The 59,169-nt window shown below is 39.3% G+C and overlaps 1 long non-coding RNA gene across 1 annotated transcript; it reads left to right on the top strand.

Moving 5' to 3' along the window:
- The first annotated feature begins 18,649 nt into the window (after positions 1 to 18,649).
- On the top strand, positions 18,650 to 54,537 carry LOC122552031. The gene is made up of 3 exons (XR_006312271.1): positions 18,650 to 18,724; positions 51,756 to 51,918; positions 54,411 to 54,537. It is a non-coding gene; the product is annotated as an uncharacterized LOC122552031 (long non-coding RNA).
- The last annotated feature ends 4,632 nt before the right edge of the window (positions 54,538 to 59,169 follow it).

Consider the following 59,169-nt stretch of genomic DNA (forward strand, 5'->3'; position numbering starts at 1 on the left):
TATGCTACTTTCTCCCCACCCCCCCCCTCCTCTCACTTATCTCTCCACCCTTCAGGCACTCTGCCTGTATTCCTGACGAAGAGCTTTTGCCGAAACATCGATTTTACTGCTCCTCAGATGCTGTCTGAATTGCTGTGCTTTTCCAGCACCACTAATCCAGAATCAGCACAGTTGCTTCTGCCATTGTCCAAGTATGAACATCTTGCACTTCCTTCCCTCTTTTATCTCTGGCAGCCAAGTCACCCAGATCTGCTGTTGCCAGAATTTAGAACAGATCCTATGATCATATTCATTTCTCCATTTTATCCCAAATTAAAGACACAAACACAAAATCTAACCATCTTATAAAACGTCACATTTGTAATATCACCAATTAACCTTGGCAGTCTAAAAAAAAAATTGATGCACGTGAAATGTTAATTGCTTTGCTAAGAATAGATCTAAATAATCAATGTTTTTCAAGTATGTACATTTATCTAAGGATAATAGAATCCCTACAGTGTGGAAGCAGGCCATTCGGCCCATCGAGTCCACACCAACCCTCCAAAAAGCATCCCAGCCAGACCCAACCCCAACTCTATCCCTGTCACCCTGCATTTCCCATAGTTAATCCACCTAACCTACACATCCTTGTATTGTGGCAGACAACCATAGCACCCAAAGGAAACCCAGAGTTGTCCAAGAATGGAATCGAACCCGGGTCCTGTGCCACCCAAGTGAATGTTATCATTTCAGAGCCATACAGTCCAGTGCTAGAGTCCTAAAAATAAATTATTTAGTAGTCTGTTTCTTTTCTACCCTTATGGAATTGTTTGGAAACGGGGGTCATGTTTGGTGAGAAAAATGAAATAGTTCAGAATGACTATTAGCAGATAGTATTTGAGTAATCCAGTAGGAAGTTAAATTTCAGACACACAAGCTGTTAAGTTGAATTGAATTTATTATAACGTGTACCGAGGCACAGTGAAAAGCTTTGTCTTGCGAACAATACAGGCAGATCGCATAGTTAAATAGCATAGATAAGTAAATAATACGTAACCAGTGGCAAAAACCAAAACACAGTTTTTCTTCACCCCTGCTGGGGTGGAGCATGTAATTTCCACGAGTCATTTCACTCTATAAACTGACCAAAAGCTGTTGGAATTCACCCAACTAAGACAAACAGGTTTGAGTGACAGGCAGCTCTGGAACTCCAACTTGCATATTTCTGGACAGACATTAAGTGTTCAACTGCATGAAACATTAGCTGTACATATTTCAGAAAGCACGTTATCCATATGTATGTTAAAGTCCTGTTCATTTTCCTTATAGAAAACAATTTTAATATAACAACATGTTAATTATTATTTTTTGTATCACAATTATGATTTTTCCTTGTAATTCAAAGATTACTTTTGAATTGAAGTATTAAACACATTCCTTTGAAAATTAGATTCTTTATGAGTTATGCCTGAGGATATCTTCCATTTGTCTTTTTATTTTTTGGCTAGTTTCTGATTACAGCCACAAAGAATATTTAAATTTTATTTGCGTGTCTCTATATTAATGAAAAAGGAATCTTAAAAAAAGCCAGAAAACCTAAGTTAGAAATAAATAGACTTCAAACATCTTAACATCCTATTTGTAGTTTTAATTTCTTTATAGGAAAGAAGATTGGGTTTATTAGGAAAGATTGAGTTTATTAGTTGTTAGTGAGAAAGCTTAATTCAGTTAGAGGTAATAAGAGCAGGATACTTTTGAAGTGTTGCATCTGCTTTCATATTAGTTATCACCTAGATTTCTTTTACCTTGCTGTCTTTCAGACTCTGCAGTGATCAACTTCTTACCTCAGTAACGTAAGTCTCCACCTCAGTTCTTCTTGCTTTATTTTAGTTGCCCTCCACACTTCTCACCCTCCAAATATGCACTTCACTGGCTTGACTTTTCCATCACAGGAGGCCTCTCAACTCCCATGATGTCAAATAGGTCAAAGGCAACTTCTTCCTCTTATTGCTCACAATTGACACTTTGCTACAATATTCAAACCCCACTTCTTTCAGTGTCTGCATTGTCAGTATTTGAAAACAACTCTCTTGTAAGAGGTTTAGAGTTTCAGTTTCAAATTCCCATCTAGATTGGCCTTCCAGTCACCAAAGAGCAACTGCAGCTATGGTTCAACAATTTTCCTTTTTTCCATCTTTGATATGTTTGTCCATTGTAAAACCATTAATTTATCAATGTTTGGATGCTCTTCACACCATTCATACACCTCATATTCTTCCACCCTCACCCTCCATCCTCCATTTTCCCTGCATCCGGTTCAGGGGGTATAAACTTGTCTGATACACGTGCAATAGAGTTGGTTTTACCATTGACCACCAGACTTGGTTGATCATTGTCACCATGAACATGCATTATCCTGGACAATAAATAAAAGCTTTTGCTACCAGAGGTTTATACCTCTGACCCTGTTGATGTTGTTACTAAGATGGAGGCCATTCATTCAGCTGCTTCTAGTAACCTCTTCCTCCAAATCCTCTTTTAAATTACTCAACAAGTCAAAATTAAAAACAGAAAATACTGGAAAATCTCAGCAGGTCAAGTGACACCTGTGAAGAGAGAAATAGGATTTAATGAGAGAAATAAGATATAACGTTCTGGTCAATGATCTTTCATCAGAATCTAAAAGTCTGAGATTTTCCCTGTCTTAACACCAAACTTGCAACTCTCAACTTTCTTTCTGGCTCACCTTCCCCCCCCCCCCCCCCCCACCCCCCCGTCCTTTCTCATCAAATGTTATCTATTGGAGTCAATAAAGTGTGGCACTGGGGAAAGCACACCCTGATGAAGGGTTAAGCCCAAAACATCGATTCTCTTGCTCCTCAGATGTTGCCTGATCTGCTGTGATGTTTCCAATGCCACACTTTATTGACTCTGCCTTCTCCAGCATCTGCAGTCCTCACTATCCCAATGTTATCTATTAGAATCACAATCCGCTTCATTGATTTGATTCCCATTAATCTGCATACAATTCATGCTGCCTGAATCCCATAAGGACATCAAGGGCATTAGAGAGTTTGTAAGGGCTGGCCAGCATCTGCTTAAAATATAGAAGTCACAGCCTGGAGTTGGCTGTGCTATAACATGTATTTATTCAACATGAATTGGTTTTAACAAGATTGAAGATTAAGACCGTTATTTGTTGAATGCAAGCTTTCCTTCCTGTATTAGGTAGACAAGCAGGAGGCTAGAAGAACACAGCAAGCCAGGAGGTGGAGAAGTCGGCATTTCAGGTGTAACCCTTCTTCAGGACAGGTGCGGGGGGAGCTGCAGATAAAGGGGATGGGGGCACAGGGTGAAGAGGTAGGGATAGGTGAAAACAGGTAGCAGGTATGCCCTGGTTGGTCAATGGGAGGAATGAATCCAGTTGGTAGCCAGAAGGAGTGGAATGGAGTGGTAGGTGGCTGGGAGAGGAGTCAGGGGATGGGAAGGGACGTTATTTGAAATTGGAGAACTCAGTGTTGGTTCGTGGTGACAATGGAGGAGGCCAAGAATGGTCATGTCGGCAAGGGAGTGAGAAAGGGAATTAAATTGGGCAGTGACTGGAAGGTCCAGTTGGCGCCTGTGTGCCTGGCTGAGATGCTTGGCAAACCGTTCCCTAAGTTTGCGTTTGGTCTCCCCGATGTAGAGAAGACCACATCAGGAGCAACTGATACAATAAACTAAGTTGGAGGAGAGGAAGGTGAATCTCTGTCTCACTTGGAAGGATTGTTTGGGGCCCTGGATGGAGGTGAGGGGGATGATGTACCAGCAGGTTTTGCATCTTTCCTGGTTGTAGGGGAGGGTACCTGGGAGTTCAGGGGGTTTGGTGGGGAGAGTGGCATTAATCAAGGACTGGAGAAAGGAACAGTCCTTGCGAAAGGCAGAGAGGAGAGGTGGGGTCGAGTTGGAGTTGGCAGAAGTATTTAAGGATGTTGCATTGAATGTGGAGACTGGTGGGATGGCAGGTGAGGACAACGGACACTCTGCCTTTATTACATTTGGAGTGGGAGGGGTTAGAGCATTGGAACATGGAATGGAGGTGATGCAGTGGAGGGCTGTCTGGATGACAGAGGGAGGAAAAGCACGTTGTTCAAAATAGGTGGACATCTGGGATACTTGAGCAGATGTGCTGGAGGCAGAGGAATTGGGAGAATGGGATGGAGTTTTTGCAGGATACTGATTGGGAGGAGGTGTAGTCCCAGTAGTTGTAAGAGTCTGTGGATTTGTAGTAAACGTTCATCTGGAGACTGTCGCTGGACTCCAGACAGACCTTTACTTCAATACATAGATTCTCACAACTCCAAACCATTCTCCCAATCCCTCCACTTCTGCCGCATCTGTTTGGGCGAGGAGACATTCTACTCCCAAGCATCCCAGATGTCCACCGATTTCGAACTACATGCTTTTTCTCCTCAGTCATCCAGACAGCCCTCCAACGCACCACCTCCATTCCCCATTCCACTGCTCTCAACCTCCCCCAACACAATAAAGACAGAGACCTCTTGTCCTCACCTGCCACCCCACATGTCTCTGCATCCAATGTATCATCCTTAAACACTTCTGCCAATCCCAACTAGGCCCCACCACCAAGAACATCTTCCCCTAACCACCCCTCTCTGCCCTCCGCAAGGACCGTTCCCTTTAACAGTCCTTAGTTTGCACCAATCTCCCCACCAACTCCCCTGAACCCCCAGGATACCTTCTCCTGCACCTGGAAAAGATCCAAAACCTGCCAATACACCAGCCCCCTCACCTCCATTCAGAGCCCCAAATAGTCCTTTCAGGTGAGACAGAGGTTCACCTGCCTCTCTTCAACTTAGTTTACTGCATTAGGTGTTCCCGATGTGATCTTCTCCACATTGGGGAGACCAAATATAAACTTAGGGAATGGTTTACTGAGCATTTCAACCAGATCCACAGGGGCCGACCGGACCTCCCAGTCACCGCCGTTTTTAGTTCCCCTTCCCACTCCCTTTCTGAGATGATCATCCTTGGCCTCCTCCATTGCCACAATGAACCAAACTGCAATTTGGAGGAACAACACCTCATCTTCCACCTGGGTAGTCTACAGTTTGGAGGACTCAACATTGAGTTCTCCAATTTCAAATAACCTCTCTTTCCATCCCCAACTCCCTTCCCAGCCACCTATCCCTCCCTTCCACTCCTCCCAGCCACCAACTGGTTTCATTCCTCCCATTGACCAAATAGGTTGTACTATCTACCTGTCTTCACCTATCTGCACTTCACCACCCTTACCCTGCCACTCCCTTTACTGCAGCTTCCCTTATATCCATCCCCAGTCCTGAAGCAGTGTTACACCTGAAACATCAACTTCTCCACCTCCTGATGCTTCCTGGCTTGCTAAGCTCTTCCAGCCTCCTGATTGTCTACCTTGGATTCCAGCATCTGCAGGTTTTTCTTTGGTCTCATTCCTTATTTGTATTTGTTATAATGCAATTCCAGCCCCATTAGTTTAAATTACTCTGCTACTTTCTTATAATGCGAGATTGCATGAGAACGGAACCATAGTGTTATGTCAGAATTGGCTGTAATAGCTTCAAACCATATTTTGCAGATATTATACAGTATGCACCTTGGTGGCAGAATCGAATTGAGACACCAATCAATTAGGCAAAGCTTTCAAATTTTTTGATATTTAAATCCCTTCAGGTCAGGATGAGCAGCAGAGGTCCCAATAGCCCTGAAAGAAAGTCTTGCTCCACTCAAGTCTCAGTCTGCCTCCAGCTGCAATGGAACATCATCCCACCAAACTGAGATCCATGGTTAACTCCAGACATGACTGATTTGAGTGTTCCAGAGATTCATATGCTGTGTCTTATCATGCAATTGTAGACTCTCTACAGTGCAGATAGAGACCATTCAACCCAATGAGTCTGCACCAATTCTCTGATTCACCACCACCTCAAGGGTTTTGGGGATGAGCAATAAATACCGACCCTGCAAGCAATGCTTATATGCCAGGCATGTGTAAAAATATACCTATGTTGTTCATATTGAAACAGTTGGAGTGAAGTGTCCAAATAAGACTGTCAGTAAAAAATATTCTTCTAAGTAATGTCACAAACGTAAACAGAAATTGCTGGAAAATCTCAGCAGGTCTGGCAGCATCTGTGGAGAGAAATCACTTAATGTTTGGATCCAGCGACTTTTCTTCAGAAGACGGTATTGGGGATGAAGAAGGGTCATTGGACCTGAAATGTTAACTCTGATTTCTCTCCACAGATGCTGCCAGACCTGTTGAGTTTTGCAGCAAATTCTGTTTTTGTTTCTGATTTCTAGCATCTGCAGTTCTTTCATTATTTTTTCTTTTAAATAATATGTTTGACTTCAATTCCTTCTGACTGAAAGGTGGCAAAACAAACTTGATTGAATATCTTTCCTGGTATGCCTGATATTTCTAATTTAAGCTCCACATTAGAGTTTTTTAACAGCTTTTATTTCCCTTTTATTTTATAAATAAGCGGAGTAATTAATTCTTTATTGTGATATAGTATGAAAAATAATAGCATTTATCTTATTTTTTACTTTGTTACAATTAAGTGGTTCTGAATCCAGGAATACATTATGCGTAATGTATAAAATTCTGGCAAAACATTGGTTTATGTTGTTTCATTGCAATTTGAGAGGTATTGTTGTCTAAATAATAAAACATTTGATAGAGATCCACGCAATTATCACCATTCTTTTTGTTTGAATGAGCTGCTTGCAAAGTGAATGGATTCTATTTTTACTAATTTTCTTTCAATTTACTTTGAGTCTCCTCACTTACGGTTTTTCAGACTCTCACTAAATCTATGCTGACAAGCCAGTCTAAAGGATTGCGGGGGGGAAAAAAAAACTACATACAAGTGATTTTAAACTCTTAAATCAAATAGATTGTACAAATCACATTTGGCACTGGTGATATATGTAATTGTGCCATGTCATGCCCACCATAATTCATTCACTCCTCAGACACATTTTCTTTAAAATTTTGATGTAACTGCATTTATTTTGCATAAATCATGGATTCCTGAAATTTGCTGACATCAGATTGCTTATTCACATCTAACCTATTATATTGTAATGTAATATTTGGCAATATTTAATAATTTTAACAACAAGCCACTTTGTTGTAAAAATAATGTGATCACCGGTATGTGAAAAACTTGGCCTTAAATCCACATTTCCTAATACAAAGACCTGAAAATGGAAGGCTTCACAAATGTCAGTGTAATACAAGGATGATCAATAGGTTAGAGATTAGTAAATGCAATTTGATTTTCTTTGATTTCTAATCAGCCCTCGTTTGCACATGGATAGCAGTGAGTTGAGGGGTGCGTAGGTTAAGTTACTATATTTTACATTAGGATTAAATCTTGACACAACATCGTGGGCCAAAGGACCTGTTCTGTGCTGTACTTTTGTATGTTCTATGTCTATGTTGATATACATTACCAGTCAGAACAATGTTTTACAGATATTTGTATCATATTTTGTACATGTGTCATACAAAAATTAGCTTTTTATAAAATCAAAATTAAGGTTGTAGCCATAAAATTGTGTCTGATTGTAAAACAGAGGCATTTAACTTTAATTTACTTATTTTAATGGATTTTATTTAAAGTTAGCAATTGTAATGGTATCAACACTACTATTATGCTGATAGTAGTTTCCAAACGTGCTATCAATTCATGTAACATTGTCAGATCAGGAATAGTAAAATAAAGTAGTTGTATACATCGATTTATAGCACTTACATTAGTTATATTTGTAAATATCTCATTGTATTGGTGTTTAATGCAACTTGGCTATGAACATTTGATTTTGTAAATTGAACTGGCATCAATGGAGAAAAAAATAGATTTGTCATATTAGTAAGAAAGTGAATTTAGCCAGTTAAATGCTGCCTAGCAGAAAATCCTCGATTTTTATTTCCATGGATTTTGAACAGAATCCTGAGTCTTGGGAGTAGTTTGCATGATCAAGCACTTACAAGAACAATCATTCTATTGGGACGCTGTGTCACATTGGTCACTAGAATAGAATCCTTTGGGGTATTGGAGCTCAAGAGCTTCGCCTAGCACCTCCCTTTCATTCTTTACATCTCTAGGGGATAATACTAATTAGATCAGGCTGCTCATTTTAAGCCAATAATTGATTTAAATAGGTTGCTCATTTGAAATAAAAAACACCCTGTCAAACATTTGGTGCACTGATTTTCCTTAGTACTGGGAACTTTGAATAAATTGTCTCATATATTTTAAATATGTTGAGATAATTTCATATTAGCATCGTAAAGTGTAGTTATAGAACTAATTAGAAGGAATAAAAAATGTTGATCTAAAATAAATAAAATGGATTTCTACCAAAAGATTTGTTAGTAGCTGGTTACTATAAATAAATTGGCATAGGGCATGGCACATATATTTTGTAACATAGACCATGATGAATTATTTCCATAACTTTTATCTTGGTTCACCCTTTTCATGAGGATTTCTGAAAGTAGTTAGTGGAATATGTGAAACAATATTATTGTTAGTAGCAACGTTATTACTGCCAAAGTTTACAAAACAGATTGAAACTCACTTTCTGTATATACTCAGATGAATGCTAGAGATCCAAAATAATTTGTCATCAGCAAGACTTTTCTCACATTAACTGATCAAGAGCACTTTCTAGTGGTTGAGTTTTGGCATTGCAGCTATATTTTAGTTTCCATTTTGTGAATCAGTTTTGTTTTAAAGCAATCTTATGAATGTTTGATCACTTGTGTAATAAATTAAAAGGGAAATTTGCAAGTGAATTACAAATCCACCAAAACTTCGGTTGTGGGTTTTTGCTATTACAGTACTCAACATCTATCAGCCAATTTTATGAAGACTACATGTTTTCAAAAATACGATTGGTCTGTACCCTTTTGGCAGTAGGTCTTCACTTCTTCTGAAAGAACAGAAGTAATGTAACTTATTCAACAGCAAAAGTGGCTCCTATTGTGTGGTCAAAGAGGAAAATTGCCACTTATATTCAGATGTCACTCATTCTCCAGGTAAAAGACACAATGGTCACAATCAAGGAAAAACATAAAAGTAATATTAAATGAGATTTATTTGTTTGAACAAACATTTTTTATGGCAGTTCACTTTTTTTTGGCATTCTGATGTAAGTGATAGTCTAATATACTTGACATTGATTCTACATTTCATAACAGGGTGCAAAATAAATTTGACTGCAGTGATTGTAACGAGGTCAGCTAGGTGGAACTTCATAGAATATGAGTTTCCTAATTGGAGCTCTTAATCTAGTCCAATCATGGAGCCCTGGCTGACAGATAATAACAGGAGTGTTAGACATCCTGTTCACTCTGGGAGTTGGCTCTGAGGCAGCTGGATCAGTGTCAAGGACTCTCCACAAGTAAATAAAGGGTAACTTGGTGACAGGATACCAGCCTCTAAGGAGTAAACCTTTTTTTAAAAAAAACTGTTTACTTTTGAGGCTGGAACATTTTTCTTATGGCCCAGTTTAAATTGTGAACTGTCGATTTTGTTAGTGTTTTCTGTATTGATCCACTTGTAAATACATTCTCAATAATTTCAGCAATGGTTACATTTCTCTGGAACATTTAGTGCAATTTGTTCTAAAACTGTTAAACATAAATTTGTCTATCAACCTTTTAGATTTGATTTGCTTTAAAGCTAATTTACTTTTTAAAAATATCTTTAAATACAAGATTTCCTTTTATGTTGGAAGATGAAGTAAGTGTATAACTGCTTACTGCCCTGATGACTTATGACCTACTGATAAATCATAAAACATTCAATTTTGACATTTACACCTTTGAGGACAAGGTGTTGGTGAGAAATTATCAAACGTGATAGACTGATAGCAATAAAGCTTTCATTCTTCCTAAGTAGTTATCAAATCACTCTGCTGCCAAAAATGTTGAAAACATGGCTAAGCCAATTTTTTTTTGTGTGGTAAATGCCTCAAAAAAATTGGGATAAAATTAAATTTACTGATATTAAATATGTGAAAGCAGATCTTCAAAGAATATTTTTAAGAGCAATAACAATTATATTGTAATATCTGACACTCAGCCAAACATTCGCTACATCATAATTATAAATCATTTAATTCTTGGTCAATTCTATGTTGTTCTTTCTGGCCCAGATTTGACCACCACATCAAGATTTAGTCTTCCTTTCTTGTCTTCTATTCAGCATGTGCCGATCTTTCATTCCACATTGCGAATTGTTTCCCTGTCTTTTAATTATTGATTAGGAAGATGTTGCATGCTGTCTTTGAATCTTGAAATGCTTCAACATCCTTAAGCAACATATTAATATTACGATTTGATTTTAAGATGGGAAATGAGGTTAGATGGTTAAAAATATTTAACATACATAAGATGCAAAGATTTTAAGAAAGAGAAAATAAGATTTAAAATTGTTATCCTTTAAAATCGGCAATCCCTTCAAAGTTTGGTTTTAAATTTAATGCAGATTTGAAAATTATTATTTCACAATCAAATAAAATAGCAAGACATATTAGCAACATGTTTTAACAAATGGAAGTGTCAGTTTCAGTTCTGGTTTTAGTTCATATTTTAAGTAACTTGGAATCTATACAATGATAATTTATAAAGAATTAAAAGTAGCTTTATAAACTAAGTTTATTCATCACAACTTTTGTTTAAGGAGTATCAATGGATATCAGTCCAGAAGAAGAAACTATGTAAAAATAAGGTCAAGTCACAAATAATTTTATCAAAAATCTTCAGATGTTTAGAACAATTAATTACCTATGGAAGCATAGAAAAGACTATCAAATGAATATTTTATTTAAGAAAAAATTGAACATTTTTGGACTGAGAAATTGTTTTTTCAGTAAATTTTCTTTTCTTAATGTCCTCATTCTACTTCATATTCAAAGCTCTATTGCCATTCTAAATTCCTGTCACATCTTCACTCCCCCTAGTCCTGGGTAATGGTTGGAACTTGCATGTATCATTTCAGCACATCTTGTAGTAACATTCCAAACTGCTTCACCCATAAAGAATTACATTCTAGAATAAATGTTTTTGTGCAAGCAAACAGAACAACAATTTTGCACTCAGCCAGCTCCCAGCTGAATGATTATTTTATCTAATTGTTTAGGTGCATTGATTGTTAAGAGAGCAATGTTTGTCAGGAAATTCCCTCTCCACTTTGAATTATACCATAGAATTTTAAAATCTTACTCCCAAGTATACTACTGCTGACAATATAGCACTTCCACAATGCTACACTGCACATCAGCTAGTTATATGGTCAAATTTTGGAACATGGATTAAAGTTGATCCCATAAATTCAGTGGCAGGGCTGAATTATACATAAATTCAGGCCTCATTTTAATACAATTTAACAAAACAGCAGTGCCTAGTGTTTGTATGTTGTATCTTGCTGAAACAGGAAATAGAAAATCAAGCGTTCAATGGTAGAATAAAGGAGAATAAAAAAAAATTAAAACTTGCCAAGTTTCAATAGGTCAGGTAGCATCTGTGGAGAGAGAAGTGGAGGTAATGTTTCAAATCAATGCTCTTTCATTGGAACTAGGAAAATGTGGAAAGACAGTAAGCAGGTTTAATGGTGAGAGAGATGGTGGGAAAACAAAAAAACAAAATGAAAGGTCTGTGGTAAAATTGAAAATAGAAGATACTAAATAACAAAAAATTGGTGGGGTTATTTATGAGATAAGGAGAAAAGCAAAAGATATATTCAGTTGAGGTTGAAAAAATTCTCGGGTGACAAGGGATGTGGAACATCTAGTCAAAAAGAAGAAGGGAGCTTACTTAAGTTTGAGGAGGCAATGATCAGACAGGGCTATAGAGAGTTACAATATAGCCAGGAAGGAACTGAAGAATGGGCTTAGGAGAGCTAGAAGAGGGCATGAAAAAGCTTTCGTAGATAGGATTAAGGAAAACCCTAAGGCGTTCAACATTTATGTGAGGATGGCTAGGGTGAGGGTAGGACCGATCAAGGATAGTGGAGGGAACTTGCACCTGGAGTCAGAGGAAGTAGAGAGATCCTTGATGAATATTTTGCTTCAGTATTGACTACTGAGAGGGACCTTAATGTTTCTGAGGACAGCATGAAACAGACTGATATGTTAGAACAGGTTGATCTTAGGAAACAGGATGTGCTGAAAAGTTTGAAAAACATAAGGAAAGATAAATCCCCTGAGCCAGACGGGATGTTCCCTAGGTTGCTACAGAAAATGAGGGAAGAGATCGTTGCATCTTTGGCAATGATCTTTGCATTTTCACTGTCCACTGGAGTTGTGCCAAATGATTGGAGGGTGGCAAATTTTATCCCCTTGTTCAAGAAAGGGGATAACGATTACCCTGGGAATTACAGACCAGTCAGTCTTAGGTCAGTGGTGGGCAAAGTATTGGATACGATTCTGAGAGACAGGATTTATGATTACTTGGGAAACCATAGTTTGATTAGAGATAGTCAGGTCATGCCTCATAAACCTTATTGAATTCTTTGAGGATGTGACAAAACACGTTGATGAATGTAGAGCAGTGGATGTGGTATACATGGATTTTAGCAAGTTGCTTGATAAGCTTCCCACAGTAGGTTCATTTAGAAAGTAAGGAGGCATGGGATACAAGGAAACCTATCTGTTTGGATACAAAATTGGCTGGTCCATAGAAAACAGAGTTTGTGAAAAGATTTGTAGCTCGGGTGCTCGTTGTGGTTCTGTTCGCCGAGCTGGGAATTTGTGTTGCAGACGTTTCGTCCCCTGTCTAGGTGTCATCCTCAGTGCTTGGGAGCCTCCTGTGAAGCGCTTCTGTGATCTTTTGTAGTGGTTTGAATCTGCCGCTTCCGGTTGTCACTTCCAGCTGTCCGTTGCAGTGGCCGGTATATTGGGTCCAGGTCGATGTGCTTATTGATTGAATCTATGGATGAGTGCCATGCCTCTAGGAATTCCCTGGCTGTTCTCAGTTGTCCTATAATAGTAGTGTTGTCCCAGTCAAATTCATGTTGCTTGTCATCTGCGTGTGTGGCTACTAAGGATAGCTGGTCATGTCGTTTTGTGGCTAGTTGGTGTTCATGGATGCGGATCGTTAGCTGTCTTCCTGTTTGTCCTATTTAGTGTTTTGTGCAGTCCTTGCATGGGATTTTGTACACAATATTGGTTTTGCTCATGCTGGGTATCGGGTCCTTCGTTCTGGTGAGTTGCTGTCTGAGAGTGGCTGTTGGTTTGTGTGCTGTTATGAGTCCCAGTGGTCGCAGTAGTCTGGCTGTCAGTTCGGAAATGCTCTTGATGTATTGTAGTGTGGCTAGTCCTTTGGGTTGTAGCATGTCGTCGTTCCGTTGTCTTTCCCTTAGGCATCTGTTGATGAAATTGCGCGGGCATGCATTTTTGGCGAATACATTGTAGAGGTGTTCTTCTTCCTCTTTTTGCAGTTCTGGTGTACTGCAGTGTGTTGTGGCCCTTTTGAATAGTGTCTTGATGCAACTTCTTTTGTGTGTGTTGGGGTAGTTGCTTTCGTAGTTGGTGCTAGATGGAAAGCATTCGGTGACCAGTGGTGTTCCGTAGGTATTGGTTCTGGGAATTCTGCTCTTTGTGATTTTATAAATGATTTTGATGAGGAAGTGGAATGGTGGGTTAGTATGTTTGGCGGTGACATGAAGGTTGGTGGAGTTGTGGATAGTTGGGAGGGCTGTTGTAGCTTGCAACAGGACATTAATAGCTTGCAGCACTGGGCTGTTAAGTGGCAGGTAGAGTTCAACCTGGAAAAATGTGAAGCCATTCAGTTTGGAACGTCGCATTTGAATACAGAATAAAGGGTTAAATGCAGGATTCTTGGCATTGTGGAGGAACAGAGGGATCTTTAGGTCCAAGTCCACAGATCCCTCAAAGTTGCCACCCAAGCTGGTAGGGTTGTTAAGAAGGCATACAAGTGTGTTGGCTTTCAATGGCAGGGGAATTGAGTCTAAGAGCTGCAAGGTTATGCTGCAGCTCTATAGAGGCCTAGTTAGACCACATTTGGAATATTGTGTTCAGTTCTGGTTGCCTCATTATAGGAAAGATGTGAAAGCTTTAGAGAGAGTGCAGACCAGATTTACCAGGATGCTGCCTGGACTGGAGGGCATGTCTTATGAAGAAAGGTTGAGGGGGCTAGGGCTTTTCTCATTGGAGCAAAGAAGGATGAAAGGTGACTTGATAGAGGTTTACAAGATGCTGAGAGGCATAGATAGAGTGGACAGACACAGACTTTTTGGAAATGGCTATCACAAGGGGGACATAATTGTAAGATGATTGGAGGAAGGTTTGGGGGATATGTCTGAGGTAGATTCTTTACACAGAGAGTGGTGGGTGCATGGAGTGCACTGCCATCAGTGGTAGTAGAGTTAGATACATTAAGGACATTTAATCGACTCTTGGATAGGCACATGGAGGATAGTACAATGAAGGCTATGTAGATTAGTTTGATCTTAGAGTAGGATAAAAGGTTGGCACAAAGTTGAGGGTTGAAGGGCCTGTACTATGCTGTGCTATTTTATGTTCTGTCTTCTATGTTCTATGTATGAATGGCAGAACTACAAACAGCTGTTGTGTATGAGGGAAAGTAAGCTTAAAACCATATCGTGCAATTCAATAAAGAGAGAAAAGGGGGTAGAGCTTTCAGTCTGAAATTGTTGAAACCAGTGTTGAGTCCAGAAGGCTATAAAAAGCTTCACTGAAAGATTAGTTGTTGTTCATCAAGTTTACATTGAACTCCATCAAAACTCTGCAAAAGACTAAAGACAAATGGTCAGCAAAAGAGCAAAGAGGAAAATAAAAATGAGGCAGTCAAAAGATCAGGATCATTCTTGAGACTGAACTGAGGTGTTCCAAAAACCAGTTTTCAATCTTTATTCATTCTCCTAAGTGTACAGCAGATTGCAAGTGAACAGCAAAATGGTATACTGTATAGTGCTGAAGAAGGATTGTACTCAAAACGTTGACTTCTCCACCTCCTGATGCTGCCTGGCTTGTTGAGTTCTTCCGGCCTCCTGCTTGTATACTATGTAGTGCAGCATGACATTAAAAGAAGCAATTGCTGTATTGCCCCAAAGAAGTATTTTATACTAGTGAGGAGGTAGGATATTAAATGTCAAAAGTAGGTTAGAATATAGAATCACTGGACGAGAGGTTGAGGTAATGAAAGCTGTTGGTCAACGTAACAGCCAAACATTATGTGGGACAAGTGTTTTTATGGGACAAGGAAAAACAACTTTTCCTAGCATCCCAAAAACTTTATCAAGATTCTACATCCCACATAGGTTCCAAATTTGCATAGGCAAGGAATAATTTATCTGTATCAGAATCGAGTGTGTGTCAGCATTTACAAATTCACAGAACTAGGTCTTAGACATTGAAAGACCAGCTTCTGTCCCACTGCCAATTTCAGCTGCCTGATACCTTTTTAACAGGATCACTAGTTGTTCAAATTCTCTCTCTTTTTCACGAAATCAATGCATCACATTTATCTAACAGATTGATTATTTATCATTTTTAATAAATATTTGATGTTGGGGCATAGATTGGACTATACACTGTTTTAAAAAGTTATTTGGTTTTATCAGATAGGGCACTTCTAATTCTTTTCCATCTGTAGATAATAGAAACCAGTAATCACTGTAAAACATATTTGTAGCTCATGAAATTATGTTTCAAAATACCTGAACAGTGAAGGAATAAAATTAACCTGAAACCGTATAAATGTAATATGCACACACTGTGGCTTACAGAAAAGGAGGTAAAATAGAGCAAAGAGCAAAAGAAATTACAGCTCAGGAACAGACTCTTCAGCCCTCCAAACCTGCACAGATCCATATCCTCTATCTCAACCTACCACCTATTTTCTAAGGGTCTGTATCCCTTTGCTCCCTGCCATTCATGTATCTGTCTAGATACATCTTAAATGACGCTATAGTTCCCACCCCTACCACCTCCGTTGGCAACGCGTTCCAGGCACTCACCACCCTCTGCCTGAAGAACTTTCCACACATAACTCCCCAAAACTTTTCCCCCTCATCTTGAACTTGTGACTGCTAGTAATTGAGTCCCCCACTCTAGGAAAAAGCTTCTTGTTATCCACCCTGTCTGCATCTCTCAAAATATCCCATTGTGTCTGTGTCAGATTGATGCTGGATAATCCAATTTCCATTAGTTTTTCCCATAGACCTGAATCTTTTTGCTTCAAACATTTATCCAATTTTCTTTTCTAGACGCAATAATCTATAATTTAACTTCCTTCCTATTGTTTGTGTCTTTACAGTGCTGATAGCTCAGCATTTCATGGATGTATTAACTTCACAAAAGCAGGTCTGAACTGAACCAAAATGCTCATTTTATTGTAAAACAAAACTGCATGTGTTCCTACCGAACAACCTACAACCAGAGAAAAACCTGTTGTTTTCCTTATTTTTCACTAGAGTTTAATAGTTCATTAATTGGGCAAGTCAGGAAGTTAAAAACAGAGGTAATTATGGATAAGTTTTTTTAAATTTGTGACCATGCCTGGTTTTGTTTGCATCTATTTTATCACAAAATATGGAACAGTGTAGAATGCAATCATTCCAACTTCAATAATCAATTCAATATTCTAAAATGTAAGTAATTATATTAAAATGTTTCAAAAACTAAATCATTTGGTTTGAATTTGACTTTTAGGAAATCCAATCAAGATCAATCATGTTAAGGAGACAGTTATTTATTCTTAATCGACTAATCATTTTATTCTTGGCCTCTATTCCCACTTCTAAATTTTCAAGCTTGGTTTTAGGTTTCAGCACTTGGAAGTGGAATAATACTTTGTAAAGATATCATGATTAAAGGGTGTTCAGATGACAGTGCAGATTTCTGAAAAGATCTCAATTATCGCCCCCTGTAGAGTTGTGGGGCTACCAGAAAAACAGTGACAAAAGGGACAAATCACTCCCATGTCAGTGTCCACTCAGGCCACCATAGTGCCTCCTCATCCATCATACTGTGTTGAGTGCTAGGTCTTGCTTCAGACACACAAGACAACAAACTCCAGTTGATGTGGAATGCTGAGAATGTACCTCAGGCTGACAAAAAACTAGTTTGATGAGACAATTAGTGTTTTTGTTTTCTGTTATTCTGTCAGTGAATGCAAGAGGTATGAAAGCAGCCTAAAAGCACTCTACCTTCAGATAACAGGGAAATTTCCATGACTCTATGTTCCCAATAGCAAATATATTCTCACAGAGAAAGAAATAGTTGAAGAATCAAGGCTATTTAGCCTTCCTATCGCTGACCCACAGTTCTTTCAAGCTTACTTTATTCAATGGAATAAGTTGTCCTCACATATGCTGCATTCCAACACCATATTATAGCTTGTAGGAAAACTAAAGGTTTGGACTTTTTTGTACTATATAGGAATATTTGAAAACATATAAGAGGTTTGTTTTGTGTTTATTTATATTAAATTTCCGTTAGGACATGGACTATGTGGGAAATGTGGCAGAATTGGGTGAGAAGTCCAAAGAGGCTACTTTGAATTGGGGAGCAACTTGCTACATCTTTTCACCAACTTCTGGGTGTCTGTACAAGATTCTCACTAGGTGGCCTATTACGGGGGATTACTGCTTGTTAATGATCTTATTAACTGCAAATCTCCTCTAATTCATATTCACCTTTCTTTTGCAAACCACTGCGAGCAAGCTAGATACTGAGGATTCTCAGCATGGAAGACAGAACAGGTACTAAAAACTTCAGTTCACTAATGGCTGTGAAGAACTTCAATGTCAGTTACCACACAACATCTCAGAAAATGCTTCTTGAGCACTGGATGCATGCAGCCCAAATCCATGGGTGTCAGCATGTGCCATACTTTAAGAATCTTCATTGCACATCTTGAATCCACTTACAGTATGTGTCTCTACTTCAATGTTGCACCTTAGGTTCAACAAAAATGTTCCTTGTAATGTTACAGGAAGGACATTTTGTGTTCAAGAACATGTACTGCTCACCCACTGGAACAGACTGCATCTCCTGAACCAATTGATCACTTCCTCACATAGCACTCACTAACTCTAAGTTAACCTGGATGTTTACAGTTTCCCTGCCTTGCCTTGCTTCTTTTGCACCTAGCCTCTCAACCAGAGATAACAGAGTCACAGTACTGCTGTATTACCATGCTGTTTAGTGCAGACACAAAACCAAGAAGCTTGTCATGGTTGTCAGTAATTCTCTGTCAAATCAAGAGATATAGCCTTCAGTTAGGAGGCCTGAGCACAAAATGTCAACGGCAGCATCTGATACCAGTCCAGGGGATTGAACATGGTCTGTCAGTCACTCAGGATTGTCAGAGTCAGGATCCTCTCCTCATTAGGAGTCAAATGTTGGGCAGCCCTCCAATCAGTTTTTTCTGCCCTTTTGTGAGCTCCTTTCCTCTTGGAATAAAAGAGAGGGAGAAACAGATATTAAAGGAGTTGGAAGGTGGTGGTGCAGCTGTTATCATTGGTGCTGGCAGGAAATCTCCCAAGTAAGTGAGCAGGGGGTTGGGGTGGGTGAGAGCAAATGACAAAGCTGCTGAAGGCAATAGAAATGTGGTAGAGGAGAGTAACAACAATCAAGACACATTTCATTGGTTGTAAAGCATTTTGAAACAACTAGTGATCATGAAAAGCATGACGAAAATGTAAGTTTTTCTCTTTCTTTTTATTGCCCTCTCTTCCTTTTTTCTCTTATTCTCATTCTTTTGTTTTCTGTCTGCAAAAGTTTGATCAAATATTATAAGTTTTGAAGAGGCTTTAAAAAGTGGGAAGAGAGTTAAACAAGTTAAAGAGATTGATCTGAACTTCAGTCACAGAATCAGCTAGTTAGTGTTGGAGAACTGGAGTTCACAGGCTAGAACATACTGCTTGAATAAGATCAGATGAAGATTTGTAAACAAAGACAAGTGGTGCATTTTCTGCTTTCATCCTTGCTCGCCCTTATTCGGAATGATATGGTGCAGCTGTTACCAAGAACAGCTGAGAGTGGTCGAAATATGGAATGTCTGAGTCTGGAGAGTCGGACAGTTTGACTTGTAATTTCTGTGCTTGGATTTTTTTTGTCTCTCTGTGATACTGTAGTTCACTTTCTCTTCAATCTGCTAGATTCATCTAAATTTTATGTAAACCACTGCTGAGCATGTCAGACTGCAGAAATGTTACCGAACAACTCTTGTCCAATATGAAGCCATCTTAGGAGCAGAGAAGTCATTCCATGCGGCCACAAACTTGGGTTTCATTATGATGGGAAAGGACAATGACAGCAATAGAGAGTTGTACAACCTTCAAGGCAGTTGCCCCATAAATTCCATCACACTAAATATTCAGGTAATACAGGTTACATCATGACTGTACTGAGGGGATATGTCCCTGATTAATTTGCATGTGAATACAATTTTCCCTAGATGCCCTCTTTTCGTGGGGCAGGGTCTTATGAATATATCGGCAGAGGTATTGTTTTCTTTGAACATTAATCTGGTAAATCTTCACCAACTACACATTTTGGATTCTTCATGCACTGTGAATTGTTCAGTGCCCATCCTTATTAATTGTTAACATAATTAATGACATCTGGGTAACACTATCCGAGCTGGTGCCGACAAGCTTTGCTGGCAAACAATTGGCAGTCTTAGCTCTATATCTTTCTTAATCTGTAAAATTGGGTTCTTCTGTGCTTGTGTCTCATGCTCTGCTGCTTTATTTAGCTGCCTGTTCCAATACTTACTATTACAGACACTCTTGAGAATTAAGTATGAGAGAAAAACATCATGAGCCAAGCAGTATCATGACTGAGAGACTCGTTTTTCCAAGAATCAAAGTGAGTGAGGCAAGCAATTCTCCTTTCACAACTAGTTGACTCTAGTTTGTTGCTAAATTGCTTTGCCAAAATGCTATTTTAAATCCTGGCATCTCAACTAGAGGCACTTATAATGTGAAGCACCAAACTGCTCAAATTTGTTTTTTTTATATTTAGTCATATTACAGATGAGCAAGGCATGTTGGCTTGACTTAAAGAACAAAGTTAAAAATCACACAACACCAGGTTATACCAGTTATAGTCTAACAGGTTCATTTCAAATAAACCTGTTAGACTATAACCTGGTGTTATATGATTTTTAACTTTGTCCACCCCATCCCAATACCAGCACATCCACATCACGACTGAAGGGAGTTCCAAATATTGTCTCACGGAGCCATCAATTCTTCCTTATTCCTGAGTTTGTAATGGGAAATCTATTCCACATAGTGACCAATATTGGTTTGGAGAAAAATTTCTGGTTATGACTCCTAAAATTTCAATTTATTTCTGAGCACATAAAGAATGAAGTACACTAGATTGACAAAAACAATCTTTTCAAATTTTAAAACACACCCGCTAAAGTCATACAGTTTAATTGGAAGTAATATCCCAGGTCTGCTAAAATTAAGTGAGAAGAAGCAACAAGAAAACCATCCCATCCTTCCTCACTAATGGTAACACTTATAACATAACTTTTCCCATGTCTGTTGTCTAGACTAAGAAGTCCACATTTCTCCAAGAGTCCCCATTACTTAAAATCTTGAACTAGGAATTACATTTATGGTCATGTTTTGCACATCCTCCAGTACTTAAATGTCTGCATCTGATTCTTCTTGGCCAGTGCACCAGGGGGAAGATTTCCCCAGCCCCAAGGAGGAGGAGTTGGAGGCAGGTGAATCCAGAGAAGAAAAATGAGAAATGACAATTTTAAATGGATCTTTAATGCATTCCCACCACTGGGGAGGTTTCCTTAATGGCAGTGATCTGGATCTGCTGTCCAGACCATGGAGGTGGCCAGCCAGTTGAGGTGATAATGGACCCCATTAGGGTTTTTTTTCCACCATCAAGTAGACTTAGCTGTCATCTTACTACAAGTGACTTCCCTGCACAAGCCGGGTCCATCAGAGTCAGGGGCTAAATTGCCCAGTGACAGCACAGAAGATAGAAAAGGCTGTGCCTGTAGCCCAATCAATTGCTGTGCAGCAGTTTCCCCACAATTCCCACATTCCACCAGCTTTATGAGTCTTCATTGCAATCCTGACACAAAGTCACCTCCTTACAGAGAACTCTTATTGCTCCTGATTTGCCTCAGCAGCAGTCACCTTTCTGGTGAAGCTACACGGCACAATAATTATTAGGACTCTGGTTGGACCAGGAATATTAAGAGTCTGCCAACTGTCATTAATCAGAAGGTGACCACTTAGTGGCTAATTCAGAGGACATATCTTGAAGGATTGTACAATCCAACACAATGTTAGCAAGTGTTGGCTCAGTATATTCAATAAGTCCTGATGTCAGGGTTCTGACTACCTGCAAATTAAGCACAAGATTCAACATGCTATCTATCAATTAAGTTTGATTTCTACTGTAAAGTTTTTTTTTGTCATCATCCAATTGGTTTTGATAATCAATTAATTTAAATTGATCATCAATTTATTTCTGGTTGAGTAAATATGTCACAATTAAAACACAAGTATCAGTATTAGTATCCATTTTCAAAGAGCTAGGAATAATTAATAACACTTAACACTGCTTTGATGTTGAGCCCTAGTTATTTGTCACTGCTTGATTTTGAAAAGGGGCCGTTTTAATCGGGTCTGGCTTGCATCTGTTCTTGGTGAGAGAACCTTATTCCTGCCAAGTAAGTGAACAGCAACACATAAAATGATTACATAGACAAGATGTGACCTTTGGATACCGATGTGATCAGTATTTCAGTCAATTAGGGCACATTAGTTGCCAGGTGCAGATCTTGAATCACAAGTGTAGTCGAATGGTGTGGGAAATTTTTCACTCTTTCAAAAATAAAGAAGACATACATCAAAAATGTGTTGGCAACACACTTCACTGTTATCGCAGTGTATGCAAGACATTATAGGTTCATGCAACTAATTTTTTAGATAGGTTCTTTGATTGTGCAAATTGTACCATGACATTGAGGGTGGCCAGACCACCAGAGTCTTTTGTTTTTATTTCAGAATTTCAAAATCATGATCTAAATTGTAACAGATTTTTCAGGTTAGTCACAGATGCTGGCAGAGGCTTCTTTTTAAAAACTTTATGTGATTCACCATTTGTCTATGATGGGTTGCATGTGCTGCACAAGTACCGTACAATTTGGTGCAAATGTCCTGAATAAAAGAGCTTTTAAAAGTAATCAATTGTGATAGCACATGTGATAAGTGAATATGGCCACTCTCTTTGCATTGGCTTATTTTTCTAAACAACTGCTCAGAGATGTTATTACACACTCATGGAACAGATGGGACTTCAATCCAGGTGTCCTGGTCAGAGTGGAAGGAGATTCTCATGGCCCAGCTCAAACACATGGGTCATTGTGGGTAATATCTTTTCTCAGACAGACAGAGCTAGATAGAGAGTAAATATTCTGTGAATTGGGGAAAAGCTTATTCCTTTTAATAATTTTACTCCTTTGTTAATAATTCAAAGGAACCTAGGTACAGAATCTTCAGTACAAGCTCTTTGGAGAAAAGTAAAAAAAAAGGGGGGTGGCACAGTGGTTAGCACTGCTGCCTCACAGCGCCAGAGACCTGGGTTCAATTCCCGCCTCATGTGATTGACTTTGTGGAGTTTGCACGTTCTCCACGTGTCTGCGTGGGTTTCCTCCTGGTGCTCCAGTTTCCTCCCACAGTCCAAAAATGTGCAGGTTAGGTGAATTGGCATTGCTAAATTGCCCGCAGTGTTAGGGCAATGGGTCTGGGTGGGTTTCGCATTGGCGGGTCGGTGTGGACGTCTTGGGCCAAAGGGCCTGTTTCCACACTGTAAGTAATCTAATCTTTAAAACAAAATCCTGTATCCCTCTGTTCACCTCACTGACAATAGTGCTCCAGTAAATTGTTTTTAATACATAAATTGGATGAAGTGTCCAATGCACAGAAAACATGGATAATTCAAGAAATGCACAAAGCTTGAGCAGATTCCTTTTGCTGAAAAGAATGAATTGCAGTATACTTCTCACAACCATAAGTGAGTCAGATTATGGGCACAACTGATCATCTTGCATTTATGATTGATATAGTTAGTAGCACACAGAGAATACTTTAGTAAGTGCAAACAATTGCATCTAACAGTAGATGTTCCATTTCGGTTTTTCAAGTTCAAGCTAGTTAAGTACAGTTTGCATTCTACCTATCATGAGCAGCCAGAGCAATATATTTTTGAATTGATCAGCCAGTCATTGGAACATATGTCTTAATTGCATCATACTGACACTGAAATTCGAGTGCAACATTGCTCATTTGGGTAGTAGGCAGAACATCTTTTTGGATGGAATGCTGCATCTTATTAGTGGAAAAATACCACTCACATTGCCACTACATAGCAGCAGTGTGAAATGACTTGCTCAAGTTATCTTAAATTAAGCAATTTATCTTAACATCTTAAAGGCTCTGTCTTTCCAGGATAATTTCAGTTAGATCAGGCCCTGTTTGATCTGAAAGTGGCCGCTTTTAATTCATTTCTGAACCTAACAATAATTTGATCAAGATTGCTATTGTCCTACAGGTTAGGTTTGATTATTAGATTAGATTCCCTTTAGTGTGGAAACAGGCCCTTCAGCCCATCAAGTCCACATTGATCCTCCGAAGAGTAACCCACCTGGAGTCATGTCCCCTTACTAATGCACCTAGCACTACGAGCAACTTAGCATGACCAATCTACCTAACTTGCACATCTTTGGACTGTGGGAGGAAACCCACGCAGGCACAGGGAGAATATACAAACTCCACACAGACAGTCGCCCGAGGCTGGAATTGAACCTAGGTCCCGTGAAGCAGCAGTGCTAACCACTGGGCCACAGTGCCACCCTGATTCTGTTCCTGCACTGAGTTTGCAAGGTCAGGGTCATACTTACATGATTGATGATAATGAAAACAAGAACACAAGAATAGGAGCATAAACAGTTCAAATGGTTGATTGAGCCTATTCTAACATTTAATATAATCATGGATGATCTTGGGTTTCATCTCCACCTTCTTAACTGTTATCCACATTATCTATTCCAGCCTTAGATGTATTCAATTATGTAGTATCCACAATCCTCTGGCGGTAGAGAATTTCATAGATTTACAACTCTTTGAGCGAAGCAATCATTCCTCATCTCAGTCCTAAATGATTGACACCCTATCCTAAGACTGTTTCTAGATTTTAGATTCCATGACTAGTGGAAACAAGCTCTCATCACCTACTCAATCAAATCCCTTCAGAACTTTGTATATCTCAATTAGATCACTGCTTGTTCTTCCAAACTGTAGAGAACATGGTCAATAAGATCAATATGAAATTGTGTGTACCTTTCGAGACTAAACATATAAGTTGAAAGGTGAAGGAAGATGGTACACTTCTGGCTTTGTTTCTCTTTCTATTACCAGGAGGTACCAGAATGCAGCATCAATAAATCATTGGTGGTGTGTCAGCACCACATATATTTTACATTGACTGATTATATCATGCTGAGGGCAACAATCGACAGTTAGAAATCTTGCATGATGATTATAGGAGAATAAGGAAGATGGCAACAAGAATGTAATATGGTCTCTCACTCTCTTTGGAGAAGGTGACTTTTCTTATTGATTGTTTTATGAAAGCTTCAATGTTAACTTGTGTTTCATCTGTTTGTACCCTTCTTTGATTTCACTGTTAGAAGTATGCATCCACATTCATTATGTTGTTACTAGCAACACAGGAATTAGTTATCGCTGTGATTGTATTAAAATATTATCATACTACATAGTAATAGTGAGGCTCTGACATTTCTATTTGGTTCATTGTGTTATATTTTTAACAACATCTAGATATAATCTAACTTTTATGGGTCAATAATAATATTGTAAACATATTTATAACTATTTCCTAGATATATGACTGCATTCTAATTTCTTCTTCTATTAATTCTTACTTTGAGATATTTTATTCACTCTGATATCTCCAAGAAACTTCATCCAACTCCTTTTCACTCAGCACTACGTACTCAATTCTCATGTGTTCTCTACCTAAGTTGCTTCAAAGGAAAACAATAAAGCAATTGAAATGAGAGAAAGTGTAAAGGGAAAGCTCTGTAGGTCTGGTAGCATCCATGCAGAAACATGACTCTTCTTTGAATCTGAAGGAGGAGAAAAATGATGACTTTAAACTATGGGTAAAGTGGGATTGGAAGCAATGTAACAGTTGGTGAGCATGCGCAGAGCAAAAGACAAAGAGAGTGTTTCTTTTTCATTCATTCGTTTGGTGTAGACATTGCTGGCTTGGCCAGTATTTATTGCCCATTAAAAGTTACCCTTGAGGATATGGTGATAAGCTGCCTTTTTGAACTGCAACTCTCAATTTGGGGAAGATAGACCCACACTGCCATTAGGAAGGGTATTCCAGGATTTGACACATCGACATGGAGGAACAGCAATATATTATCAGGTCAGAATGAGTGACCTGGTGTGGAACATGCAGGTGGTGGTGTTACCTTATATCTCCTACCCTTTTCCATTTTGACAATAGTGGTTATGGATTTGGAAGGTACTATCTAAGAAATCTGCAGTGTATGTTGTTGGCGCTGCTGATACTGAGCATCGGTGCTGGAGGGAATAGATGCTTGTAGATGTGGTGCCAATCAAACAGGATGCTTTGTCCTGGATGGTGGTCAAGCTTCTTGAGTGCTGTTTGGGCTGTGTTTATTTAGGCAAGCTGCAAATATTCTATCACACGCCTGACTTGTGTCTTATGGATGGGCTTTGCGTAGTCAGAAAAGGTGAGCTGTGTTGTGCAGAATTCATTTCCCCTAACCTGCTCTTGCAGATACAGTAATTAATAGTAAGTCTAGTTCAGCTTCTGGTCAATGGCAACCACTAGGATGTTGACGATGGGGAGATTCAGTGAGAATAACAAGGGGTGATGGTTATCTTCTTTCTCATTGAAAATATCACTGACTGGCACTTCTATGGCATAAATTTCACTAGCCATTTGTCAGCCCAAACCTGGACGGTATCCAAGGCTTGCTGCATTTCAAAACATACTGGTTCAGTATCTGAAGAATGTCAAATCGTCCTAACATTGTGCAATCATCAACGAACATTGCCACTTCTGGCCTTGTAATGGAGCTTAGGCCATCGATGAAGCAGCTAAAGATGGTCGGTTCTACTACATGAGGAGCTGCTGCAGAGGTATCCTGGAGCTGCGATAATTGATCATTAACAACCAGGTCTGTTCTTTTATGCTAGACATGATTCTAAACAATGGAGAATTTTTCTCCCTAATTCCTACTGACTACTTTTTCTCAGGATCCTTGATGCCACACTTGGTCAAATGCAGCTTTAATGTCAAAGGCAGTCACTGTCACCTCACCTCTGAAGTTACAGAATCACAGAATCGCAGAACTGTTACAGCACAGAAGAAGGCCTTTCAGCCCATCATGCCTGGACTTGTTCCATTATTTAATGTCAATCTCCTCCCTTTTCCTCATATCCCTGCATGCCATTTCTATCCAAAACAATCATCCAAAGATCTCTTGAATGTTACAAATTCACCTTGCCTCTCCCACATTTTTCCAGGCAGTGCATTCAATACATTGTGTGGAAAAGATTTTTGTGCACTATGCTTGCTTCATTTACATATTACTTTCAATCTACTCCCTCGCTTTTTTCTCTTTTAAAAGTGGACACAGCTATTCCCTGTCCTCTTTACCCAGCTCACTCAAGATCTTGAAAACCTCTCAAAATCTCCACTCAGCCTCCTTCTCTCTGAAGAGAATAATCCACCATCTTTGATCTATCCTATTAACTGAAGTTTTTTTTATTTCTAGAACCACTCTTATAAATCGATTCTGCACTTTCTCCAGTGCGTTCACATCTTTCCCATAAAGTGGTGCTCATAATGGTACACAGCACTCCAGCTGAGGTCTACCAAGTGTCTTGTACCTGTTCAAAATCACGCAACGCCAGGTTATAGTCCAACTGATTTATTTGGAAGTACTGGCTGTCTGAGCGCTGCTCCTTTATCAGGTAACTAGTGGAGCAAGATCATAAGACACAGAATTTAGAGCAAAAGATCAGTGTCATGCAATTAAAACGATATACCTCGATTATCTGAACGAAACGGGAGTATTTTGTTTGAATAATTGAATGTTTGGATAATACAGTTTAGCCAAGCATTGGGATCTTGCGATCATATTCGGATAATTAAAAATTCAGATAATTGATGATCGGATAATCAAGGTCCCTCTGTATTGAATAAACCTAGATTACTGTTAAGTTTTTCATCTTTTAGAATGGGTTGCAGGTTTCAGTTCATTAATATGTAAATCCCAGAATTTGTTTTGAGTCACATTCTAGAGATAATTTAAGGTTTTATAAAGAAAGGTGACATCTCAGCTCAGACAATATATTAAAGCTGTGAGGTTAGAGTCTGTCTGTATCCCAATCTTGAGTCAGACTGGTTCTATTTCCAAAGTAGGAATTTATAAAACGTTATCTGCATTGACTGCCTGCAGGTTGTGTGCTTTTTGAGCAAAAATATAATATATCTGCAAATTTAATTCTGCAAATGCAAATTCACCCCATAGACGTATGTGTGTATGGGCGTGCGTGTGCATGTGAGGGACAGAGTGTGAAAGTGAGCATGTGAGTGTGAATGCATGTCAGAGAGTGTGTGTTTGTGTGCAACAATCGCCAAACAGGGATGTTCCTTCCAAGTTGTGGAACACTTCCGCGGTCAGGGACATTCAGCCTTGGATTTTCGGATGACCATCCTCCAAGGTGGACTTCAGGATATGCAACAACTCAGAATGGCTGAGCAGAGGCTGCTGGCCAAGTTCAGTACCCATGGGGATAGCCTCAACTGGGACCTTGGGTTCATGTCACACTACAGGTGACCCCACTACACTATACACTCTCATACACAAACACAACACACACGCTCTTACATACTCACATAGACCCTCTCTCATTCACATGCTCTGTCTCTCTCAGACACACACACACCCCCCATACTGACAGCTATGCACACACCCTCTCACAGGCGCATACTCTGCCACAGCCACACACACACTGTACCAAGCATGCACAAACACACTCTCTGTTGCGCATTCACACTCACACACGCCCACTCAGACTTTCTCTCTCTCCCTTACATGCACACATGCGCGGGCACAAACACACACACACACACAGCACACACACACACACACACACGTCTATGGGATGTATTTGCATTTGCAGAATTGAATTTGCAGATACATTCTGTTTTTGCTCAAAAAGCACACAACCTGCAGGCAGTCAATTCATATAACAATTTATAAATTCCTACTTTGGAAATAGAACCAGTCTGACTCAAGATTGGGATACAGATAGAGTCGAACCTCATACCTTTAATACATTGTCTTAGCTGAGATGTCACCTTTTTTGTACAAAACCTTAAGTTATCTCGAAACTGTGACTTAAAACAAGTTCTGGGATTTACATCTTAATGAACCGAAACCTGCAATCCATTCTAAAAGATGAAAGGCTTAACAGCAATCTAGGTTGGTTCAAAATATCTTTTTAATTGCATGACACTGTGATCTTTTGTGATAAATTTTGTGTCTTATGATCCTGCTCTACTAGTTACCTGATGAAGAAGCAGTGGTCGAAAAGCTAATACTTCCAAATAAATCAGTTGGACTATAACCTGATGTTGCATGATTTTTAACTTTGTCCACCCCAGTCCAACACCGGCTCCTCCATATCATTGTACAAGTTCAACATGACCTCTCTGCTCACTTCTTTTATCCATGTTTAAATCAATGCTGCAATAACACGATCAAGCAGAGTCAGCATGGTATCATGAAGGGAAAATCATGCCTGATAAATTTATAATAATTCTTTGAGGAGGTAACAAGCAGAATAGATAAAGGGGAAGCAGTGGATGAAATATATTGTAAATTTGAGAGCACACTTAGTAAGGTACCACAAGTTAGACTAAGCTAGGAGCTGTGTTATTGGAGGTAATATACTAGCATGGTTAGAGAATTGGCTAACTAATAGATGGCACAGTATTCAGATAAGCTGGACATTTTCAGAATGGTAACTTAATGGAATACCATAGGGATCAGTCCTGCAGTCACAATTATTTACAACATAGGTTGATGACTTGAATGAGGAAAGTGAATGTAGAATAGCCTTGTTTGTGTCTGACACAAAAATAGGAGGAAAGGCAAGTGGGGGAATGACACAAAGAGTCTGCAGAGAGATATACACAGACTAAGTGAGTGGGAAATAACTTAGCAGATGGAATATAATGTAGAAAGTGTGAGCTTATGCATTTTGGCAGGAAGAATATAAGAGTTTAATAGCTCAGTAAACAGCCTGTTGCTAACTAAATGCCGCTTGAAAGCACTGCTAATGACTCCTTCCATCATTTTGTTGATAATCCAGAGCAGACTGATAGGGTGGTATTTGTCTAGCTTGGATTTGTCCTACTTGTTGTGTACAGCATATGTCTGGGAATTCTTCCCCATTTTCAGTTTGATGCCAGTATTGTAGTGCACTGGAATAACTTGGCCATGAGCGCAATGATTTCTGGAGCACACATCTTCAGTACAATTGCAGAGTGTTGACAGGGCCCACAATCTTTGAAGTATCTCATGCCTCCAACCATTTCTTGACAGCATGTAGACCGAATCAAATTGGCGGAAGGCTGGTCTCTCTCATGCTGGGGACTGCTGGAGACGGCTGAGATAGATCAACCACTCAACACTTTTAGCTGAAGGTTATTGCAAATGCTTCAGCCTTACTCTTTTCGAATAAAATAAGTCAAAGAACTGCAGATGCTGAAATAATCAAAAACATAAATAGCAGGAAAAGCTCTGCAAGCATGGCAGCATCTGTGAAGGGAAAACAAAGCCAATATCTTGAGTCCAATGACCCTATTTTTGTTTTCTCTCCACAAATGCTGAGAGATCTGAGATTCTCCAGCAATTTCTGTTTTTGTTTGCTTTTTCTACTTATCCCTCATCATTGAGGATGAGAATATTTGTGGAGCCTCTTCCTGCAGTGAATTTTTCTTTTTGTCCACCACCATTCACAACTGGATGTGACTGGAATGGCGAGCTTTGATCTGATTTGTTGGTTGTGGAATCACTGAAGCCTACCTATAACTTGCAGTTTATACTGTTTGCTATACAGTGGTCATGTTTTGTCGGTTCACCAGTTTGACACCTCATTTTTCAGTATTCCTGGTGTGGCTCCTGACATGCCCTCCTGCACACTTGAACCAGCTTGATGGTCAAAGTAGAATGGGTATATACCGGTCCATTAGATTGTAGATTGTAATATATATCCAATGCAAAATTTCTTAGAATGGGCAAAGAAATAAAATGTCTCCTCCACAGAAGGTTTCCATGCTTGCCCAGGCCTGTGGGTTCACTGAGTGGCACACAATATCTGGAGGCTTTGTTCTGGACAACAGGAAGACTCAGTGAGGATATTGGTGAGGATTTGTGGGAGATACTGAGTAGGGAAATGAGAATATTCATCAGAAAGTACATTATCTTTACCACGCTGTAGTGCAGCATCATTGGCTCTAGCAACCTAGGTAGGACTTATTTAGCCACAAGTTTCCATTGAATGAAGTCATCATTCATCATCATTCAGTGAATATATTGATGCTGCAGTGTCCAGCAGCCACTGATTAAGTCCAACTATAAATGCAGCTGAGTTAAGTTTACACATTGATGGAAACTTTAGAGAATCCTGATGCTCCCTCATTCAATCTTTACAAAGCTTATTCATTTCATTTCATCAGCACTATACAAAGAATAGCTTTCCTCAGGTCAGGTTAGAATTTTGGGTGATGTTAAGAGTAGTGAGCCACTTTATTTACACCCTTACAGCTGCAGCTAAAATAATAGTTGATCACACAGCTGATGATGAATAGTGAACATACATTTAAGAATGTGATCCTTGGTTCACAACAAAATTTCACCCATGCCACCGATGTGCTTTCAGAAGATTTTGTTTCTTCTCGCTGCCATCTTTGTTAAGTGCAGTGCTGGGGTTTGCAGCAGGTTTAGAGCAGCCTGCCCTATCATGGAGCCTGTTGGCCTTGGAGATTTGCGGCAGGAAACCCCAGGGGCATTTGTGTCTGCAGAGTCCAGAAATACTGAGAATATCTTGGCTAGATACAAGTTCACCCTCTCAACTTCTGGGGTGCCTGCCTGTGGTGGTTCCACTCTTGGCTGAGTGGTTACATGCACCACATTGTCTCCTTGTGAGAAAGGACACCTTGTGGAAGATCAAGGTCCCTCAAGTCCATGTTGGCTTTCTGCCTGTGCTAAGCCCCCAATGATGACAATGATGGAGTGCAGGTCTGTGCACATATGTAGAAGACACTGAGTACTCTGCATGGCAGCTGCAGTCTTCCTGGAGACAGGCAGACACAAACATACTGGAGTAAATATGATATAGATGGTGTAGATGCACTCACCCAAGCTTTGATCCATTTTTCTGAGTATCCATGGCAAACCTGCCAGTTGTTCCTGTGTTAGATTGTACATGTTGATGAAATCATTCGTGACTAACACTATATAGGTCCTCTCCTGCATGATGCCGAGCAGTTGCCTGGTCGTTGGCCATCCTCTGAGTACCAGTGACCTGGGGAACATTTCCTTGGCCAACTATGGACTCATGGCAATGATATCTTCACTTGACTATGTTCCTGAGATTAATATAGCTAATGTGCCATTGAGAACTTCGTATCTAAACCGATGTGGGCGTAAGTGAATGTCTTGCTCATGCTTATTCTGAGATGGAGGAGGACATGCTGGCTGGGGAGGCTGTTCTCTTCAAGTTGGACAGATATGCAGATGCTATTGTTGCCTGCAGAAGATAAATGGGTGAGAGTGTTGTGAAATAGGATTAGAAGCTTGGGCATGTCAAGAAAACATTCACCATGGTAGTGATGAGAGAGTGGCACTGCACTTGAAAATGAATTCTACTGGGACATGGAGGTATCGGCATCACCACATGAGCTGTCACTATTGTACCCGCTAGTCTCAAGGGTTCTCTCTTTGTACGGGGGAGAAGACAGATGTAAGGCACGTTGCCCCTGTCTTGATCCTCTGTGCCCTATCATGAGTCATTTTCTCATGGAATGAGACAAAGCAAAGGATTGAGTGAGAGCAAAGTGACTGACACAGTTGTTAGTGTTAATGCAGGTCATTGAATGGGACTGCCGTGTGGTGGAGGAGTGAGTAGGAAGTGCAGAGGGCAGGAAGGGTCAGTAGTTTGGGAAGAGGGCTTGCGTGAGAGTGATTGAGGGAAGATGGTACATGTATTATTGAAAGTTGTTGACCATGAGATGTGGTGAGAGGCAGGTGCTGTATCAGAGTTATAATAAATATGAGGTAGAAAAAAAGAGGATAGAACAAAAATTAATTAAATTATTTTCGGGATTCCTTAGAATTTTGGACACTGCACCGATCTAGGTGACAACCTCAGACAGGCTGCTTAGACTTGGTGCCATGGTCTTGCTTGGTGTTCCTGAGGAAAGAGGGCAGTTCTCCTGTCCACCATATCATCAATCAAGACCTCCAGCCCCTTGTGGGAAAAGGCTTTATGGCGCCAGTGGGAAACCCAGAGTATCCAGCAGTACAAGCATTTCCACTGCTACTGAGTGCAATCACGGAATCATGGATTCCCTACAATGTGGAAGCAGGCCATTCAGCTCATCAAATCCACAACAACCCTCTGAAGAGAATCCTACACAGACCTACAACCCATCCTGTCCCTATGACTCTGCATTTCCCATGACCAAATTACTTAACCTGCACATCTTTTGACTGTGGGAGGAAACCAGAGCACCCACAGGAAACCCATGCAGACACAAGGAGAAGGTTAGAAACTCTATACAACCAGTCAGCTCTGGAATCAAACCTGTGTCCCTGGCACTGTGAGTCACCGTGTCACCTAATATGTGAAAGTGGTACTGCAGGGAAGTGATGGATAATTAATGAGATGAGCAGTATAAAACTGGATGAGAAAACTTACTGGAGCTCACAGAGAGAAACCTTCTATAAAATTCCTTTGGATTGACACTTTGCTGATTTTTTGGAAACTTCAGCTCTATGTTTCTAATCACATCAAGCAATGAAAATGCAACATAAAACAGAAAAACAACAATGTATTAAATAACTTTGAAGCATATTTTGATAATCAACAATGAATGCTGTTATAAAGTATGGTTACAGGTAGTATAAACTGAAAGAAATAACATTGCAGACTTCTGTTTTACATAGTATGCTGCTGTAACAAATTGAGACTTAAACTTTGCATAATCAAGCAGATCTCACCATGTAAAATCTATGCTTCCATATATTTTAGGCAAGCTGCTGGATCACTATTTTAAAGCTATTCTCTGCTATAGGTTCTTGATTTGGTGATTTACCAAATCTACTATAGAAAATTTGTACACACCAGGTTCTGAAAGATATTGTCTTTGCCTAACTGAACTTTCAAGCTGCCATTCATCATAGCTTAATTTTAAATATCATGACTACAGATGGTAAGTATAAGGAATCTGTAAAACAAAAATATTAACTATAGATATATATAATTTGGTTAGCAGGGTTAGATCACATAGAATGCAGGGAGAACTAGCCATTTGGATACAGAACTGGCTTGAAGGTAGAAGACAGAGGGTGGTGGTGAAGGACTGCTTTTCAGAAAGGAGGCCTGTGACAAGTAGTGTTCCGCAAGAATCGATGCTGAGTCCACTGCTTTTCATCATTTATATGAACAATTTAGATGTGAATAGGAAGTATATTTAGTAGGTTTGCAAATGACACCAAAGTTGGAGGTGTAGTGGACAGCGACTAATACAATTAATGAAAAATTCGTGAGGAGTGTTGCTGAACAAAGAGACCTTGGAGTGTAGGTTCATAGTTCCTTGAAAGTGGAGTCTCAGGTAACTAGGATAATGAAGAAGGCGTTTGGTATGCTTGCCTTTATTGGTCAGAGTATTGAGTACAGGAGTTGGGAGGTCATGTTGCGTCTGTACAGGACATTAGTTAGGTCACTTTTGGAATATTGCTTGCAATTCTGGTGTAATTTGGTCAGCAGGGTTAGATCACATAGAATGCAGGGAGAACTAGCCATTTGGATACAGAACTGGCTTGAAGGTAGAAGACAGAGGGTGGTGGTGAAGGACTGTTTTTCAGAAAGGAGGCCTGTGACAAGTAGTGTTCCGCAAGAATCAATGCTGAGTCCACTGCTTTTCATCATTTATATAAACAATTTAGATGTGAATAGGAAGTATATTTAGCAGGTTTGCAAATGACACCAAAGTTGGAGGTGTAGTGGACAGCGACTAATACAATTAATGAAAAATTCGTGAGGAGTGTTGCTGAACAAAGAGACCTTGGAGTGTAGGTTCATAGTTCCTTGAAAGTGGAGTCTCAGGTAACTAGGATAATGAAGAAGGCGTTTGGTATGCTTGCCTTTATTGGTCAGAGTATTGAGTACAGGAGTTGGGAGGTCATGTTGCGTCTGTACAGGACATTAGTTAGGTCACTTTTGGAATATTGCTTGCAATTCTGGTGTACCTCCTATTGGAAGGATGTTGTGAAACATTGAAAGGGTTCAGAAAAAGTTTACAAGGGTATTGCCAGAGTTGGAGGGTTTCAACTATAGGGAGAGGCTGAACAGGCTGGGACTGTTTTCCCTGGAGCATCTGAGGGTGAGGGGCGACCTTATAAAGATTTATAAAGTCATGAGGGGCATGGATAGGGTGAATAGATAAGGTCTTTTCCCTGATTTGGGGAATTCTAAAACTAGAAGGCATAGGTTTGGGTGAGAGGAGAAAGGTTTAAAAGGGGACTTTAGGGGCAATTGTTTCAAGCGAAGGGTGGTGTACATATGGAATGAGCTGCCAGAGGAAGTGGGTCGGCAGGTAAAATTAAAACATTTATAAGGCATCTGGATGGATACATAATAGGAAGGGTTTAGAGGGGTATGGGCCAAGTACTGGCAAATAGGACTAGATTAGGTTGGGATATCTGGTCGGCATGGACAAGTTGGAACGAAGAGTCTGCTTCCATGCTGTACATCTCTATGACTCTGTGAGTCAATTAGTCAATAATGTCTTCACTCACCTTTCTCTAACTGAAATATTAATGATCATTTCAAAATGATTACATCCAATATTATTGCAAAAACAAACTAGAGTCAAATAATTGGAGGCAAACATTTCTTTATTATTTGTTTTCATCTGATCAAAAATGCTCAAAGTTACTCAGAGTGTTAAAACAATGCTGTTCACTATTAACCTCAACAAAAGCCTGCCCACAAAAATGTAACGATCTCTCTTCCCAGACCTCCCTTTCCCAATGGTAAAGTTGGCCCAGGTTCAAGGTAATGTGCAGACAATGGCAGTAAACAAGGTAACAGTGAACCAGATTTGGGCATTCTCACAGACAGCAAAAGTGGAAACCAAAAGCACGTTTTTTTTTAATTTAAGTTGTCAGATAGTGAAACAAATGACTATGACTATGGATTGAAACACAAAGTTAAAACAGTAGAAATAAACTTAGAAAGTAGTATGTTAGAAATATGCAGATTTCAAAAGTGGAAAAAACTTGAAATAACAAATATAAAATTCATAGAATCCGAATCATACAGCACAGAATATTATTTTTATAAAGCCAACAAATATGTTTATCAGTAATTATGTTGTTAGTAGACCATTAAAACCCAGTTGCACTTTACTTAAAAATATCTACTTCTGACAAAGATTTCTAAAGCAAGACTGATACCATAAAAGACTTAGTTATTGCATTCTGGTCATACTTTAGAGCATATTCTTTAGAGGAATTTTAAATCATTGACAGCAACTTCTGACTCTGTTTTTAGTTTCTGTGCATTTCTAGAGTCACAAGTTTTCTGTCAGCTCCAGTGGCTTAATGTCTGCAGATTCTAACAGCTTTCCCACTATTACTAGCACAAAACTGAAGTCATTATGGTGTTACTGAACTACTGAGAATGTCATGCCTTAGAATGTAGAATGTTAATTCCATTAATGTTTTGTTTGCCATTGTTGCAAATTTGTCTTTTATTAATATTCAGTATTGTTTTAGTAATTTATTAATATATAGTTATTGTTTTCTTTCATCCAGGAGTCCATTAAATATTCTAGAATATTTTGTAAAACTTAGGTATTTCTGAAACCAGAATGTAGGTGAAGATTGTAGACACATTTAGAATGTGATACTCATTAAGAGTCTTAACATCTACCTAACTTGTTGCATTCTATTTTGGTTTATTCAACCTTCTCTGACTTATGTTAATGGAAAATTCTAAGGGATGTTGAAAATGTAGAAAATTAACATCTGCACCTTCCTATAAAAAGACTTAGATCAAAATGATGGGATGACAAAGGAAATTATTTAGAAATAAATAGTTAACATATTTATTTTTGTAATCTTATTTCAATTAAGATTGGAAATGTGAGCTTGCATTACAGTAATTATCCACACAAACCTGACAATCTAGTAATCAGTTCTTCAAATAAATTATGCTCACATACAAATTGTAAGAAAATGCTCTTGAATGAAAGCCTATCTCAGCCAATGTACTTTTGTATGGCAACAACTTTCGTTAAGACAACAAACTGATTATAAATTTGCTTAACAAAATATATGGATAAATTGCAATCCATGTTGCTGTTGAATTATTCAGACTTTCTCATGTATGGGATAACATGTATTAAATGGAATTTACTAAATGTCTAGTATTTATCACAGACGGAATATTCAATTGTACCAGATTTATCACACAAAAACAGGAATTTTAATTTGTTCAGCTTTCAACTTCTGTTCATTTTAATACATCAATCTCTTACTTATGTTTTTAAGTTTTGATATTTTTCAAAAACTGTGATCACATCACATGCCTACTTAATTGACAATTTTTTTCTTCACCATTGGCAATTTGAGTGATTACAAGGTTTCACACTGAACAGCATGAGATTCAATAACAAATCCTCCATTCTGAAGAGCATATTGTAACTTGGAGTATAGCCTGACAGGTTTGGTCACAAAGAGAGTGCTTCTGCAACAAAAGGCTAATGAATGCCATTTGGTAGCTTGTGGTCAGACTCGCACTTTAACTGGCAGTTGCCACAAAAAGCTATGTTTCAGTAACTCTCATACAATGCCAAATCACAACCAGATTTATCATCTTGCCGACACATGGGTCGCTGCCCTGAAAACACTATTAGCTGGTATGGAAAAAAACAGTAAACCTATTTCAGCATGGAGTTCTGTTCTTTTCAAAATGCAAATTGCAAGTCATTGTATTCATCCTATATAATAGCATTAATTAGGCATGCATACAACTATAGGAAATGTCCAAAGCGCACAGTGCAGACAGTAGGTCACTTTACATAAATATCTATGGCATGTGATATAATTTGTTCTGGTATGAATCCTGGAGCATTGACCTCAGTACTTAACATTATATTCAATGCATGTTTGCCTATGTAATCATGTTGCCACCAGGTTTGTCGCCTGCTTTATTTAAAAAATGAGAACAATAAATTCACCACATTAAAAACTTAGTTTATTATCATGTCTTTGGGATTATTATGAAGGTTTTGTTAATCATTCAGCATGCATATATCTGGACTATTATACTGACTCTGCTCATGGTCATTGAAAACAGGGCACATTTTTCTTGATCTTTAAAACATGTGGCAATTATATGAACTAGCAGTTTGTAGGAATGCTGAGAATATGCAACTTGCATTCACTTAATTTGTCAACTACATAAAGATTTAGAGGCTGTTAACAACAGCCTGTTCCCTTAACTGCTATTTCCAGGCCCCATTAGCTATAACATTGTCAGGTGCTGCTATATTCAGTGAGTGGTCGTTACATTAAAAACAGACTAAAGCTAAGTCCACAACTTTGTTCTGTATCTTTTTAAAAACTGTTCAAAACGCTTTATGTTTTCTTCTATTCATTTAGAAATAATTCAAAACAAGGTCCAAAATCAATTTTATCTTAGTTTTTTTATTGGTTGAAATCTTTGAGACCAGTGTCTGTAAGCCAGCTCCTGTCAATTGTGATTGCTGAAGTGGTTGCCTTATCCCAAAGGTGATAAACAACACTTTTTTTGTGTGCAGTTCATATGTTGCTGGGGTAAGAGCAAAATTTAGAAGGATAATCACAGTGTGCTGGCTCACAGTTACCAGTCTCTCATTCTCATCTGAAGCAGTGCCAGGGTGAATGGCAAAATTATTTGGCTGTCTTCAGCTGAACAATATTTTTGTATTGATGGCAAACTTTTATTTTGCACATTGTGTAGAAAAACTTCTATGTCTATGTGTGTATGACATGCAATTCTTAGACTGATAAAAGGAGAGCAGCTGCAGAAAGATGTGACGAATGAAGCAGGGCCAAATGTAGGATGTTAGTGGCAATGTGCCAAGCTTTTCTCGATCATTGACTTTCAAAGATGGTAAACAGCTATAAGGAAGAATTTACCATGACATTATAGAAGCAGTGTCTGTGTAATTTTTTTCTAACTTTCACCCTGCAGCCTAGCATTGAGAATAAAGGCACCCCTCCATGTTGGGTACTATTTGATTTCAGAACTTTGCATATTTTTTGTTCACTTGGTTAAACTTCTCTCTGAGCTTCCTTCCCCTCTCCCAGCCCTAACATTTTTCATTATTTGATAACATAGAACACAACTTAAAATTAACCATTGATTCATTTACATAGCTCTTTGCACATTTCTCTTATATTTGCTTTTGCTGCCAAGTTCTGAGTTTAATAATCATCAAACCTTGTCCACCATGCAGTGATTATTCTCATTATACAAATTTATACTGTAATTGTTATTCTAATTTCAGAGATCAAATGACAAAATACACTGTATTAGCATTTCATTATACCTACAATTCATCCAAAACTTCCAATCTATCCAATTAAAAAATCTAAAAGCCACAAAATCTGTTTCTTTTACAATCTGCATAGAGAAAGAAATAGGCATTACTGCTTCAATAAGGTTATTCAAATCAAAGATCACAGAACCAATCCTTAGCTTTGCAGAATGGTACTGGATGAAACACATGGATTGTTTTCAAACCTCCAAATAATTAAAAGAACGGATTACATGTGTGTATTATTATAGTCTTACTATCCTCTTACATAGTCTTACAACAGCATTATTAACTGCAACAGGATACATATATTTCTTTAGTTTTTATACAGACTCCTCTTTAAGCTTCCCAGGTGGGCTGATATTTCTTAGCAGTAGGTACATTAGTTTCAAGTGAAAATTATAACTTCCAGACCTGAAGATGCCTGTCCTCATTTATTTATTTTGATTGAATGTGTTCCATTGGACTTTAACACGATTTCAGGAACAGTATGCAAGTTTGCACTTCATTGTCGTGGGGATGAAAATGAAAGTATCGATAGATGTATTGAGGGCAGGATGTTGACACACATGATTCCTTGGCTTACTTGTGTCTGCTTTGTTGGGTACTTTTGGAAGACCAGTACACTGTTTAATATAGCTATGTGATGGTTCCATTGTAGCATAACAACTATGGCCCAGATTTTCCGATGGTCAGATAATCGTTTCTGACAATAGATAGGCTTTTGTCCATGGGACCCTGTTGACATTTTAAAAAAATTCTTTTGCGAGATGTGGATGTCGCTAGTTGGCCAACATTTATTGTCCACCCCTTGTTGCTCTTGAGAAGGTGGTGGTGAGCTGCTTTTTTGAAGCACTGCAGTCCATGTTACAGTTAGGAAAAGACTCCCCATTGTAGCAGACTCCGAGGGAATTGTCCAGGAAATTTAGTATTCCATGGGCAATTCTCCTACATTTGAAACTCTCTGAATGTATCAGAAAATTTGGAGAATTCTGCTGTGGTTAGGTAAATTGGTACCTGGGAAAGATTAGACTTTTAGATACCTAGTATAACACCTGAGCAACTCTTCAGGTGATCACCAATTTATCTCACGCATCCAATCTACACTTTCCCAGACCCCTTTCAGCCCACAGAACCTGACCCAGCACACTGTCTCTCCCAATGCTTGACACACCCTGTCAGCAATCTGACGTGACCTCCCTATGCCTGCGACCCAACATTCCTCACCAAACTGATATGCAACTCCCACCTCTGACCCCGCCAAAAAACCAACCCACCTGCCCCCTAACCAGAGCTGACCTCCCATCCACCAATTCAAACCAAACCCCAACCCCCACTGCCAGACCTGACAACACTTCCACCACCACCATCAGACCTAATTCCCCTTCCCATATGCCAAATCTGATATGTCTGCTTTCTAATGTACTCTTCCCACATCCCACATCCCCATTTCATCACAGAGAACAGACATCACCCACCCACCACCAAATTCTGCCACTCAAGATATCTCCCACCCATTTCAAGCTACTTTTAACACTCCATCATGTATCTGGTCTCCTTGTGCACTGGCACCCAATTTACCTGGCACCTTGTGCATATGGTACTTTCCCACCTAGCAGCCTACCTCCTACCAATTTTTAGATTAGATTAGATTCCCTACAGTGTGGAAACAGGTGCTTCGGCCCAACAAATCCATACCAACCCTCCAAAGAGCAAGCTACCCAGACCCATTTCCCTCTGGCTAATGCAGCTAACACAATGGGCAATTTAGCAAGGCCAATTCACCTGACCTGCACATCTTTGGACTGTGGGAGGAAACCAGAGTACTCAGAGGAAACCCATGCAGACTCGACGAGAATGTGCAAACTCCACACAGATAGTCGCCCAAGGATGGAATTGAAGCTGGGACCCTGGTGCTGTGAGGCAGCAGTGCTAACCACTGATCCACCATGGACTTGTCACTTGACTGTCCTTGCACCCTAGCTGTACCCACCTAGCATTGCTTATATGGTCCACTACCTTTCCTTAACCACCCAGCTCATCCAGCACCCTAACTTCATACTTAAATCATGTAGTTATTCTTTATCAAGACCTGGATCATTAAACAACCAACTGCTTTAAAAATGGGGCATGGTTTGCCTTCCCCTGACTGTTGCATTCTACAAGGACCTGTCAAAATGGAAGTATGATTCCACATTTCTGAAGGAGCTCTGATTGGAATCTCCAATTAGAAATGAGGAGCTCTTTCATTTCATTAAAAAAAGAGCAGACTGGCAAAAGTCATGAGATTGCCACTCCGTGGAAAATCAGGCTCAATATTTTTGTATAGAACATTCAATGTAATTACGATTTTTCCAAATTTCTTTAATACAAACATTGCAAACCTTTGTAAAGTGTAAAAGTACAAATATATTTATAATAGTTCTCAAATATTATTATTTGAAAATGGCAAGGGCAGATGTGCAGTAAAACATGCTACTTGAGAAGTTGCTGCCTGCGATTTCAATAAGACTTACATTGTTCATAGTTCAACTTGTTCTCCACCCACAAGAGAAGAATGCAAAAGGGAATTTCCCTGGTAAGTTTCTAACATTTATAATTTTGATTAGCAGTCAAACTCTGATGCAGAACTGAAAGCAGGTTAAAGTGACTTGTTGCAGAAACAAAAATAGAAGTTCCTGGAAAAGTTCAGCAGGTCTAGCAGTATCTGTGAAGAGACGTCAGAGCTAATGTTTTGAGTATGGTGACCCTTCCTCAGAACCGGGTCACCGGACCTGAAACATTAACTCAAATTTTTCTTCACAGGTACTGCCAGACCTGCTGGCCTTTTCTAGCAACTTTTGAGTTTGTTTCTGATTTACAGCATCCACAGTTTTTAGTTGCAGAAACAACTTGCTTGTGGCTGTTACTTATCAATCAACTGAAACTGAATGGGTCGAGAGTATGGTGCTGGAAAAGCACAGCAGGTCAGACAGCAACCTGGGAGCAGGAAAATCGATGTTTTGGGCAAAAGCCCTTTATCAGGTACGTTGAACTGAAACTGAAAGGGTGTTAATCACTAGTAAGAAGCTGACTTTGCAATTGCAATTTGACTGTGAGTAATTGGATCTCTGTAAGAGTTTACACATTTTGTTTTCATAAAGAATGTAACAGCGCAAAACAGGATGATGTATAAATTTGAGAATTTAGTGCAGTGAAGGAAGGAGGTGATGATTTTGATTTTTTTTCAGACTCAGGACTGGTGAGTCTTCAATGTATTAATTAGGCAGCCTGGATATGATAATTTGATGAGTTTCTAAGATATAACCCTTTTAAATGTAGGTAACAATTTGTACTAATACTGAGGCGGTATACATCTCACATTAAATTTATAGCCTAACTAGTTACGCTATTTGAGTTACGTTTCTAAAGTTGAAACATAAAAAGTTAAATTAAACAGAATAAAAATGGCAGGGCAGGTAAAGTGCTTCAATTGCATCTGTGGGAACTTCATCTGTAGTAAGGACTTGCAACTCAAATAAGTTGATAAAACTGAAGTCCCAAGCTTTGAACTTTGTGATGCATTAAGGATGGAGAAAGTTACTAGGACACTTTGTTCCAAAATCCAGTCCCACCCCTTAAGCTAGGTACTTTAGATTTGACCTGTAGGTTGGGAGAGGAATGTGTGACGATGCATTAGGGAGGTATAGAAATGCAAAAGAGCAATGGAGGAATTGCAATTGTCTAATGGTTTTGAGTTTCTTGCAGTTTGTGTGGATGAGAACAGGGACTGCAGGGAGTTAATCACTCTAACCATGACACCATGATGCAGAGAGCCAGAGTGAAATAAGAAGGGACAAAGTGTACAAATATTAAAGCACACCAGCGAATAAGGTCAGTGGAGGGAAAAATGGTAAAAAGTTAGACTTAAAGCTCTTTATTTTAATGAACACAGAACCATAAGAAAATGAGTGAATATATAGCACCAATCAAAGTAAACGTTTGTGATAAAATAGTCAAGAAGATGGGAAGAACTTAAGCACTACAGAAAATGTACTAGGAAAGTTAAGGAGACTAAATCCCGACATGTTCTCTAGAACTGACAGCTTGCATCCTGAGGTCTTAAAGGAAGTGGCTGCAGAGAAAGTGGATGCACTTATTGTAATCTTTAAAAATTTCCTCCACTCTGGAAAGGTTCCAATATATAGGAAAACATGATATGTAATACAGGTGTTCAATAAAATGAGTATCGGAAAGCAAGGTATTAGACATGTTATGCTAACATCTATCATTCTGAAAATGCTAGAATCCATTATTGAGGAGCTTATACGAAGATATTTAGAAAATCATCGTGCAATCAGGCAACTTTATAATAATTTTATCATAGGGAAATCATGTATTACAAATTTAATAGAGTTATTTGAAGAAATAACAAGAACAGTGGATAAAGGGGAGCCCATAGGTGTACTGTATTTGGATTCCAAAAAATAATTTGATAAGGTGAGAAATAGTAATGTTACAACACAGGAGCTAATGATGTTGGGAGTGATGTATTAGCATGATATTCCATTAACTAACGGGGAAAAAAAAGTTGGGATGAATTGGTCATTTTCAGGTTGACAAACTACAATAAGTGGATTGCAGCAAGGATCAGAGCTAAAGCCTTTATAGTTAGGATCAGTATTAATTTCTTGGATGAAAGGACACAGTGTATTATCAATTTTTTTGCTGATACAAATATAGGTAGGAAAGCAAGCGTGAGTAGGATAAAAGGAGGTTGCACAGGCATATATATAGGTTAAATTAGGGGACAAAAAATGGCAGATGGAGCATAATGTGGGAAAAAGTATGGCTATTCTCTATGGCAGTGAGAATAGAAAAACAGAATATTATTTATATAGAAAAAAAATTGCAGAATGCTGCAGTAGAGGAAATCTGGATTTCTTCATATATGAATCACCACATTTTGCTATACAGGTGTAGTAAATAATTAAGAAGTAAAATGTAACATTGGTCTCTTACAAGTGGGATGAATGAAGAAGCCATAGTTGAACAAAGCATTAGTGAAACCCAGAGTGCTGAGTACAGTTTTGGTCTCCTAATCTAAGGAGGTAAATAGTTACATTGGAAACAGTTCAGAGAAGGCTCACTAGTTTGCATATGGGATGAGGAAACGTAGAGCAGGTTAGGCCTATACTCACTGAAGTGTAGAAGGATAAAAGATGTTTCTGCTGAAACAAGCAATTCTGAGGAAGTTTGGCAGGTTGGATATTCAGGGAGCGTTTCTTCTCAAGGAGAAGTCTAGAACTAGGGAGCATTATTTAGTAATTAGGACTTTCCCATTTAAGACAGAGATGAGGATGATTGTTTTTTCTTTCTCTTTATTAATTACTAAAGTAACTCATCTTTGGAATTCACTTCCCCACGTGGCAGAAGAGATTAAGTCTTTGAATATATTCAAGGCTGAATTAAAAAGAATTTTGATTGATAAGACAGCCAAAAGTTACGAAGGACAGACAGGAAAGTGGAGTTAAGGTTACAGTCAGATTAACCATGACCTTATTGATTGCTGGAGCTGACTCGATGGACCAAATGCCCTGATCAAACTCTTTTTTTAACGATCAGAACAAACAAAAGGTTTATTTACTTCTTGTCTTCCCTTTCACTCCAATCTTTCTTTCCCTCTGTATCTTCTTCTATGCCTGATTTGACATTGAATACATCCAGTCTACTTTACACTTCCTCTGTGTGCTTGTAATGTTAATGTCACTGTCCTTCAATGTGATTGATTAGAAACACCATTACTTCTTGACATTGTCACTAAGTTACCAAAGTCATCCAAATGGATAGACATTCTTTTTCCATTTCACTCTTCCAGCAACTTGTAGAACAAAATATTTTCAACATTTAATTGGCAAATGTAAATCTAAATAAATATATACTTTGTTCCAGCAGCTGCAATATTTTTGAAGATTGCAATGTTTCTCAAATTTATCAAAAATCTACCAGAAAAATGAAATTTGAGCTTTTGCTTTCTTTTATACTGTTGAAGTTTCTAGATGGTATGAAATTAAATACAACGGATGTCCAAAGAGACATGGGTGTTCAGGTGCATAAACCTTTAAATAACTTTTAAGTGCTGAAAATAATCAAGAAAGCAAATGGAATGCTGGCCTTTATATCTAGAGAACTAGAGTATACAAATGCAGAAATTATGCTGCCATTATACAAAACCCCGCTTAGATCCTACTTGGAGTACTGCAAGCAAATCTGGGTACCATACCTTAGGAAGGCTTCAGAGGAAGTACAATTTCTTTTTTAATTTCTTCACAGGGCAAGGGCATCAGTGGCTAACCCAGCATTTATTGCCCATCATTAATTGCCCAGAGGGCAGTTAAGCATCATCCATATTGCGGTGTGTCGGAATCACATGTAGCTCAGACCAAGTAAGGATGGCACTTTCCTTCCCTAAAGGACATTAGTGAACTAAATAGATTTTTCCTGACAATCAACAAAGGATCCATGGTCATCATTAAACTGTTGATTACATTTTTTGTATTGAATTCAAATTCTACCATGTGCCATGATGAGATTCAAACCTGAGTTCCCAGAACCTTAGCTGAATCTCTGGATTAACAGTCCAGCAATAATCACACCAGGCCATCACCTCCCCCTAAGCATATGTTTGCAAGAATGACTTGGACTTCAGGTATTGCTATGAAGAGAAATTATACAAATTAGGAACAAAGACAGAAATGGCTGGAAAATCTCAACAGGTCTGGCAGCATCTGTGGAGGGATATCAGACTTAACATTTTGGGTTGAGTGACCTTTCTTCAGAACTGATGGTAGTTTTGAAAAAAATGTTTTTTGTGCAGAAGATGGAGTGAGAGGAGGGGGTAAGCAGTAAAAGATGGGTGAGATAGAGCTGCAAAAGAGATTATCTTGTTCCCTGGTCAACATTCCTGTCTCAGTTCAGGGAAAGCTGGAAGAATAGTGCTTCATATTCTGCTTGGGAACTCTACAGCCTTCCTGACTCACTATTGAGATCAACAATTATAGGGCTTGAGGCACCTTGTCCCATGTCCTTACACCAACCACCACATTGTTATCACATGGTCTGCTATTGCACACTACCCATTAATAGCCCCCATTAGCAGCCATTCATTCTCCTAAACTGACCATGATCAACTTCTTTGTCTGTCTAACTGTTCTTCTCTCTCTTTGGGCTCTATCTCCACCTATCATATACAGTACTCCTTAACCCCACCCACACCCTATCTTCTGCATGAAATGCAACTTTTTCCCGACTACCATCAGTTCTGAAGAAAGCTCACTGAACTCTGATTTTTCTCCACAGACGCTGTCAGACCTGTCAGATCTTACAGTAATTTCTGTTTCGTTTCTGATTTCCAGCATCCACAGTTCTTTTGTTTCTTTTATACAAATTAGGCCTGTTTTCTCTACAATTCAGAAAGGTAAGGGGTTATCTGATCAAAATCTTCAAGATATTAACAGGGAATGACAGAATGGATGTCGATAAACTAGGTCCATTCATTGGTGATTCTAGAACAAGGCGACATTGCCTGAGAATTTCTGTGCAAAAAGAGTGTAGATGTTTGGAACTATCTTTCACAAACAACAATGGATGCTAGATCAGTTGTTACTTTTAAATCTGAAGATGAGAGACAATCTCATAAAGCAAAGATCTCAAGGGTTATGGGTTAAAGGTGAATATATGGCGTTCTGCCAAAAATTAATAATGATCTCATTGAATGTCATTGGAGGCTGAATGGGCTGAATAGCTTCTCATATGTTGGATACTGATTTTTGTTTGGACAAATTAGAAAGGATAAATTAAGATTGCAATATTAATCAAAAATTGGATTATTAAAAATAAACATCAATAATTTATAATACCGGTTGTAAGTTGCATTATATTTCTATGTAGTTTCATATTCCTTTAACAAAATTTTACAGCAGTACACAGTTCAATTATAAAGCATATGGATTATCATGGAACTGCAGTTAACATGGTAATGAGCTGTAATATACAAAGAGAGCCAATTTCACAATACAGTAAACTTTGTGTTATCTAGCACTCTACCAACTGGGAATTCTTACGTAACCAGAATTTCTGATAGCTCACACCTTTTTAGAAGCCACTCATCTTCGTTTTCAAATGCTGCATCCTTTAAAAACAGTTAATAATAACAGTAATATCTGTAAACCTGCAGAAGGTGTTCTTAGACTTTACATTGAAATTATCAATTATGGTTATTGTGCTTGAATAAAGATGTACTGCTTGAAGTGACTGGCAGTGAAAATAAGGGCAGGATTTGTTTTTAAATCCAGTCTGAATACCATTCTGGTGTCAGCTTAATCTTCATTTGTGGAGCTTTTACAGAAATGCCCTGCTATCCTGGGACCTTTGACTGTCCAAGCTGTTGCCCCTCTTCCCTCAACCCGTCAAAGACAGGACCTTGTTTCATGTCTGAAATAATGTAACTCCCTGTTCACCAGTATTTTAGATTAACCAGCACTACTTATTCCTTGAGAATGCCAGATAACAAAGATTTAGTGTAACAGAAACCAGTTCTCAATGGTTAATTAGGCTTTGTAAAATAACATCATTAAAATTAATATGCATTCAGTTGTAATGCATAATATTCTATGCAAATTTTGCCAAAATATAACAAATATAGTAACTTGTTAATTTTTACAGTACAGTTATTTCAAAAACAACTCCACTTGCTTCTATAAATGTTGCTTTTTCTCCAAAATAATATTTTCCCATGTATTCTTCTGACTTCATGGTTTCATTGCATTTTAAAAATTGAGAATAATGCACTTTTTTTAAAAGATATCTGAGAATAGCAATAGAAATCTGTATAAATGTAATAAACTCAGTGATACATATTGCATTTTGATCATCCGTTGAATGGAGGTAGTTTGTTTAGCACACTGAGTTGTTTTTTACTGTCAACAAAATGGAATAATCTGTTGTGAGAGGATTTTAAGATGATGTAAGGCTTTGAAAGAGGAATATGAAAAAAAATTCATTTCCTGTGGTATATAGTACAAATAGTATCAGTAAAATGGCCTAGCATGGAGATTCAAGATAACTCTGCTTTCACACTGATAACTGTTTGCTCATTTCCTGACAACAAAAAACTATAAATCTCTACAGGAATTAAACACGCTGGTTTGTTGAAGCGGTTTGACATTCTGTGCTAGACTGGCTCCATTTCAGTTGAAATCTGTGGCTAGAATAATAATTGCAGGTTCACTTATTATACTGGTATCAGTTTAGTGCGGCATGAGGCTGATGCAGTACTGTATATGGTCAAATTCTCTTACTTTTGTGTCACTTATTTTCTCTGTGGGGCAGATTTGCATTTTAATAGAACTAGTTTATAGACTTCTCTCCTTCCTTCAGAGCGCCACAAGTGGCATCATTAAGTGAGTTAAGCCGGATTAATGCTGATGGCAAAGTCAGATAATACAATAACAGAGACCCTCATTTCCATCTGGATTAGGTGAAGAGTGCAGGCCTGTCTGGTGCAAGGTGATAATTTGTAAGCGTGATCTGTTGTACTTGAGAGGATAAGATTAAATTTAGTGGGTTTAACTGTCATTCCTGTAAGTCAATTACTTCATCTTTTCAAGCTTAGAATTTCTTTATGAATAAAATAAATGGAATATTGAGCCGCTTCAGAACCCCTCACAGGGACTATTGACTCCGTGGAGAATTACACACACTGGGGCAGAAAGGTTTCCGATTCAGCTCCATAAACAATAAATAAACTCTATTCAGGTACCAGCATGGCAGTAACACTGTCAGATTGTCCATCACCAGCATTTCAACCATGACAGCATACCACATACCTCTCTTCAGTTCAAAAGAAATTTAGCCTTTTTCCTTACCTCACTTGAGATATTTAATTTTTTTCCTCACTGCATGCATAACAATTAAAGAAAATTAAATATATTTAATCCTGAAAGTCAAGCCACAAGCATATAAGAACAAAAACATCTGGAGTATGAAGAGAAGTAAATGATCTGCCACCAGTGACCTATCTTTTATAAAGACCATACTTCAGAATATAGTCATCTTTGCTTGTGTCTTTCATTGTTATCAAACCATACATATAAATCTTTAGCAATTTTTCTGAGCCAAGAATCTCATGCTGCGATTAAAGTTTCTTGTGCGTTCATTGTTGGCATTGCTATGGAATGGTCAACAGACTAGAAACTACAATAAATCTGATGAACACACATCTGTTTTTTATTTTAAAATGATGTTTTTAGATTCAGCTGTAGAAGCCAGTTTTAGCAGTTTATGTTTCATCAGCAAAGTGATATAACCAGTACAGGGAAACCATGTGACACTGCAGTGAGCATTGCATATGAGAAATGTCAGAGCAAAAACATAGGGATTAAGGACGTGTTTGGAACTATTATTAGTAATGGAAGCAATCTTTGTGGCTTGGGCCTGCTACGTTAACTTTTTATCATAGCTGTACAAAGTAGAATTTCAGTCATGCTGTGGTTCTACTGATTGATTCTTATGGTGTGATCAGAAAACGCAGTATAAATTTAAAAACCTGTAGGGAGTTAATCAAGATGTGACAACCCTAGACTGTACTGCCCTGTGGTGTCAAATCATATGCGTCAGTGTGGAAGTCCTGCAGAGAGTCTCAGCACCACTAGTATTGTTTAATATCCTCTGGCTTTTGGAGGTTTGAAATAGTGTTTCCTTTCACACAAGTAACAATTGCGCTGGTGATTATATGAAAGCGTGATCTTGATCACAATAGGTCAGAGGATGCTCTGTTTTGTCAATCCATGACCACATAAATAGTTTTTGGATTAGTGGTGTTGGAAGAGCACAGCAGTTCAGGCAGCATCCGAATAGTTTTGCCATGCTTTAGTTCATCATGACATCCAGACTGATGTGAAAGGTGAGTCAAACAATCTAAAGCTTCTTTTAGTTTAGTTAAAAAAGAAGTTCTAGTTTGGATGGGCACTGAGTGCCATGAATATATCCTTCTATATGACCCCGTCAATCCCAATTTCATTACATTAATAAAGTTCATGTGAAAGGCACTTTAAAAATAATAAACACTTTTTAAAAAATCACAGCTGAGGCAAAGAAACGGTGAGTTTGCTTACACAATTAGACATTTGAGACTATAGTCAGTTTAATGTTTAGAATTTTTTTTTCTACAAATTAAGTGAAAATGTTTAATTTATTATACTATAAAGGAACTAAAACAGACAAAACATTATGATGGGCATCTTAAGGATAGAGGCTGGTTCGAGATCAACTACTATGCAAAGTAAACTGAAAGGGGCAGTTTCAAAATGTTATTATTTAGGGGTATGCTGCAACATCAGCATTTGTTGCCCATCTTTAATTGGTCTTGGAATAAGTGGCTTTTTAGGGCATGTGCACTAAAGTCTGTTAGGTTAATTAAAGCAGAGTGTAGTTAAGAGTTAACCATACTTCTGTGGATCTGGAGTCACATAGTCACATAGGGAGGAAGTAGCCTGCTGATAATGCCACAAGACTAGTATCCCAATGAATGAGCTAATTCTGCATCATTTCCAATTCCACTATAGCAGATGGTGAAAAACAAATATAATTAATAAAATATCTGAAATTAAAAGCTAGGTTAATGGAATTGGCATGAAAACCTATCTGGTTCTCTAATATGCTTAGAGAAGGAAAATTTGCCATCCTCATCTCCTCTGGTCTCCTGGTGACTCCAGATCCACAGCAACATGGTTGACTCTTAAAGCTACTCAGAAGAATCAAACCTCTTTAAAATATTAAAGACAGAAAGAAACTGGAAGGACCAACCATCCAGCATTAATGCAGGCACTGGCAGGATGTACCAGTTGTGGCAGCACAGTGGCATACAGAGAGGAAGGAGTTGCCTTTGGAGTCCTCAAGTGGACCCAGCGGTTATGAATTGTCATGGCCCCACTTAGAGGATGCACTGAAAGTTCAAGGACTTAAATGTACTCTTAATAGCGGACGTAATGTCCATCACCAAGAGTGACTCAATCACACCACTGCTGACTGAGCTAAAGGACGTAGATGCTTGATGGACCTGCAGCAAGTGGTGAGAGTAAAAACAGACTTGACCTCATCTCACTAATCTCCCTATAGCAAATGTATCTGTCCATGACAGTATTGGTAGGAATGGCCACCACACAGTCTTTGTGGAGGTGAAATACTGTCTTCACATTGAGTATATTCTGCATCATATACAGCATTATCAATAGATCTGAACAGGATAGATTTCAAACAGATCCATCAACTCAGGGCTGCACACACATGAGGCACTGTGAGCCATCAGTAGCCTATGAGTTACATGCAACCGCAATCAACAACTGCATGATCCAGTATATCCCATCATGGCAACTTGTAGGATTTTCATTAGTAGGTATGGACTATAACAAAAATGTTAGTCTCAGTAATGGTGACTTCAAAGCTATCACCAACTATATTCCTCAATGGGGAGGTTGTGGCATAATGGTAAGTCACTGGACTAATAATCAAGAGCTTGTGCTGAAGTTCTTTCTATAAACCTCACAACCTTTAAAAAGTACATGGATGAGCATTTGAAGTATTGTAACATCCAAGGCTGTGGGAAATAGGACTAGTGTAGGTTGTAGTATGTTTTTGATGTTACAAACTTGATGGGCAAAGGGCCTCTTCTGTACTGTATGTTTTTATAATTTCAGGATTCCTCCAAGTTACCTTTATCAATGAGTCAGACGATCAACCCTGGTTCAATAAAGCATGCTGGGAGCAGCACCAGGTTTACCTGAAAGTGAGGTGTCAACCTGGTGAATCTATACCACAGTACTACATGCTACTAAGCAACATAAACAGCAAGTGATAGAGGTAAGTGATCCCAGACCAAATGGATCATATTTAAACTCTGAAATCTTGCTACATCCAGTTGTATGTAGTCGTTGACAATTCTATAGCTAACAGCAGATTTCTACATCCTCAATGATGGAGGAGACGATGTATAAGTTAAAAAGACAGGGCTGAAGGAGTCACAAGCATCTTCAACCAAAAGTGTGTGTAAATGATGCATCTCAGCCTCTTTCTGAGGTCCCAGCATCAAGCTATCCAGCCTTCAAACAATTCAATTTATTCCATGTGATATCAAAGAAGGGCTGAAGGCATTGATACTGCAAAGTCTATGGGTTCTAACAACATTCGACAATAGTATTAGAAACATAGAAACACAGAAAATAGGAGCAGAAGTGGGACATCTGGCCCTTCGATTCTGGTCTACCATGCATTATGATCCTGGCTAATAATCCAACTTAATAGCTTGTTCTTGCTTTTCCCCCAGATCCTTTGACCCCTTTAGCCGCAAGTGTTATATCCAAATCCTTCTTGAAATCATACAATGTATGACTGCCTTGGCTGCCTTCTATGATAGCAAATTCCACAAGTTCACCACTCTCTGGATAAAGAAATTTCTCCTCAAGTCAATCCTAAATGGTTTACCCTATATCCTTAGAATGTGACTCCTATTTCTGAACTTCCCCACCATCAGGGAAGTCCTTCCAGAATTTACCCTGTCTAGTCCTCTTAGAATATGATAGGTTTCTAGGAGATCCCATCTCATTCTTCTGAATTCTGGAGAATAAAATCTTAATTTGATTCATCCCCTTCACATATGTCAATCCCACCAAATCAGGAATCATTCTGATAAAGCTTCATTGCACTCCTGTGTAGCAAGAACATCCTTCCTCAGATAAGGGAACCAAAATGTGCACAATATTCCAGATATGGTCACTCACAGCTATGTGGCATTACTCTAGGAGTTGCTCATGTTAGCATCATAAGCCAAACCATCTTCAGTGGTTTCTTCAGTGATCTTCCATTCATGATGAGAACAGGAGTGAGATGTTCACTGATGTTTGAACAATGTTCTGCACCATTGTGACTTCTCAGTTATTGATGTAGTCTATGTCTATTAAAGCCAATTCTGGGCAACTTATAGGTTTGCATTGATGAATGACATTTAATATTTGCACACCAACATTCACAGAAATGCCAGACAATAACCATATCCAAGCAGGGAGGATCTAACCATTACCTCTTGATATTCAATGGTATTATCTCACTATTAAAATTCTAAGGTTTGCCACTCAGCAGACACTGAATTGAACCAGCCACACTAAGATTGTGGCTACAAGCACAGAGCATATGACATGAATTCTACGGTAATTACTCACCTCCTATTTGAGGAGAAAGTGAGGTCTGCAGATGCTGGAGATCAGAGCTGAAAATGTGTTGCTGGAAAAGCGCAGCAGGTCAGGCAGCATCCAGGGAACAGGAGAATCGACGTTTCGGGCATAAGCCCTTCTTCAGGAATTTGCCATCCTATTTGCCATCTAACAAGCCAAAACCAAAAATGTGATGGAATACATTTTATTGGCCTAAATGAGTGCAGCTCCAATAATACTCAAAAAACATAGAACTATCCAGGACAATGCAGCCCTGCTGATTAACACCACATTCACCACCTTCAATTCATTTCTTTAACCACTGTTGCAGAGTGGCAAAGCTGTATATAATCCACAATTTGGAGACACCGGTGTTGGATTGGGGTGTACAAAGGTAAAAATCACACAACACCAGATTATGGTTCAACAGGTTTATTTGGAAGCACTAACTTTTGGAGTGCTGCTCCTTCATCAGGTAATTGTGATCAGGTGATTGTTACAATCACCCGATGAAGGAGCAGCGCTCCAAAAGCTAGTGCTTCCAAATAAACCTGTTGGACAATAACCTGGTGTTGTTTGATTTTTAACTTTATAATCCACAAGACACATTGCAGTTACTCATCAAGGCTCCTCTTCTAGCACCTTCCAAATTTGTGACTTCTAACACCTCCAAGGACAAGAGCAGCAGACACAAAATGAACACTGCCGGTATTTCTCCTCCAAGGCACACACAATAATAACTTGGAACAATATTATCATTCCTTTGCAGTCAATGATTCAAAATCCTTCCAAACAGCAAGGTGAAAGTCTTTGACTTTGTAAAGTAAAAACTCAAAATCTGTTCATTTCTTTCTGAGTGTTTTAATATTTCTTTTTTTTGATATTATTCCAAAATTTTTATTGTACTTCCTCTAGTTCTTCAAAGTCCTTTTCATTGGACACCAGAACTGTAAACAACATTTTGTATTCTACTCTGCACAAATGGATTCTAGAAATACATTTGATCCACTGATGTAATGTTTGAAAGTGTAATGGGCAGTGAGAGTGCCATTTCTTATCAGTGCTATACTTACTCTGCTGTATTCTAAATACTCGGTGCACTTAATGTCAAATATGTGGTTTACTTTGCCTATCTTGTTTTTCCAGACAAATCTGGAGCAGCAACCAACAAGCATTCACTTTCTGGAAATATCCTCCCCAGCATTCAAGATTCTGCTTAAATTATTCTGATTCCAGAAAGAAGTTTTGAATGAACATCTTCCATGATACAATATGGCAGGTCATATGTCACTGAGAGAGTTGGATCTTTTACAGTCATGGACATCAGGCTATGAAAGTTGAGTTTGGGAATGGGTTGTCCGCCCATAGACACAATTGTGTTAAAGATTTAACTGATCACAGCAGTAGTTAATTAAAATTTAAAAACTGAATAAGCCTACTCTAATTTCATGGGTTTAAAAGTTTGCACACACAGGTGTATTAGGGAACAGGGACCACAACAAAAATATCTTCCATTACCTATCAGGAATTCTCCCCACCACAATAGATTTACCAATATACAATGTAAATTATTTTGGCAGACCCATTGACAACAGCAAAAAAACAGGACTTTCAGGGTTTTGTACCATGAGCATCATATTAAATCCCAGCTGTCCACCAGCTCAAACACTGCCAGACAAGATTGGCCTTCACATTACATGTTGTGGAAGTGAAACAAAAAAAAAGCTGCTGAGGGAACATAAGTGACATGGGTGACATTTTGTTGGAAAATGAAACTTATCTGCACTATTCTCTCCCTAACGTGCAATGTAACATAATAACGTAATTGTTGAATGTGAGAGTCATAGAGTAATAGATTCATACAACACAGACATAGATCCTTCGGTCCAACTCATCCATGCTGACCAAGTTTCCCCAATTAAACTCATTCTAGTTGCCCATATTTGTCCCTTATCCCTCTAAATATTTTCTATTCATGTACCTGTCCAAATGTGTTTTAAATTTTGTAACTGTACCTGCCTCTGGCAGTTCATTCTATATATGCACCACACAATGTGAAAAAGTTGCCCCTGAGGTCCCTTTTTAAGTCTTTCTCCTCTCACCTTAAATATATACCCTCCTGTTTTGAACTCCCCTCCACTGGGGAAAAGAGCTTTCCCATTGGGAAAGCAATGGCCTGGTGGTATTATTGCTAGACCATTAATCCAGAGACCCAGATAATGTTATGGGTATTCAGAGACAAATCCTACCATGGCAGATAGTGTAATTTGAATTTATTTAAAAAAATATGGAGTTAACAATCTACTGATGACCATGAAATCATTGTCAATTGTTGGAAAAACCCATCTGGTTCACTAATGTCCTTCAGGAAAGGAAATTTTCCATGTTCGCCTTGTCTGGCCTACATGTGACTCCAGACCCACAGCAATGGGGTTCGCACTCAATTGCCCTCTGAAATGGTCTAGCAAGCCATTCAGTTGCACTAATCACTACACAGTTTCAAAGAGATAATCACTTGATCCAGGCACTGGAAAAGGAAACAGTAGTAACAGCCCTGACAATGCTGCAAAGTCCTCCTCACGAACATCTGGGGGTTAGGGCCAAAATTGAGCGAGCTATCTCACAGACCAGTCAAGCAACAGCCTGACATAGTCACACCCATGGAATCGTACCTTAAAGACAATGTCCCAGACACCACCATCTCCATATCTAGATGTGTCCTGTCTCACCAACAGAACCCAGCACAAATGGTGGCACAGTGGTATACAGGAGGGAATCCACACAGTCATAGAGATGTACAGTACGGAAACAGACCCTTCAGTCCAACTCATCCATGCCAACCAGATATTCCAACCTAATCTACTTCTATTTGCCAGCACCTGGCCCATATCCCTCTAAACCCTTCCTATACTTATATCCATCCAGATGCCTTTTATACGTTGTAATTGTACCAGCCTCCACCATTTCCCCGGCAGCTCATTCCATACACACACCTTCCTCTGTGTGAAAACGTTGCCTCTTAAGTCTCTTTTATATCTTTCTCCCCTCACCCTAAACCTATACCCTCTAGTTCTGGACTCTCCCACCCCAGGGAAAAGACTTTGTCTATTTGTGAAGGAGCAGCGCTCTGAAAGCTAGTGCTTCTAAATAAACTTGTTGGACTATAACCTGGTATTGCATGATTTTTAACTTTGTGAACTCAAGTCCAACACCGGGATCTCCAAATCATGTTCTGTCCATGCTACTCATGATTTTATAAACCTCAGCCTCCAACACTCCAGGGAAACCAGCCCCAGCCCATTCATCCTCTCCCTATAGCTCAAATCCTCCAACCCTGGCAACATCCTTGTAAATCCTTTGTGAACCCTTTCAAGTTTCACAACTTCCTTCCAGTAGGAAGGAAACCAGAATTGAACACAATATTCCAACAGTGGCCTAACCAACATCCTGTACAGCCACAAATGACCTCTCAACTCCTATACTCAATGCTCTGACCAATAAAGGAAAGCATACCAAACGCCTTCTTCACTATCCTATCCATCTGTAACTCTACTTTCAAGGAGTTTTGAACCTGCACTCCAAGTTCTCTTTGTTCAGCAACACTCCCTAGGACCTTACCATTCAGTATAGAAGTCCTGCAACACCTCGCATTTATCAAAATTAAACTCCATCTGCCACTTCTTAGCCCATTGACCCATCTGATCAAGATCCCATTGTAATCTGAGGTAGCCTTCTTTGCTGTCCATTACATCTCCGATTTTGGTGTCATCTGCAAACTTACTAATTAGACCTCTTATGCTCACATCCAAATCATTTATATAAATGACAAAAAGGAGTGGACCCTGCACTGATCCTTGTGGCACTCCACTCGGCACAGGCCTCCAGTCTGAAAAACAACCCTCCACCACCACCCTTTGTCTTCTACCTTCAAGCAAGTTCTGTATCCACATGGCTAGGTCTCCCTGTTTTCCATGAGATCTAACCTTGCTAACCAGTCTCCCATGGGGAACCTTGTCGAATGCCTTACTTAATGCTCCAGGAGTCTTCAACATTGACTCTGGATCCCATAAAGTCTTGTAGCTTTAGGTTAAACATGGGCAAGGAAACCTCCTGCTGATTACCACATACCATTCTCCCTCAGCTGATGAATTAGTTCTCTTCCATGTTGTACACTTGGAGGAAGCACTGAGGATGGCAAGGGCACAAAGTGTACTCCGGATGGGAGATTACAATGTGCATCACCAAGAGTAGTTTAGCAGCAGCACTACTGATGGAGCTGGTCGGGTCCTAAAGGACTTAGCTGCTAGACTGGGTCTGTGACAGCTGGTGAAGCAACTAAGAAGAGGGAAAAACATACTTGAACTAATCCTTAACAATCTGCCAAGTGCAGATGTATCTGTCCATGACAGTATCGGTAAGAGTTCCTGTTGAAGGGCGTATGCCTGAAATGTCAACTGTCCTGCAACCTCGATGCTGCCTGACCTGCTCTGCTTTTCCAGCACCATACCTTTCAACTCTGACTCTCCAGAATCTGTAGTCCTCACTTATTCCAAGCCACCAAATATGACTACTTGCATGCCAACAATATAAGCAGCAAGTGATTGACAGAGCTAAGCGATCCCATGACCAACGGATCAGATCTAAGCTCTGCAGTCCTGCTACATCCAGTCATGAATGGTGATGGATTCTGGATTAGTGGTGCTGGAAGAGCACAGCAGTTCAGGCAGCATCCGAGGAGCAATAAAATCGACGTTTCGGGCAAAAGCCCTTCATCAGGAATACAGGCAGAGAACCTGAAGGGTGGAGAGATAAGTGGGAGGAAGGTGGGGGTGGGGAGAAAGTAGCATAGAGTACAATAGGTGAGTGGGGGAGTGGATGAAGGTGATAGGTCGTGGGGGGGAGGGGGGAGTGGATAGGTGGAAAAGAAGATAGACAGGTAAGACAAGTCCGGACAAGTCATGGGGACAGTGCTGAGCTGGAAGTTTGGAACTGGGGTGAGCTGGGGAAGGGGAAATGAGGAAACTGTTGAAGTCCACATTAATGCCCTTGGGTTGAAGTGTTCCAAGGTGGAAGATGAGGCATTCTTCCTCCAGGTGTCTGGTGGTGAAGGAGCGGCGGTGAAGGAGGCCCAGGACCTCCATGTCCTCGGCAGAGTGGGAGGGGAAGTTGAAATGTTGGGCCAAGGGCAGTGTGGTTGATTGGTGTGGGTGTCCCAGAGATGTTCCCTATAGTGCTCTGCTAGGAGGCGTCCAGTCTCCACAATGTTGAGGAGACCGTATCGGGAGCAACAGATACAATAAATGATATTGGTGGATGTGCAGGTAAAACTTTGATGGATGTGGAAGGCTCCTTTAGGGCCTTGGATGGAGATGAGGGAGGAGGTGTGGGTGCAGGTTTTGCAATTCCTGTGTGGCCGGGGAAGGTTCCAGGATGGGAGGGTGGGTTGAAGGGGGGGCATGGACCTGACCAGGTAGTCACGGAGGGAATGGTCTTTGCGGAAGGCGGAAAGGGGTGGAGAGGGAAATATACCCCTGGTGGTCTGGTCCGTTTGGAGGTGGCGGAAATGTTGGCAGATGATTTGGTTTATGCAAAGGTTGGTAGGGTGGAAGGTGAGCACCAAGTGCGTTCTGTCCTTGTTACGGTTGGAGGAGTGGGGTCTGAGGGCGGAGGTGCGGGATGTGGATGAGATGCGTTGGAGGGCATCTTTAACCACGTGGGAAGGGAAATTGCAGTCTCTTAAGAAGGAGGCCATCCGGTGTGTTCTGTGTTGGAACTGGTCCTCCTGGGAGCAGATACGGCGGAGGCAGAGGAATTAGGAATATGGGATGGCATTTTTGCAGGAGATAGGGTGGGAAGAGGTGTAATCCAGGTAGCTGTGGGAGTCGGTGGGTTTGTAAAAAATGTC

Source organism: Chiloscyllium plagiosum, chromosome 7, assembly GCF_004010195.1.
Source record: "Chiloscyllium plagiosum isolate BGI_BamShark_2017 chromosome 7, ASM401019v2, whole genome shotgun sequence".
In the NCBI taxonomy this organism is placed as follows: Eukaryota; Metazoa; Chordata; class Chondrichthyes; order Orectolobiformes; family Hemiscylliidae; genus Chiloscyllium; species Chiloscyllium plagiosum.